The 60,609-nt window shown below is 50.6% G+C and overlaps 1 protein-coding gene across 4 annotated transcripts; it reads left to right on the top strand.

The window, feature by feature from the left end:
• Positions 1-564: 564 nt before the first annotated feature.
• TMCC2 (transmembrane and coiled-coil domain family 2) lies at positions 565-45,558 on the top strand (the record flags this gene model as incomplete). 4 transcript variants are annotated; one of them, XM_080698584.1, is made up of 5 exons in its annotated part: positions 565-771; positions 16,589-17,140; positions 42,123-43,063; positions 44,193-44,328; positions 45,247-45,558. In XM_080698584.1, the coding sequence occupies 5 exons, from the start codon at positions 565-567 to the stop codon at positions 45,556-45,558; spliced, it is 2,148 nt and encodes a 715-aa protein (XP_080554710.1). The 4 variants fall into 4 exon arrangements, with proteins under 4 accessions (XP_080554710.1, XP_080554712.1, XP_080554713.1 ...); XM_080698586.1 differs by lacking the exons at positions 565-771; positions 16,589-17,140 and adding an exon at positions 23,139-23,210; XM_080698587.1 differs by lacking the exons at positions 565-771; positions 16,589-17,140 and adding an exon at positions 31,761-31,787.
• Positions 45,559-60,609: the final 15,051 nt, after the last annotated feature.

The raw sequence follows: 60,609 nt of genomic DNA, 5'->3' as shown, positions 1-60,609 counted from the left end.
GGCGGGCGGGGGGGTGGGGGGGTGCGGGCAGGGAGGGGGCCGGATGCGTTGCGGACTCCGCGACCGGCCCGTGCGGGGCGGGGGCCGGCGGCAGGGCCGGGGCCGCCGCCGGCGCAGAGGGCGGCCGACCGGGACCTGCCCGGCCGGCTGCCCCGTGCCCTGCCTGGTCCAGCTGCCTGGCCAGCGGGGAGGGATGCGCTGTGTCGCCCAGCTCCCCTGCGCTCTGCCCGTGCCCTGAAGCAGAAAGTTTGGGGGCTGGGGGCTGCCTTCCTCCTCCCCTCCGATGGCTGCCCAAGGACTCCTGCTGCCCAGCCTGGACAGTGACCTGCCTTCGCTCCCCAGGTCGGAATGAATTATTCCAAGGCTCCCCCTTCCCGCCCTTCCCTCATCCTCCTTTAAGAAAAAAATTTTTTTTAAAAAAATTTAAGGTATCGTGATCCGTCCACTACCCTCTTTGTTAATAATTTAGACCCCAGGCCTCATTTCTGAGTCTAAGAGGGGGTGCGGTCTCCCCCAAGACGGCGCGCTGGAAGGACAGATTCCCCTTGCCGACCCACATACACCATGAAGAGGTGCAAATCAGACGAGCTGCAGCAACAGCAGGGCGAGGAGGATGGAGCTGGGCTGGAAGATGCAGCTTGTCACCTGGCGGGCGCGGACCTCCGGCCTGGGGAGGCCACGGGTGCTAACTCCGCCGGCGGGCCAACTTCAGATTCGGGCGCCGCGGTGGCACCCAACCCGGGCCCCCGAAGCAAGCCTCCCGATTTAAAGGTGAGCACAGACCATCCCCAGCCCGCAACGCAGCTTTCCCCACCCCACGCAGAAGTGCTTTAACAGGATCACAGTGAAGGGGACGGCAGGCAGGTCAGCGAGGATGGGCGGCTGAGCGGGTGTTCGGCCAGAATCCGAAGGGGCACGTCAGGTGGCCTTTGGGCCTCTTGTCAGCTCCATTTCAGTCCTCTATGTTTGTTTCCTAATTTTTTTTCAGCGGGCATTCTAGTGACTCACCCCTCTGAGATTGTTTGAATAACGTTGTGTATGAAGTGCTATTCGCAGACAAAGGGCTAGAGATCCACGATGCTATCTAAAAAGTTGACATCATGTTCCCTCCTGAAGGATGGCAGGGGAAGAAAATCGCCGGGTGGAAGGCCAGGCAGGTGACCTTTGGTTTCTTTTGCCAATTAGCCAGCTCTTCTTGGGGTGTTTTGGAGCACCTTCCCGTGTGAAGCTCAGTTTGTCTATCTGTGAAAGGGGGGTGTGGATTTCTTGCCGTTAGGTGGAGCCAGAGGTTAAGCTAGTGCTTGGAGATCGCTGCCTGCCTGCCGAACCAGCCCCCAGGGTGAGAACTGACAGGTGGCCGAGCAGTGAGCGGCGCTTGGGCTGGTTGGGGCCTCCTCCGTTCAAGTTGCACACACGCTGAGCCGGCAGCCAGAACCAGAATCCGAAAGAGCCGTTCACATGGAGCTGTTTATTTTCCAGCCTGAGGTTGTTGAGGCAATCGGCGAGATGTATTGAGTGTATTTCTATGTCAATTAAATCGGCAGCCACGATAAATAATGCACCTCCGCCAGAGCCGCCACCCGGTCTGCAGGCTCGGGCTCTGCCAGCCCCGCTCGGCTCGCCGCAGAGCTGAGTGAGATGTCAGCTCAAGGAAGGGACTTCCATGCCTTGGAGACTGATACCTCAGGAGGGTTTTCTCTAGAGAGGGGGCAGGGTCTGGGCTAGGGGAGCAAACCAGACTCCCTTTAGGTTAAATAAAGCCTGTATCCTATGGCAGCGGGCACTAAGGAGCTCACCAGAATAAGCCAATGACATTCCTCCTTTGGCCTGAGCGGCTCGGAGTCAGGAAGTCAGAGCGCAGGTGAGTGTGCGTGCTTTTACCTGGGTATATTCTCTCTGTTTGTGTACTTTTAAGCTTTTGTGATATTTTAATCTGATGATCTCTGGTTTGGCCACTGCCCTTTTCCTAGGTTCATGGCTAGCCTTATGTCTAAAAATGAGCTCTGCTATTTCATCAGGGCCAAGAAATCCTTGGTGTCGATCCCAGCTGCCACCCCTATGTAGTCAGCAGGTGTTTTGAGTGAGTCAGAGAAGGGCAAGGAGTCCCTTTAATGCTGTTGGCTGGGGGGAGGGTGAGCCCTCTATTTCAGACTTCAGCCTCATTCTGGGCCAGTCCAGAGGAGTTTGACCAACAAACTCTGATTCTTGGAGCAGGTGGGACCCTTACTCTGGGTCCATGAGTGGCAACCTCGGAAAGTCTCCCAATCTCCAGCCACAGCCAGCAGTGGGGACGCCGACTCCATCCATGTCCCCCAGAAGCCATCCTGAGTGAAGGGGGCTGGCTGGGGGTTGGGGGCTGCAGTATCTTTGTCTCTGTAGATAAGACTGCCTAACGTTCCTCCGGTTCTACTCTCCTACACGCTCTTTCTCTTTTCTGGTGGCAGCCTCATTCTGGTTAGGGGCAGATATAACAATAACTCTCCACCTGATAGTAACTGTTGAACTGCTCTGAACCAGAACTAATATCAGGTGTGAAGATCCCCCCCCAAAAAAAAAAAAACACCCCACAGAGGTGGAACCCAGCAACGTGGGCCTGGGCTGTCAGCAGCGACGAGAAAGCAGAGCCGGTGCCTGCTCATGGGAGCAGGGGAGACACGCAGAGCCTTTTCCTGTTTACTCTGTCTGCTCCACCATAACATGTTTACTACAGGCAGATCCTTCCCAACAGATGAGAATGAGGGGGACCACCAGAGTTTGATTTGCTGTGTGATTTTAGGCAAAGCGCTTAGTGCTTCTGAGAAAAGGGACTACGAACATTGGAGCGAGTCCAGACTTATTTTCCAGTGCTGGAAAAGTTGTTTTCCAAGGCTGACACAGTTTTGTGGTGATGGAAAAATTCTACCATTGGCTCTGGAACTGGGTGGAGGCTAACTTACTTTAGATTTGATGGTGGCTCCAAAAAGGGGCAAATTTAATTTTTAATCTAATCCTCCTTGCTCTGCACCTGTGTTTGGTTGAGGCCGATAAGCAGGTCTGGCATGCTTTTGTTTTCAATTTGAACTTTGTATGCAGTAGAATGTTTTGGGCCCTTAGTCCCACTTCTGATTTTTTGTAGCCGCTTTGGGCATTGTGATAGATTAAGTGCATTGGAGGAAATTTTCCTGAGACAGGGGCAGAAGGATAAGAGGCTGTGTCTAAAGTACCTCCAGGAGCCGGGCATGGTGGCGCACGCTTGTAATCCCAGCATTTGGGAGGCTGAGACAGGAGGATCGCGGTTCACGGACAGCCTCAGCTGCTGAGTGAGGGAGGCCCTTTGCAACTCAGTGAGACCCTGTTTCAAAATAAAGAATAAAAAAAGAATAGGGATGAGGGTGTCGTTCAGAGGTAGAATGCCCCTGGGTTCCATCCCCAGTGCCGCAAAAGGAAAGAAAGAAAGAAAGAAAGAAAGAAAGAAAGAAAGAACCTCCAGGAGAGGAGGGAAAGAAGAATTTTAGCCTTTGCCAAAGAGATCTGACTGGTGCTTAACTAGCCAGTAGTTTTGGGAGTTTCCTGTGTTTTCTCTCTGATCCTTTAGCACTGCAGAGCAGTGCAGTGCAGCGTACATATCTTCTTTTACTTTTATTTATATTTTTTTGTTTTGGGGGTGTGGGAGAGAGAACTTAGGGCCTCCTGCATGCCAAGCAAGTCACTGAGCCACACACCTTGACCCTGTAAATTTCTTCGATGAGGGCTTGGGACCCATGATGATGAGGTGTGTGTGGGGGATTAGTTAATTGGCAATCTTAAAATGTAACTGTAACAGAAAAAGAATCCGAGAGTGGGCATTGCCCCACCCGAAGCTCCTGCAAATACTTTGGGGAGCCTTCTTCCCTACTCCATCCACTTGTGTGTCCCAGGGGAAGATCTCAGCAGACAGTCCTCCGAGCACAACAATTCGGAGTCACATTCCTCAGCCACCTGCTGCACAGCTTCCTGTTTAACCACTTGAGTTCCTGTCTCTATCCATGTGTCCTCATCCAATTCTTTGCCGCTGTCAGATTCCCTGCTTGCTGCGAGGAGATGTTGGGGTGGCTGGCCACAGAGAGTGCTGGCTGGCCAAAAGTACACCAGAACCCTCCCGACAGGAGATCTGGCTCCAGTGAGAATGGGCGTGAGGAGGAGCTTAGGGAATTCTGCAGAAGGAGATCCTGTTGAAATACAGCACGTGGTAGAGATTTCTAAGGCCTGGGATGCGTGAATGTAAGAATGTGCTGGCTGGTTCCGCTCTGGTACACTGTGGAAGCCTGAAACTGGGGAGGGGGGGGGGAGGAAATTGCCCCCCTCACCTTTTCCTACCTCTAGTGCAGCCAGAAGAATCGGGCCTTTTCTGAAAGAAAGAGTCTGGGAATGCTGGCCAGGAGCATTCTCCTGAGGTTATTTTTCCCCCTTACAAAAGCCCCAGGAATAATTTTCCCAGAGATTTCTAAGCAGTATTAATATCTTTCCCTGAAGACAAAGGGGGAACTCTAAATTTCATTGTTCCTATCCTGCTTCTAAGAGCTTTGACTCAGGACTGAGTTGGGCTCCTGCTCTTGTTCTTCTATTCAGCTGACATACAGGTCTTCACCTAAAAGCAGGAAAAAGAATTAGGAGCCAAATAGATGAGGGGAAGTTAGAGCTGAATCCTAAGTCTCCTCCCTGCCAGCTCAACCCTTATTGGCTGTTGCGGGTAGTTAAGCCCTCAGGAATGGTCCAAGTTCTTTCAACGCTCCTGTAGAGAACACACAGAAGGCCTTATGGAGCCAGTGGTTACTGGATACCTTCGGCAGGAAAGGCACTGCTATTATTTGTATGTATGTATGTATGTATGTATGTATGTATGTATGTATGTATTTTTGTGGTGCTGAGGAGGGAACCCAGGGCTTCAGGATTGCTAGACAAGTGCTCCACCACCAAGCGGCATCTCCAGCCCCAAGGCACCGTCGTAAATAGTGCAGCGTGGCATGTATATATATTTTTAAAAGTGCATAAAAATAGATGCAGAGTTTAAGTAACAAAAGCAAAACAGACACCTTATCTACTCACTGCTCAAGAATATTTTGTTTGTTTGTTTTGCGGGTCTGGGGATGGAACCAAGGGCCACTCGACCTCCAAGATACACCCCCTGCCCTATTTTTTATTCTTTATTTTGAAGCAGTCTCACTAAGTAGCGGAGGTCCTCACTAAGTAGCTGAGGCTGTCGGCCAGCTCCGATCCTCCTGTCTCAGCCTCCCAAATGCTGGGATTACAAGTGTGCGCCATCATGCCTGGCTCAAGAAAATGTTTTGAAGCTGGGCATCATGGTGCATACTTGTAATCCCAGTACTTGGGAGGCTGAGACTGGAGGATCACAGATTCGCAACCAACCTTAGCAACCTGGCATGGCCCTTGCAATTTAGAGAGACCCTGTTTCAAAATAAAATAGAGCGGGGAGTGTAGCTCAGAGGTAGAATGCCTCTGGGTTCAAGCCCCAGTAGCGCGCGCGCGCACACACACACACACACACACACACACACACACACACACTGACATCTCTAAGAAGCCCCTGCCTTTTTTTTTTTTTTTTTTTTTCCAGAACTGGGGATTGAACCTAGGGCAGTCTACCTCTGAGCTACATTTTTTTTTTATTCTTTATTTTGAAACAGGGCCTCACTAAGTTGCAGAGGGCTCACTAAGTAGCTGAGGCTGGCTGAGAACCCGTGATCCTCCTGTCTCAGCCTCCCCAGTACTGGGATTACAAGCGTGCACCACCATGCCTGGCTCTATTTTTCCATTCTTTTAATATTTTCACTTTTTGCATTACAGGGGATTGAACTCAGGGACATCTATGAGCACTGAGTTACATTTCCACCCCTTTTTATTTTTTATTTTGGGACAGGGTCCCACTAAATTGCCCAGGCCGGCCTCAACCCTGTAATCCTCCTGCCTTAGCCTCCTGAGTCCTTGGGATTACAGGCCTGTGCCATCATGCCTGACTTTTACTGGTTTTTTTTTTTTTAAAGGCCCAGAGTTTTATTAAAATTTATGGGTCTTAGTTTCTCCATTTTTTCTTAAATGAAGAAGAAGACAAGCTATTTCACAGGAATGTGGGCCTATGTCCAGAGACCAGGGGCGGGGGCTCTCTATGCAGAGTATGACCAGCCTTCCTGCACCTTGAGACTCCTAGATTACTTTGGAAGTGATAAGTCCAGGCTTGAAGATTCCTGTGGGAGATGGACCCTGGGGGTAGATGTCACAGGGAAAGGTGAAATTGTGGTGGACCTAAAAACAAGTAAGTAGGGAATGATTTCTTTAGCAATAGGTGCTGCCTTTGCCTCCAGGTGAGCTTCCAGGTCAAACAGGATCAAACACTTGGAGGAAAAACATTCCACTGAAGAACACCTAAGTTTAAAAATACGTGGAGCATCATGCTGTGGAATTAGAAACGTGGGCTAATCAGGAAAGGTTTAGAGGGGGGAGGTGGGTTTACAGCAAGCTATTGAAGAAAAGGCACAACATTGATGACCAAATATGAGGAGAAGGGCCTTCTGACTGGGGCAAGTGAAATAGAGTGGCAGGCCTTTTCCCTGTTCGCCCAGCCCTGCAAGGAGAAAGGAGGAGCAGGGTGTGTGTGTATGGGGGGGTGGCTGGTTTTATCCCCTGCACTGTAGGTGAGGTGGGCAGAGCCCGGCATGGCCCCACTGCAGCCCAGCAGCCCTCAGCAGTATTCAGAGCAGCCCTGCCTGTGGCTCTGGAGGAACGACAGGAGGGCATGTGGCAAATGGAGCTCTCTGTTCTCCTGTCACATATTGGGCCCTAGATTCATGCCCAGCTGCCCTAGTTGCAGGCTCCGTGTTTACAGAATGTGCTGCTTTTTTGTGTACCAAATTGTGTCTCAGCTGCCAATCCCATTAACAAGAATGTCTCCGTCAACAAGGAGTTGAATCATCTGCGGGGACCCACACATGGGGCTGAGGGTTGCGGGCAGCAGCCGTGAGTGCAGGGGCTGGGCAAAGGCTCAGGCACCTTCTCAGAGATGGACGGTTCTGAGAGCCAATTCAGAACTCATCTCTGTCTTCATCTCTTCTGAGAAATGGCATCTCCCTTGGAAAGCCCCGTAGACTAGGACGGCACATTGCTGGGACAAGGCCATGGCTGGACAGCGTCCACCTTTGTCAGCCAAACACTGAAGTCTCTCTCTGTGTTAAGTTAAAGCAAAACTGTTGAGGGATAGCAGGTATGCTTTGTGATTGCGTTAGAAAAACAATATTCAACCTTTCAAGCCCAGTGACTAAAGGCTTCCTTATTCCAGCCAAGTTACCTGAGTGACGTCTGCTGTGGAAAACAGAGCTGGCGGTGAGGGCACGAGCCCCCACCTAAGCCCTTTCTGAATCTTTTGTGCAGGCAGTAAACACATTCTGGCTCCTTGGTCTGAGTTCGTCTACTCTCAAGCCAACTCAATCTTGGCATCTACTAAGATGATAGACTGAGACAAGGGTTTATTCAAGTTAGATACAAGAAAAAGCTGTTTGACGGAGCATTTTTCATTTTCAGAAAGGATTAAGTCTTTGGGGAAGGTAGTTGTCTAAGGAATAAACCACCTTTTAAAAATGGAGCCAGGTAGCCGGGTGTGGTGGCGCACACTTGTAATCCCAGCTCTTGGGAGGCTGAGACAGGAGGATCACATATGTTCAAAGCCAGCCTCAGCTACTTTGTGAGGCTCTCAGCAACTTAGTGAAACCCTGTTTCCAAATAAAAGTATAAAGCCGGGCATGGTGGCACACACTTGTAATCCCCGCACTTGGGAGGCTGAGACAGGAGGATCAGGCAGGTTCGAAGTCAGCCTCAGCTGGCTTAAGAGACCCTGTTTCCAAATAAAATATAAAATAGGTCTGGGAGTGTAGCCCGGAGGTAGAAGGCCCCTGGGTTCCATCCCCAGTACCACCAAAAAAAAAAAAAAAAGTATAAAATAGGTATGGGAATATAGCCCAGAGGTAGAAAAGCCCCTGGTTCTACCCCCAGTACCACCAAAAAAAAAAAAAAAAAAAAAATGGAGCCAGGTATGGTGGCGTACATTGATAATCCCAGGATTTGGGAGCTGAGGCAGGTTCAAGGCCTGTGTATGGTAACTTAGAAAGATCCTGTTCCAAAATAAAAAATAAAAGCCGGGCATGGTGGCGCACACTTGTAATTCCCGAGCTTGGGAGGCAGAGACAGGAGGATTGTGCAAGTTCGAAGCCAGCCGCACGCGCTGGCTTAGGAGACCCTGTTTCCAAATAAAAATGTAAAAATAGGTCTGGGAGTGTAGCCCGGAGGTAGAAGGGCTTCCAGGAACCCCAGTGCCACCAAATAAATAAATAAATAAATAAATAAATAAATAAATAAATAATAAAATAAAAAATAAAAAGGACTGGGGGGCTGGGCATGGTGGCACAGGCTTGTAATCCCCGCACTTGGGAGGCAGAGACAGGAGGATCACACAGGTTCGTAGTCAGCCCTGCTGGTTTAAGAGACCCTGTTTCCAAATAAATAAAAAATATAAAATAGGTCCGGGAGTGTAGCCCAGAGGTAGAAAGGTTTCCAGGAACCCCAGTACCATAAAAAAAAAAAGTACTGGGGGTATCGCTCAGAGATAGAATCTCCCCTGAGTTTAATCTCAAGTATCCCTCCCCCCATGCAAATGGTTTTGTAAACTGGACAAGGTGGTGCATGTTTATAATCCCAGCTATTCCAGGCAGAAGGATTGCAAGTTTCGGGTCAGCCTAGGCAACTTAGCAACACTCTGTCTCAGAATAAAAAAGTAAAAATGGCTGTAGGTGTAGCTCAGTGGTAGAGCATCCCTGGGTCTAATCTCCAGTACCACTTAAGAGTAAAATGGGTTTTAGCCGGGCATGGTGGCACACCCTTGTAATCCTAGCACTTGGGAGACTGAAGCAGAAGGACCGCAGTTTTCTTGGCCAGCCTCAGCAATTTAGTGAGCTTCTTCAGAACTTAGTGAGACCTTGTTTCAAAAAATAAAGAATAAAAGAGGGCTGGAGGGTGTGACTCGGAGGTAGAACATCCCTGGGTTCAATCCCCAGTACCCCCCCACAGTAGGTCTTGCTTTGTAGTTATGGGACAAATAATTAAGTGGCAGCCACCATGTTTGCATTGAGGCATCTGCCAGGTCATGTTGGGGTCATAAAGATGCCAGCGATAAAGCTCCTGCTCTCCAGCTACTCATATACTCATGGAGGATTCTGCCCATCAGTAGGTGAAAACCTGGCTAACTGTTGGAAAGAGCACTTGGAGCGATGTCACAAGGCAGTGCACGATTAATTGCAAAATGAGTGGTGCAGTTAATGAGCACACACGATTTGAGAGCAGAGCACGATCGGGGCAGGCTTTGCGGAGCAGGGAGGCAGTGAAGATGGGGAGGACCGGAAGGGGCAGAGAGAGGGCACAGAGGGGCGATGACTTGAATAAAAATCTTCTACGTTGGTGTTTGTGGAGTCAGTTCAACCCAAAGTCCCAGTGACCAAGGCCGCCTTTCCTGGCCGGCGCTGGCTCCAGACAGACTTCTCTAAGCCATAAAAGCACTAGGAATTAAAATAGGATTCAGATGGGGGAAATCATTTCCCTGAGTTGTTTTTTTTTAATGTTAGCTGTGATGCTGGGGAAGGCAAAATGATTTCCCAAATCTTTCATCACTGTTTCCAACAGAACCCCCCCCCCCACAAACGGCCTGAGATAGGCAGCTGCTTCCTCTCCTCCATCGCTGTGGTCCCCAGTGGCAGCCCGGGGCCAGGGCTCCTCTCTTGCACCCGCCTCAGGCTGCCCACCCAGAGCTACTCAAGGACGACTAGAGATTTTCACAATCCACCCTGGATCCTGACAGGAGAACTCTGTGGGTTTTCACATGATTAGCTCTCTAATGCTGGCCCTGTTTCCATAGAGACCCTAAAAATAGAGGGAATGTTGGCGACCTAGGCTTGCAAAGGCTCAGGGTGACCCAGTCACCCCACAGCCGTACCTTTCGTGGGGTGGGGGAGCTTTAAACCCAGGTGGGAGGAAGAGCTTGTAGTCAGCTGCCAGGTGGGATAATTCCCTATAGGTTAGTGTGACTTTCTCAGATCCTTGTAGCTTTTCTGGGATTTGTTGAGAACAAACTGGAAACTGCTTTTGGTCATTTTAACTAGGCGGTACCAAAGACACTGTACCCCAAGGCGTTTTCTTTTTGGCTCCATGAGGCTGAGTTTGCAGAATCTGGAGCAAACTTCTCCTTTGGGGGACCCACACCCAGGCAGGAAAACGGATGAAGCCTAACTGTTCAGAAACCACAGGCTTCTCCGGAAGTATCTTCAAGAAACAATCTAGTCCCCCCATTCTTCCTGAGAGGACTGTGCTACCCAGGGAAGGTCCTTCCTGTCCTTGGAGACAGTCACAGTGGAGGAGACACAACCCCCCCACCCCCGTCCTCTGCAGGTGTCCACGCCCCATGTGGGGAAGCTCCCTTTTCTGGATCACCTCTGGCCAGTTCTGGGGACACTCCTCCTGCTCCTTCCCCATGGGTGGCGAGAGCTGCTTGTGTCCATCTCTCACTCTGCAACATGGCTTCATTTGGCCACCAAAATGGTTTTCGGCAGCTGGAGAAAAGCAAAAGTCAATGTGGAAAAGCAAGTGACATTTAGTAGCTGGAACCTGTTAGTCAGAGCAGGTGGCGCTTTCTGCTGCGTTGGCGGCTAAGTTCCCTCAAGCTAGTCACCATGGTTTTCCTCACTTCTGAAACTTGTGGCTGGTTATGTGTATGTGCTGAGGATTTTTTTTTTTTAAACACTTACCATGTTATGTCAAGACTCCTTAACCGTCTCCTCCCTGACACCCACATGCAGAAGCGGCCCAGCCCGAACCACCCTGCAGTTCTTGCTGCCCACTTGTGCCTGAGGGAAACCCCTCCCCCATATTGTTCTTTGACTTTATTGTTGTTACCGTTTTTTCCCCTCATGCCTACTATGGACTTGAATATGTAGTGCTGCCGGCACAAAGGTCCTGTGGCCACCTGGTCAGTCCTGGCTGGCTGGCTGGCTTTCTTTCATTTCTTTCTTTTTCTGTTTTTCTTTTCTTTTCTTTTTTTTTTTTTTTTGGTACTGGGGATTGAGCCAGGGGCACCCTTTAAAAATTGAATCAGGCACCCTTTAAAAATTTTTTTTTGCTGTGAAACGGGTTGCTGGGAGCCTTGTTAAGTTGCTGAGGTTGTCCTTGAACCTGTAATCCTGTCATTTCAGCCTCCCAAGTATTGGGATTATAGACATGCACCACCTTGCCTGGCTATAACCCGGGTTTTCTTTCACCTGCAGAATAGCTGAGGGGGTGGAGGAGTTGAAGACCTCGTAAGAGTCTCCCAACGTGTAATGTGTCCTGAGCAAATCCACAACTTTAGTTCAACAGATCTAACTCCCTCTGACCCAGGCTTTTTTTTTTTTTTGTACTGGGAATTGAACCTAGGAGCATTCTACTTCTGAGCCACACTCTCAGACCTTTTTTTTTTTTTTTTTTTTTTTTTTTTTAATTGAAACAGGATCTCTCTAAGTTGTTGAGCCTGGCCTCAAACTTGCAGTCCTCCTGTCTCAGCTTCTCTAGCTCTCAGATTACAGACACGTGCCATTGTGCCCAGCTTAGTTTTTCTTTGTTTTGATCTTGCCTTTGACACTGTTCTGGACCCCTGCAAACACTCTATCCGCCTTAGTTTTAGAGTCAGTATGTGGGCTAGCTAAGGTAAATTAAATTAGAGACTGGGGGTGTGGCTTGGAGGAGCCACTTAGCTTTGCTGTGCCTCAGTTTCTTCATTTACAAAATGGAGACACTGACACTGTCACCAGTGCGGTGGGTGCTTGTGCCCATGACCAGAGAATCAGGTAGAAAGCGGGGCGTGGTGATGCACGCCTGTAATCCCAGCACTTGGGAAGCCAAGACCGGAGGGATGCAGGTTTGAGGATAGTCTTAGCAAGTAGTGAGACTCTCGTCAATCTAGCAAGACCCTGTTTCAAAATATAAATAAAAATAGAGGTAGGGGTGCAGCTTGGAGGTAAAAGGTCCCTGGGTTCAATCCCTAGTAGCACACACACATAGGAATCAGGCAGAGACACCAGGACTTCTTCACACAGAAGAGAGATACAGCACTGACCATCAAGTCAGCTGGCTCCCAGGATGGAGAGAGCTAGTTTTATTCATGTGAAAGCATAGTAGGGGTGGGTACTTTGAAACAGGGTCTTATTAGGTTGCTGAGGGGCTCACTATGTTGCCAAGGCTGACCTGGAACTTGTGATCCTTCTATTTCTGCCTCCCAAGTACTGGGATTATAGGTATGGGCCACCATGTTTAGCTTTGAGGTGCATTTTAAAAGGTGTTTTTTCATCAGGCTTGGTCATACATGTTTGTAATCCCAGTACTCGGAAGGCTGAGACAGGAGGATTGTAGGTTTGTGGCCAGACTCAGCAACTTAGGCCCTCAGGAACCTAATGAGACCCTGTTTCCAAATAAAAAATAAAATGGGGTTGCAGGTGTAGTTCAGAGGTAGAATGCCCCTGGGTACACACACACACACACACACACACACACACACACACACACACGCTTTCTTTTCCTGGGCAAGCACTTTGGCTGACCACCCCCCTCAAAGTTAGTCATCATGGTGTCCAGTGTCCCATCTCTCCTCTTGCTGCTCAGTCTTGCATAAATGTCTCTGCCCTGTGATAAGGACAAGGCACTGTGGCTATTCAGAGAACATACAGGTGGCCGGGTGTGGTGGTGCACACCTGTAATCCCAGTACTTAGAAGGCAGAGACAGAAAGGTCGCAGGTTCCAGACCAGCCTCAGCAACTTAGCGAGGCCCTCAGAAATTTAGCAAGAACCTGTTTCAAAAAATAAAATAAGACTGGGGTTGTAGGTCAGAGGTAGAATGCCGCTGAGTTCAACCCCCAGTACCGAATACATACACACACACACACACACACACACACACACACACACACACACTACATATGTGGGCAATAGAAGAGAACACAGGAACACAGGTCATGGCACACATGGTCCTGGGGGGTTGCTGTTTGGATGGTGACTCAAATGTTTTGTTCTTTACGTTGTTTGTCCTTGGAGACTCATGGCCAGAACATCTTGGCCTAGTGATGCACCTGGTTTCTGCAGCTGATAAGGCTGTCTGAGGGTGGATGAGTAAGGCACATGCCACGGTGTGATAGCCACCACGCTATGAGTCCAGGGCCTGGAGTGCATGTGCCTTTTCTTGGCTGTCTCATTCTCCTCCAGAGGTTTTGCTCTTAATTTTAAGGGGTGCTGTTTTTCACAGAGGTCCCTGACTGTCTCAGTACTGTGATCTGTCACATTCCTGGCTCCTGAGATCAGGCTGGAGTGACAACATAAACTGGAAAGCACTTTGTTTGATTTAAAATATTCTGGCTGGGCGTGGTGGCACACGCCTGTGATATCAGTACTTGGGAAGCTGACACAGGAGGATCACAGATTTGAGACCAGCCTCGTAACTTAGTGAGACCCTGTTTCAAAACAAAACAAAACAAAACAAAATAACATGGGGCTGGGGATATCACCCTGAGGTATTATTGGTACCACAATAAATAGATAAATAAATAAATAAATGAATAAATAAAATTGGCCAGCGCCAGGTGCCATGGCTCATGCTTGTAATCCCAACAACTCAGAGACCTGAGGCAAGAGGATTGCAAGTTAAAGGTCAACCCCAGAAAAGCTGGGAATGTAAATCAGTGGTAGAACATCCTGGGTTCATCTCTGGTACTATAAAATTAACTACTTAATTAAAAATATATAAAGTAACAAGTTTGCTAAGGATCGTAGGGTCCAAGGCAATACGGCAGATAGGGATGGCCATGGAACCGCTCCTTGATTTCTAGGCTTGAGAGGGAGGAAATGTCTCAGAGCTCCTGAAGTCTTTGGAAGGGAAACCCTCCCTTAGTGATGCCGAGAGGAGCCTCAGTGTTGGAGAAGCCAGTTGAGGAATGAAGGAGAGGAGGAAGGGACCTGCAACAGAATGCTCGAAAGACAATTTGTAATATGTAATGTGGCCATCTGGCAGATGCTGCTGGGCAAAGGCCAGCCAGAGCCAGCTGGCCCCAGCCAGGATGCCTGGAGGGCGGTCTCCTGGCTTGGGCCTGAGGGACAGGGCGCTCTGTGCTGGCTGCTCCCTGGTCCAGACCCGCTGGAGCAGGATTGCCCATCCGAGCTCCTAGTGGAATGTGTTCCACCGTCCACTCTGCTTTCCAGAGCAGACGCAGGGCCCCGAGGGGATGGTGACTCCTGTGGGAAAACATGGTGCTGTGTGCTCATCTTTCTCCATGGCTGCCCCCAAATTTACTTCCCTAGAAGGAATATTTCCTCATCTGTAAGTGGAAATGCTGTGGTTGTTGCTCATGTTGGTATCTGGGGGGAATCAGATGAGATCGTGCAGGAGAAAACACACCTCAGAAATCACAGACCCTCAGCTCACAGTGAAGTGTGACTGGGGGACTTCCCTGGTCTGCGAAATGGGTTATGTCAGGGCTTCGCCCATTTTCAGGGTTGTCGGGAGACTCAGAAGAGGAGAAAAGCAGGGCATGGTGGTGCACTCCTGTAAGCTCAGTACTTGGGAATCTAAGACAGGACGAGCGCAGGTTTGAAGCCAGCCTCAGCAACTTAGCAAGGTTGTCAGCAACTTAGTGAGACCCTGTTTCCAAGTAAAAAAATAAAAAGCAGGGTATGGTGGTGCACACTTGTAATCCCAGTACTTGGGAGGCTGAGATAGGGGGACCGCCGGTTCCTGGCCAGCCTCAGCAACTTAGGCCTTCTGCAACTTAGTGAGACCCTGTTTCAAAATAAAAGAATAAAATAAGGCTGGAAGTGTACCTCGGAGGTAGAATGCCCCTGGGTTCTATCCCCAGTACTAAAAAATAAATTAAAAAAATAATAAAAACAATTAAAAGGGTTAGAGGTCTAGTTCTAAGATAGAATGTTTCAGTTTTCACCAGCACCATGGGAGGGGGAGGAGAAAACAGAAAATCCTGCACCTTTTCTAAAGTACAGGTAGCCTAGTTATTGCATGAGATGTAGGTGCAACTGTTTTCATAAACTCAATGCTAGGTGTAAAGTTACCAAGACTGGTGTTAGCTAAGTCGGAAGATGTAGGGTTGTTTTGTTATTTACTGCTCTGCAAGTTTGTTCTAGGAAGAAAGACAGAAAATCTAGTATGGTAATTTTTATTTGTACTGGCAGTTGAACCCAGGGGGTTTTCTACCTGTGACCTATACCTCCCAGCACTTTTTTATTTTGAAACAAGATCTGGCTAAGTTGCTGAGACTGGCTTCAACTTGGAATCCTTTTGTCCCAGCCTCCCAAGTACTGAGATTACAGGCCTGCACCACCTAAGTCAGCTCATAGTAAGTATAATTTTTTTGGAATTTTTTAAGTGACTGATGCTGCTTCCGGAAATGATGGGTGCCCACCCCCAGATGAAAACCTGCTCACCAAGCATTAAGACTGGTTCTGAGTTTCTGTCATTTGGAGGGCTGGCTCTGAAATGTATGTTAAGGAATTGGTCACATTGCTGATTACACTACAAGACAGTCTCATAAAAGTAAAGTTACTTCATTGCCAACTGTGTCAGGAACTAAATTGGCCCACAAATAGCAGAAAATCATACTAGAGTCATGTAGAAAAAGGTAAGTTTATTTGTTTCATGCAACAAGAATTGTAGGGCAGAATGTCATGAGTGCTTTGGTGGATCCAGAGGCCACTGAGTTCCCTCAGGCCTGTGTCTTGGGCTCCACTGTGTGTGAGCCTTCCTCATCATCTGTAGCACCTTGAGATTGCAGTGTGGCCGCTGCATGCACAGACATTACCTTCACATTCCAGATAGGGAGAAGTAGAAAGAGCCAGTGCCTTTTACCAAGGAAGCAAAATTCCCAAAAACCTTCACTCTACTTTTTATTGGTCAAAACTGTGTCATAAGGCTACTCCTAGCTGCAAGGGAGTCTAAAAAAGCAGGGATTTTTAAAAAACTTTATTTTTACTTTTTTTTTTTAGCATTAATGTCTTAAAGTTTGGTAAGAAAGAAAGGGAAATAGATATTGAGTGGGCAAACAGTTGTGCTGGCTACAGCAGTATAACCTTTTATATGACCTTGGACATCCTTGGAAAGGGATACTTGCTGGTCTGAAAGAGCCGGTGCAGCTGGAAGGAAGGTCTGGCTTGAGAGGAAGGAAGCACTGGGGCTGAGATCAGTCTAGAGGGCCACAGCTAACTCTGAGATCCTAATGCTACTTGCATGAGCCAGCAAACCCCAGACTGTAGTCCTGAAGGTGCTATTCTTGAAAACCCTAAGCCTCGTTTGGGGGTATATTTCCTTGAGAATGAAAGGATGGATCTGGATTGCCACCTGTTTGCTGGTGACTTCTTAGGCATGCCAGGCCAACCATAGGAACCCTCCAGATTTAGATGCTCCCCAGAACAGACCTTTCTTCTTCACCTCCAATTGAGTAGCCATCCAAGAGCTTTCCACTCACCAGGGTTCTTCTTCTCCCCCTTTCAGAAAATCCAGCAGCTCTCAGAGGGCTCCATGTTTGGCCACGGCCTGAAGCACCTGTTCCATAGCCGTCGCCGGTCGAGGGAGAGGGAGCATCAGGTGTCTCAGGATTCCCAGCAGCAGCAGCAGCAGCAGCAACAGCAGCAGGGCATGTCCGACCATGACTCCCCAGATGAGAAGGAGCGTTCCCCGGAGATGCACCGTGTCTCTTATGCCATGTCCTTGCATGACCTGCCTGCACGGCCCACTGCCTTCAACCGTGTGCTGCAGCAGATCCGCTCCCGGCCCTCTATCAAGAGGGGCGCCAGCCTGCACAGCAGCGGCACTGGCAGCAGCGGCGGGGGCAGCAGCCGGCGTACCAAGAGCAGCTCCCTGGAGCCCCAGCGTGGCAGCCCACACCTGCTGCGCAAGACCCCCCAGGACAGCAGCCTGGCTGCCATCCTGCACCAGCACCAGTGCCGTCCCCGCTCCTCCTCCACCACCGACACAGCCCTGCTGCTGGCCGATGGCAGCAACGTGTACCTCCTGGCCGAGGAAGCAGAGGGCAGTGGGGATAAGGTGAGGCAGGAGGAGGTTTGGGGAGGGGGACCCACCTGCTGGGGGCCTTAGCACCTGGGGAAGCTGAGCTGGGACCTTGCCTAATGGTTCTGATACCTGCTGCCTGCAGTTATCTGCCTTGGCTGAAGGAGTCAGAAGTATGACTAAGCCAAAAGGGAGAGATGATTCTCCAAATTGGCTAATTTTTGTTTGTTTAGGGGGTTTGTTTTTCAAAATGCTGTTTTGCCCAGGCTGATATTAATTTTGGTTTATTTTCCTTAAACATGCTCTCAAGAGGCGGTGAGTATGGTAGTTAAAAGCTCAGACAGCGCAAAGCCTGGCTCTGCCACTCACTAACTGCATTTGCCACGTAACCTCTTTGCACTTCAGCCTCACCAATTGGAAATGAGGATAAGGACAGTAGGGGTATTGTAGGATTAAATGAACCAATAGATAAAAAAAAATACTTGGAATGGAGCTCGGCACAGTATTGTTTTTATTATTGCCAACCAAAAAAAGATAGGGAACCAGGCATGGTGCCACGTGCCTATAATCCCAGTGCTTGGAAGGCTGAGACAGGAAGATTGTGGGTTAGAGGACAGCCTCCGAAAATTAGTAAGGCCCCCAGGAGTTTAGTGAGACCCTGTTTCAAAATTAAAAATAAAATAGGCCTGGGGGTATAGCTCAGAGGTAGAATGCCCCTGGGTTCAATCCCCAGTATCACATACACATATATAAAAAAATAGGGGAGGAATCCATGAGAGGTTGTTTGTTTGGAGAAGAAAAGAGTTAGTTTGGAACTTCATGTAACAAATACTTATGGGTGGCTAATAATGTGCTGCAAGAATGAGCAGGCGGCTGGCATGTCCCTCATCCTGCTCACCAGAGGGGAGACAGATGCATGAATGATGGATGAACAGAGTAGGGTGTTGGACTGTGACGGACACTGCAGGATCTCCCGGGGACCAAGGCAGTGGGAGAGGGGAATTGGGACAGACCTTCTGGAGGAAACCATTGAGCTGACTCTTGAAGGAGTATAATTATCCAGGAACAGGGCAGGGAGGACACGGTATATACCAAAGCAAGTAACCTGGAGGAGCAGGGTGGGTCCAGCACTTTTGGAGACTGACACACAGGCAGAGGCTAGATCACAAAAGGTCTTGCATATTAAGTGAAACTATCAAAGGCCATTAGGCAGGAAACTGGAGGGAAGTGGGCCGTGTGGGGCTCAGTGTAGACGGGAGATTGAGAAGAGGGACAAGGCAGGCGTCAAGGAAACCATTTTGGAACTAGACTGCAGCAGTGGGGCTAGAAAGGAGGAGACAAATTGAGAACGCATTTGGGAGTTAGAATCAATAGGACTAGGTGGGAAAGTGAGAAGACAAAGGAGGGCGGAGGAGGTGATTCTCAGGTCTATAGCTTAACAGTTTTAGGGATGCTGACATATTCTGGTTGAGGAATCTCAGGAGAAGGAGCATGTTCTGTGGGGAAGGTGAGTTCAGCATCGGATGCAGGTGCCTTTGGGAACTGTTGGAGAGGAGAGAAGCCACTGGCACTTGGGTCTATGGGGTAGAGGTCTGGGCTGGGGAAAGCACTCTGGGAGTTAAAGTCAGTGATGGAGTTGGGAGTGTGGGTGCGGGAGGCCCTGGGAGGGGCTGTGTCAAGTGAGAGAAGGCCAAGGACAGATCCAGAAGAATGCAGGAGGAGAGCTCCCGCCACTATAGAGGCCCCAGGGGAAGTGGAGGTATCCTAAGGGCCTGCCTGGGACCAGGTGCTGCCCTGCCTGTGGGCAGGGGCAGTCTGACTGCTGTGGAAGGAAGAGTCCAGGGGGCTAGTATGGAGATTCCCAAAGTCCAAATGGGACCCGCTACTTCTCTGTCCATGACTTCAGGCTCCTTTCTCCTTTGTTCCAGAATCATCTCTGCAGGGTTACTCCTGCACATCTGGCTCCTCCCTCTCAGGCTCCAGAGTCTGTGATCTGTTTTTCCTCTAGTGGCCTTCAGCAGCCAGAGGGTAGGAGCAGAGCTGAAAGGCTTGCTGGGAAGGCATGCTGAAAGGTCAAAGGTGGCAATGGAGTTAAGGGTTTGAATCCGATAGTATTCAAAGGGCTAGACCATGAAATCTTGGCTAGCAAACAAGGAGACAGGGATGGATGAATGCTGATGATCTGAAGAAAAGGAGATGGAAGTTTTGAGGGAGTTGGAGAACAGGTACACTGAAAGACTGTAAACAACCAGGCATGGTGGTGCATGCCTGTAATCCCAGTACTGGGGAGGGGGGTGGCTGAGATAGGAGGATCGCAGGTTCTAAGTCAGCCTCGGCAAGGCTCTCAGCAACTTAGCAAGACCCTGTTTCCAAATAAAAATAAAATAGGGCTGATGGTGTAGCCTGGAGGTAGAAGGCCCCTGAGTTTGATCCCCAGCACCGAGAAATGAGAGAGAGAGAGAGAGAGAGAGAGAGAGAGAGAGAGAGCGAGCCAGGTATGCCATTGGGATTTAAGATTTTGGGGCTTCAAGAGGGAAGACAAGCCTCAGTACACTCACAGAGCATGCTAGACAGGAATGAATAGAGAGATACTTAATTTGCCATGACAGGAGCTGAAAGGTTAGGTTGTCACACAATCTGTTCACATGACATTGAAATCCCCTGACTGTCGCAGAATTTGGTAGGAAGAAGCCTGGGAATATGGACTTCGCTTTGGGGACAATGGGCAAAGGAGACAGCAGTGGAGGGCAGCGGGGAAGGACCTCAAAGGAGGACAGGCCTGTCCGTGGGGGCAGGGCAAAGCTTACCACTAAAGCCACGCTGACCTCTTCTCACCTCCAGAGCACAAGAATGCAGGAGGAGAGCTCCCGCCACTACAGAGGCCCCAGGGGAAGTGGAGGTATCCTAAGGGCCTGCCTGGGACCAGGTGCTGCCCTGTGGGCAGAAGCAGTCTGACTGCTGTGGAAGGAAGAGTCCAGGGGGCTAGTATGGAGATTCCCAAAGTCCATGATACTGTCTGGGGGAGGGGCTAGAACTATCTATGGGGGTGGGGAGACAATAGTAGCCTCAGGTGCAATTCAGGGTCATTGAATAAAAATAAGGGGGTGATGGAAGTTCCTGGGAGAACACTGAATAATTTCTTTTTTTAAAAAAGGATGGTAAGCCGGGCGTGGTGGCGCACGCTTGTAATCCCCGTGCTTGGGAGGCTGAGACAGGAAGATCGCATGGGTTCGAAGCCAGCCTCAGCTACTTAGTGAGGCTCTCAGCAACTTAGTGAGACCCTGTTTCCAAATAAAATATAAAAAAGGTCTGGAAGTATAGCCTGGAGGTAGAAAGCCTCTGGGTTCCACCCCCAGTACCACCACCAAAAAAAAAAAAAAAAAAAAAAAAGGATAGTAAGTCCGTAAGTTTGGGAATCTTTGTTGTTGTACTTTGGTTCTGGGAGTTGGATTCATGGCATTCTACCTCCAAGCTACAACCCCTGCCTGTTTTACTTTTTTGTTTTGAAGCAAGGTCTCGCTAAGTTGCTCAGGTCTTGCTAAATTGCTGAGATTGGCCTCAAACCTGTGATCCTCTGTCTCAGCTGCCCAGGTACTGGGATTCTAGGCATGCGCTATTGCAGCAGGCTAATAAGTTTGGGAGGAGGGATGAAAGAGAAGAATGGAAGAAAGGGAGACCAGGAGAAATGATGACTGACTGGAGAATCCTATATTTAGGGGATAAGAAGCCCAGTGAGTTTTCTTGCATCCAGGTTCCCAGGGATGCTCTGGGACAAAGTTTTTTGTTTTATTTTTTTAACCACAGATTGTCCCTGGTGCAGATTCAGCTCCCTACAAGTGACCTAGAACTGCCCTCCCATCCACACCAACTGTGAGTTCTTGTGCACCTTGGCTTTTGCAAGCATTTGGAGGTTCTTTCACTCAGTGAGCACCGTGTGCCTGCTGGATGCTTGGCACCGAGGAGCAGCTCAGGTTTGGGTTTGCAGTTTTCCAGCTTGGAGTGTGCTTTTGCAGATGTCTTATCACAAGTTCATTAAAACGCTCCTGTGAGGTAGATAACCCAGGCAATATCCCAAGTTTTTAGACAGGAAATAGATCCAAAGAAGACATGTGTCCAAGACTACAGAGCTCTGCCCTAGTGGCAGGGCTGGAGCTAGAGCCCAGGTTTCCTGAACCCACGCCCAGTGTTTTTCCCACCATGCCAGGCTGCCCCTGTGTGTGGCAGCCAGCAGCCACAGTAGGGGGTGGAAAGCAGCTTCCTGGTGTTCAACCCAGACGACGCCTGGCTTGCCCCTCACCTGTAGGGTGACTTCCTACAGTCTCTGACCACTAGCGGTTAACTTACTTCATAGATTCCACAAATGACCTTAGTTCTAGACTTCTTCAAGAAAAAAGGATTTTGGGGGCCCAGGTTGTGGCTCCAACTGCCTGCCTAGCATGCACAAAGTCCTGGGTTCTATCCCCAGCACACGCACACACACATACACACACACACACACACACACACACACACACACACACACACACAAAATTAAAAGAAGGAAAAAGGGGCTCTCCACAGACTGTTATAGTTGCTGAGCCCCACCTGGTCAGTCACTGCCTTCTGCCTTCTTTTTTTTGTGATACTAAGGTTCGAACCCAGGGGCATTCTACCTCTGAGCCATACCCCCCCCCCGTCCTTTTTTATTTTGAAACAGAGTTTTGCTAAGTTGTTGATGGTCTTCCTAAGTTCCTGAGGCTGGCCGTGAACCCGAAATCCTCCTGTCTCAGCTTCCCAAGTACTGGGATCATAGGTGCTCACAACTACACTCAGCTTCTCTTCCTCCTATAGCACCACACTGGCACTGCCACTGGGCACCTCCCTGCTTGCCCTTTATTCAATAAATATTTCTTAAGCATTTTGGGCCCAACACTGTTCTAGGCATTAGGGCTACTTCTGTGAGCTTACACCCTGACAGCAGGAGATGACCGTTAAGTGATGACTGTGTAATCTATTTGGTGGCAAAAAGCGCTGAGAGACAAAATAAAAACAGAGTGAGAGGGCAGAGGACACCGGGGATGGGCATGCCATCTTGACAGATTAGTCAGAAAAGCCTTTCTGCTACTGTGAGGGAGTAAACATGTAGCTCTCTGAGGACAGGCAGTTCGGGTAGACAGACCAGCAGGCACAAAGGCCCTGGGGTGGGAACGTGCTTAGGGTATTCAGGGAACCTGCAAGAAAGTCAATGTGACTGGAACTTGGTGGACGAGGTGGCGAATATACAAGAGAGAATTAGAGAGGCGGCTGGGCCTGGGGCTGGGACCCGGGAGGCACTGGGGAGGATGCAGATTGCACAGGGCTCAGGAGACCAGGAAAAGGACTCCCCCTCCCCTTGTGAGATGGGAAATCATTAGGAGGCTTGGTATAGATGAGTGACACCCTTGAAAAAGATCACTCAGGCTGCGTGGAGAATAAAATGTGGCAGCATGACAGAGCTGAGCAGGGAGTCTAGTTAGGAAGCTGTTGGCATACTCTGGGGCGAGATGATAGGGGAGTGGTGGGGGCGCCAGAAATGACAGGTTTCTATGTGTGCTTCAGAGATGGAAGCCAAAGGTTTCTGATGGATTGGATGTGGGGCATGGCGGAAAGGGAGATAGCAAAGATGGCTCACACGTGTTAGGGCCTGGCAGCCGGAAAGAAGAGATTGCCATGAGCTCAGCTGCAAGGAAGGTGGCAAATGGAACAGATATTCTGTGGGGGGGCAGGCTCAGAGCTGGGTTTTGGGTATGCTAAGTCTGAGATGGCTATTAAACTTCCATGCAGGAATGCCAAATAAGCAATCATATGAACGAGTCTGGAGTCCTGGGGACAGATCCAAGCTGGAGGCATAAATTTGGGAGTTGTCAGCATATAGGTAGTATTTAAGGAGATGGGACTGCACCATTTGCAAGTCTAGCTTGCACTGGGGAGAAGTGTGATCTAAGACTGAGATCTGGCTGCGTTGGCTGAAAGGATAGCGAGCCTGGTGAGATCAAGAGCTGGAGGGGCCGGCAGGATGAACCAGGTTGTTCTGCCCTTAATGAGCAAGTGCTCAGTGTGCGGCAGCAGCCAGGCCCACCTCACATGGGTGAGTCAGTAAATACATTTTAAAAATCAGACTAGAAAAATCCTGCAAGCCAGGGTCCCTAGGACCACAGCTCTCTTCTGAGAAGGGCAAATGTGAGCCTTATTAGCCTCTGGTCATCTCGGGCTTCCCTCAAAGGTCTTCAGCTGCCTCAGAAGACAGAGGAAATGGGGTGGGCAATGGGTACCTTCTGCAGCTGGCAAGTGGTTGTCGATTTTGCTGGCTGCAAAATTGCTGGGGTCCGAGTGACTGGGAGCAGGCACATCTGCTGGAGGGCTTTTCCATGTAGCTCGCGTTTGGTCTTCATAAGCCTCGGTGAGGCTGGAGGGGAGAGAGTTTTCCTTCCTTGCTGTCTGTGGGTGACCAGGCCCAGAGACTCTTGGGTGACCTGGCTGGGGATTGGTTCCCTGGGTTTAGAATATGATGGGGGAACCCAGAGATGACTCTGTGTCCTTATTTGGAACTTTCAGCTTTGTTACAGGTCTGGCCTGGTTAATCTTAACATACTGTGGAATTGGCAGAGCAAGTAGTATTATCTCCATTTTACAGGTGAATAGACTGAGCCTACAAGAATGAAGAAGCTGCATGCCCAGGATATCCAGCTAGGTCTTGGCAGAGAGGAGACTAGATCCTGTGTTTCTAGTCTGTTCACAAGACCTGGCTGAGATGTGAAGTCTCTAAAACAGCTAGGGACCATTTTATAGAATACCAAGGGGAGCAAGGAGACTGACTGTATCCCCTGGTTGCTGTCTCTTCAGTTACACGTTGGGCATCATGGCTCAGAGGGTCTTGAGGAGAGAGGTGCTTCTGTGTCCCATAGGAAAGGGGTCTTCCAGCTTTGGGGTAAACCCTGAAGCTCTGTCAGTGACTCCCCCATACCCAGGGGCCACTGGTTGGTGGAGAAATTGTGGTGGTTCCGCCCTGGTCTCGGCCATGAATAGGAAGCATTCTTCTCTCTAGTAAACACAGCCCACATGCTCTCCACAGGCTCCCTGGCGATTACTAGCATCTATTTTTAATTCATAAGCCTCCCCCATGCCCCACACCCCTTGTCATTGTTTAGAACTCACCAGCTGGCTTTCGGACCCCAGCAGCCCTGCCAGGGAGGGGTTGAGTTACTGGATCACCCTGGAGGCAGGCCGAGCTCTTCTGCTTTCATAGAGAGGTGCTCCCAGCCCCTACCCTAGGAAAGCAGAGCACCTTGAGCCCCAAAAGGGAGCACAGCATCTTGGTCATGGTAACTTGGTTATTATTTGGTTTCCCTGTTTTGAAAAGAATGTCCTCTTAGCTCTACCCTTCTGCGTTCTGCTATGTGTGTGACCCTGAGAATGGTAACCACCGCGCTCCCTGCTTACATATGTCATACGGGGGGTCCTTTGTTGGTGTACTAGGGTCTCACCGGTGGATAGAGAATAGGTGACATTCTGCTCTTCACCTGTGCGCTGCCCTAACCTCCGGGAAACACTCCCTGGAGGCTGGAGAAGGAGCCACTCACTGGAGCGAGGCCCCTTGGCTCCTCAGAAAGTGGATGAATCCCCACCCTCATCTCTTTTTCTTTCTTGTTTTGCTTCTGGAAAGTGAGGGGTGGGAGGCTTATAGGTCCCTCCTCTCTCCCCTTCTGGATCTGGTTGGGCAGCACCTAGCCTTGTTCAGAACCTCTCCCCCCCCAGCCTTGCACACCCTGGGCTTGTGCAAGATGCACACAGCTGGATGGTGTCGAGAGGGATGGCACGCAGCACTGGGTTCATGACCAGCTCTGCGGGGCCAGCCCCTTGGCCTGGACCTGTCTTCCCCTCCTGTCTAGTGTAGCTGTGGAACAGAACCGGGCAGGTCCTGGACCGCTTGGGAGACTGCCCAGTGGCTGGAGGACTTTCAGGGCAGAGGTGGGGAGAGGCCAGGCAGGGTCTGCATAGTCGGGCGAGTGGAGAGATGCTGTCCTCACTGGACACTTCCCCGTGGCCCACGGAGGTGTTATCTCCAGGTCCCAGATGGGGAAGCGGTGGAATGCAGCTCCTCGCCAAACCCAGAGCAGACTCTGACCTCCCGTCCTCCCGGGCGGCACCCTCCCCACCAGATTTACCCAACAACAAGATTTCTTCTCTGCCTCAGCATAAATAAGCACCCCTGTTTACTCTGCAGGATGGAGAGTGAGGGGCCGCCCTTGGCCCTGGCTCCAGCTAAGAAGCCTGAGATCTTGGCAGGCACCCAGGGGCCCTGGTTTATTTATGTCTGGGAGTCTGCTGGCTCAGAGGTGGGTGGGGCTGGCTCTGCTGAGAGAGAGTTCCAAACATGTCCTCTTGGTGGTTGGGGGCCGCAGACCACCAGGCCTTGGGGCCCTGCTGTTTCTGAGCTCATGGGTCTGGTTATATGGGAGGCTGCAGGGCCCCTGCTTCGGGGCCAGCTGGGTTGCTTGGCCTGTTGACTCAAATGCAGCTGCCTTCCGACTGGCACAGCCACTCACGTACGCGCCTGGCTGTCTGGGAGTCCAGCTGCTGTCTCTGTCCCTCTCCACCCTATCTCATCTACTCATTCCGCCCCTCTTCCTCTCTGTGTGGAAAGGTCCCTTGGGCAGAGGGAGAGCTGGAGGCACCGCCCAGATTCCCAGAGGAGTCTTCGAAGCCAGGCTGCGCAGCTCCAATGTGCGGTGAACCGTTGCTCCGTCATAGCAATGGTTCCCGGGCGCCGTGGGCCCTGCTGCGGCAGTAGATTTTGTCTGGGGAACCAAGCTCCTCCTCTGGTCTGATTTTAGTTCCTCCTGTTTAGGTGATGCCCTTTGCCTTGTTGGGGTTCTGTCTAGTCAGAGAGGGGCCCCAAAATGAGGACTCTGCCCCTACCTAAAGCTCTGACTCCGGAGAGCATAAGTAACAGCATCCTCTTGAATCCTAGAACTTTTTAGAACCAAACTGAGGCTCAGTTGCCCCAATAGGCTACCAACCTCGGAAATCAACCTTTACTTATCATTTTTTCTACTGACAGCCCACTGATGTTCTTTCTAGAGAGAAGTATCTCATGCTTTTCAGATTAACTTAGTTTCTGGAGTACAGAATGCTCTGGGACCCTGGGGATGAGGTTAAATAACTTCCAAGTTACTAGACAAGATCTGGGGTCCTGCCTTCTCAATCTTCTTGTTCAAGCCAAAACCTTGTGGGCAACTAGCTCTTTGTCTGTAGCCCCCAGGGCCTACAGGTGGGAGATGCCAGCCAGGTGTCTATCCTCCTCCCTCCCTCAGCCTAGAGCCCTCACTGCCCAAGAGGATGGTGTGCTAAGGTTCAAGTGTTGGCCCCCACACCAGAGCCAGCGACGGTCAGCAGCAAGGGGAGCTCCATCACTGGGCTCCAGGTGTCATGGAGCTGGCCCCGGGGATGAGGGCATGGGTCAAGGGTGTTGGCACAGCACCATTCTTCCCTGGATCTGCCACATCCCTGAGATGAGAAACGTGACCCTGGTCCCGTCGGTGCCAGATAAGGCAATGGAAATTCAGCACCATTAACCTGATCCCTGCTCCTGCCTCGTCTTTCTTTTTGTAGGCAGTCTGGACTTTCTGTATTTTTAACCCATGGGGTAAAGGGCTCCAAAATAGAAGCAGGGATGAAGATACATTGCAGTTTTTCAAGGCTCTTATGGAATCAAGGGCTCCCCTGAGCTGCAGTAGTAATGCCGTCTCCCACTTCCCCTTCTCTCCAGAGACAGGTGCTGGGGCGCGACAAGCAGCTGACAGACTGTTTTTGCCGCCTCAGTCTTTGCTCCCAGATCCTGTAGAGGTCAACTCAGGTCCTCCTGCTGCTTTTGCACTCTGACCACCCCAAAGTCTGGTTCTGAAAGTTCCCACTGCATCGCTTTCTTCTTTGTTCTCTTCTTGTCCAGATACCCCACCCCGGGACCCCAGAGCTGGGTTGGTATCCATAGCTGGTGAATAATTCAGCATGCCCAGCAAAAGCTAAATCAGATCCACGGTGATACTGTGACCGAGAGGCCTCCTTGGGGGCAGCTGGAAAGACAAAGCCCCTGCCCTGGAAAGAAAAGCGACCTGTGATAGTAACTTCATTACATAAGGCTTCTTCACTGCCTGAGAAGGTTTAGACTCAAATATTATCTGAACCCTGTGCATGTCTGCTGACTTCTCGGAGCTCAGTGGCCCATGGGCAAGCCTCCTAGGATGTGCTGGCCGTGTCCCTTTGAAAGCCTTTCTGTCCTCAATAGTCAGTTGAACAGCATGTCACAGTTTGCAAAGTGCTTTCACGCACATTTCTCATCTAATCACATCAGCTCATGGTAAGCTCGGAGACCTTGAGTCAGCAGGAGCCCACAGGAGTTCTGTGCTTCAATCCTCTGCTTTAGAAATCTTTTTTCAATTGTTCTTGGCAAATAGGGTGGGGCGGAGGGCACTGTGCATCCTAAAAATTGCTCAGAAAGGAGACGCTGCCACTTCTCAGTGTTGCTTTATCCTGAACCTCTTCCCAGTGTACCCTCCTCTGGGGAAACAGCAACTAGAAAGGCTTGAAATCATCATTTTTTTTTTCTACCTATTTGGCACAAATTTTGATTTGCCTAAAAGCAACGCAGAAAAGTGACGTAACATCTGGGCTTGTGCCCATGCCCAGGAAGGGCTCCTTGATGAGGAATGACCACAGTACTGGATCAGCAAAGGACCCGCCGATGGAAGAGATGGCGTCCGCCCTTCCTGGAAGTGGACGTAAGGTCGTGTGACGCGCGTGCGTGTGCTGATGCTGCCTGGCAGCTCCCTCCTCGTGGTCCTTCTGTCTGCTTCTCCAGCTCACACCACTGCACCTTGCCACGCACGAGGGCCCAGGAAATATGCCCACCTCGGTTGCTACAATTCACACTGAAGAATCTTTGCTTTCCCCTCTTGTCTCCCCAGGGGGAGAGGGAGAGCAGGACTCTTGGGTGACCTGAGTTCCTAAGAACATTTATTTTCTGGCTGGGTTTGGAAGTGTGTTGGGGGTGGGGTGGGAGGGCATCTCTGAATAGTGACCACTTCCCTCACCCCCTTCCCAAAAGGGCCTGGTAACCATCAGGGAAGCTGCCAGGTTCTCGGCAGGAATCATCACTGAAGATCTTCCCAGCACATGTGGGCCTGAGATGTTTTAAGACCTCACCTTGTGTTCTGTGGCACTAAATTTAGCTGCTTGTCAGCACTAGTCTTTGTTCCTAAAGCCTATGACTTCTCAGTTTTCCCACTCTTCAGAATGTGTGGATTGTGCTTTTTTTATATTTATTTATTCATTTATTTTAGTGGTGCTGGGGATGGAACCCAGGGCCTTGCATATGCTGGGCAAGTGCACTACTGCTGAACCAACTCCCTAGCTCTATTTTTTAAATTAAATTTTATGGTACTAGGGATTGAACTGAGGGGTGTACTACCTTTAGCTGAGGTAGAACTCAGCTCTATTTTTTAAAATTTTGAAACAAGGTCTCACTAAGTTGCTGAGAGCCTCACTAACTTGCTGAGGCTGTCCTCAAACATGCGATCCCCCTGCCTCAGCCTCCCAATTACTGGGATTACAAGCAAATGCCACTACACCTGACATGTTTTGTTTTGTTTCTATTTTTTAAGAGAAAAAATAGTATATAAGAAGATTTAAAAAGTAGGGGAGGATGGTGGGAGGATAATGAAGGCAAATGAAGAGAAAAGAAAGTATTTAAAGAGTATTAAAGAAAAAGAGAGCCGGGCGTGGTGGTGCATACTTGTAATTCCAGTACTTGGAAGGCTGAGACAGGAGGTTTGTGGATTTGTGGACAGTCTCAGCTACTTAGTGAGACCTTGTTTCAAAATAAGAATAAAAAATAGGACTAGGGGTGTAGCTCAGAATGCCCCTGGGGCCCATCCCCAGAACAACAGAGAGAGAGAGAGACAGACAGACAGACAGACAGACAGAGAACATCAAAATTAAGGGAAGAGGAAGAAGGCTATGGAAGAAAAAAACTAAACCACAGGGAACCCAGTAAAAAGAGAGGACTGAGTCCAGTCCTGCTGGGTGTGCAGACCTGGGCTTCCTTCCAGCTTCCTCTACCAAGAGCCCATCTCTTACCCCCAGATTCACTCTACTTTGGAAAGTAGAGAGAGTGACTCCAGAAACCCCCAGCCACAGCTCAGCTACCTGGTCCTGTGTCATGACGGTGACCACCCTGCCTCCTGTGAGATGTGGCTTCCATCTCTCCGGGCCATACAGGAGGCAGCTGAGGGTCTCCAGGCTCACTAAGAAGCACAGGTGATGATATCTACCCATCTACCCTGCAACACCTTTTCTTTACAAAAGGAGAGTTGCTTTGCAGCTGATGTCCTTTCAGAGCCCATTGCCTTAATGCTCTCAGCACATCTTTTTATGTCTGCCTGCCATTCTCTCAGCGTCTGTCTTTTTCTGTCCCAGGCCAAGTCTTCCAGGTACTGTTGGCGTGTGTGTGTGTGTGTGTGTGTGTGTGTGTGTGTGTGTGTGCGCGCGCGCGCGTGCATTCCGTGTGGTGAGGCCTTAGGACTAGGACTAGTCATCTCTTTTAGTAAAACCTACAGTGTGCCAGGCATTCTCACTGTGGCCCTGGGAGATGATTGAATATATCAGTGGCAGTTAGGAAGACTGAGACTCAGCTGCAGAGAGGGTCTCCGAGGCTCAGCTTATCTCTCAGTGCCCCAGCCTCCACCTCCATGCTGCTCTGTGGGTACCGCTGCCTCCCCTGTGGCTGTGAAGAAGCATGGACAGTGCCTGCTGAGGCTGCATAGCTAGCAGGTGGCAGGATAAGGATTTATGCCAGGCATTCTTCTGGCTCCTGGGTGCTGTGCCAGGCCACCGGAGGGCTTCTCCAACACCCAGGGAGCCCGGCCTTGGCCTGTCTTCCTGCCAAACACTCATCTTCCATCCTCACTCATCACACATTCCTCCCATTGCATTGTGGAAACTGAGTCTCAGAGCCTATGGAGACGCAACCGACCAAGACCCCACAGTCAGTATAGGACTGAGTGGCAAACCCAGGCTCTGCACTGGCTCTCCTGGTATGCTGGGATGCCCCAACTCCCAGCAGATTTGGAAACACGTCTCACGGGCAAAGGCACGAACAGACCCATAAAGGAAAAGGCCTCTCTCCTGCTAGCTTGCTGGCAGACATGCTTCCCCCACACTCATTCTTATATGGTCTTTTTCTCTTAGCAGTCTCCTGTCTCACTTGCCCTGACCCCTTCTCCTACTGTTCAGTTATTGTGCTGATGGCCAAGTGGCTCCTGGAGTGGAGCTGAATCCACCCTTTAGGGTGGTTCCAGGTGCCTAGGTTGGGAGCAGCTTTCCCCAGGGTCATCTTGGTGGTGCATTGTGGCCTCACAGGATCCTCTTTCTGCTGCTTCTGAGCCTTCATGATCCCAGGGAGCCTGAGAAATAAGACCTGCTATGCAAGGGGCTGGGGCTGTAGCTCAGTGGTAGAGCGCTTGCCTAGCACGCTCTTGGGCTCTGGGTTCCATCCCCAGCATCACAAAATGAAAAAAAAAAAAATGGAGGGAACTACCCCAAAGGATATGTGCGTGCATTAGTGTGTCACCTTGAATCTATGGGGTATAATTGCAATGCACTGATAAAAGTATATTTTAAAAAAGACCTATAATGCAGAGAGAGTCACAGGGCTAATCCCCTCACCACCTCCAGTCTCCCATGGTCACTGCCTTCTCTTCCCCCTTTTTTGCTTATAAATAAAGGTTAAAAATCTTAGTTTGGTGGGGCCTAGCAAGGAGGGGGAGGGGGAGGGCTGTCTTGAGGGTGAGAAGACCAAGTTGCCTCGGCGCCACGTAGGACAGAAGTGGAGCAGATGGATTGCCTTCCATCGCAGCAAAATGAGATAAATCAGTCATTCTGAGATGTCAGCACTGAGGAAGGGTCAGGCTAGGCCCAGGGGAGGGCCCAGACAGACATGAAATCTGATCCCTGCCTTCCTCATACAAGGCCAGTAAGACCTTAAATTGACAAATAACCATTATGCAAGAGGAACCGTGCTTGATGCCAAAGTATAGAGATTAAATGCCATAGGAGGGAGGTCATTTACAGAAGTGTAGGCTGCCAGAATCATTCCCTGGCCCTACAGGTCAGAGCTGGCCCCAGAAATTGGGACCTGTGTGATGCACTTTGCAGACTCCTGTCCTTACAAGCCCCAAGTCATTGGCCACCGTACATGTTTGTACAGTTTCTGCGATCCCAGGGTGTGGGGACTCCTGGTCTCAGTGATTTTGGCTACGAGGGTTGGCACTGCCTCCCAGAGATAGCGCTGGGTCCCTCTTATCTATTCGCACCTTCTTGAGCTTGAGCCTGCCCCATCAGCGTGATGCGTGCTGTGGCTCAGTATTTAAGCCCTGAGTGCCTCTCCAGGCTCAAGTGGGTGCAGAATCCACATCCTCTTTGAATGGTGTCTGCCTTGGGGAGCTGTCACTGAAGAGACCCAGCAGGAGCCAAGACTCTTCTGGCCACCCCCATCTCTCTCCTCACTGCGTGGAGTTCTCGGTGGTGGACCTCTGGCCCCCTCTTCTGGCCAAAGTATTTCCTGCAGGGACTGACTGTTGAGATGAAGTCCAAGGAGAAAGAGACCTCCGTGAGTTTGCCAACTGTGTTCTGTCTTGGGGTTTGTTTGTTTGTTGTTTTTGCCTGGATATTGCTGGGAGGCAGAGAACAAAGATTTGGGAGCAGAAGCTGGTGAAGTGACCACAGTAGAGTCTGGGGCAGTGGGTTGCTGGGACGGGGTCCTGGGGCAGAGATTTCCCCGAGTAAGGCAGGCTGCTGTCTACTTGAGGCAGTTACTGGTAGGAGGCTGTCCTGGGAAGATGGTGCTTTAAGCCAGCAGGTGGGGCAGCAAGAGGAGAAGGAAAAGAGCCTCCACCCAGGCTGGGCTTTCTAGCTTTGGAGAGCTCTCTCTCTCTCTGGAAGCCTGGCCTGGAGGCCCACTTCTGTTCTGAGTTACAGCCAGTAAGAGAAGGAGGCTGTACTGTGTCGGGGCTTCTGATCACAGGAAGCACCTCTGGACACTTGAGGTGGGAGGGCAGGGCACGGCGCCTTGCCTGGGTGCACGTGTCTTGTGTTCCCGTGTGCTTCCCCACCCCTGCCCCTGACCAGGCCTGTCACAACTGGGTGTCCTCATATACTCCGAGCTCAGTGGCAACAGCTGGACCAGGGAGAGGGACTGCATCAGGGCCTAGGCCTCCCCCTTGCTCGGTGATCCGCAGCGTCTCCTGCCAGATAGGAAGGAGCAGCTGTGAGCCCAAGGGGAGGGGGAAATCCAGAGCAATCCGCCCCTAATCCCTGGCTGGGCCTCACACTGGAGATGGCGGCTGCAGAGCCTGGGAGCTCAGGCACACCTGCTCGCAAGACCAGGCTTCCCATGGCGAGCCCAGTGCTGCCCAGGGACTATGACCCCGGGGGCCTGGCACAGTCTTCGGACAGCTGGGGCCTTAGAGCTCCTGGCACCTCATCACCAGCACGGCTTTGGGAAGTGGTGCCCACACAGGTGAGGCCTTGCTGGGTGGAAGGAGACAAGTTCACCTGGCGGGTGGGCGTGGGGTTTCAGTGGAGGTCCCGGGGGCACGACCCCTGGTGGACCATGGGAGAGTCCAGGAGGAATGTGTTTGGCGTGTGGAAAGTTCAGAGAATGGAAAATAAAGGAGACCCTAAGGTGAGCAAACTGGTGGCGGCCCAGGGCTCTGCAGGTGTGAGGAGACAGGAGGAGACTGCAGGACATTTAGGTGGACAAAAGGACTCTGTTCTCAGGGAAGCCACTTAAGGGAGGATTATTTCTGACTGCAACCGATGGGATGGGCTTATCAGAAAGGACCCGAGACTGAGGGTTAGATGAGAGAAGTGTCCACCAGGAAGAGAGAGGGGCTTGTAGAGGCCGGGACAACTCAACGGCTGGGGGAAGAGGTGGGTTGGTGACAGGTGGGCTGCATGCTGCCCTGAGATGGGTGGGCGCCGCGGGAAAGTGTGTGGGTAAGCTCCCTTGTTCACCCACAGTCTGCACCCTGAAGCCCCCTTGTAGCAACTTGAAATAAAGCCACTGAGGGCTTTCTTTGCCCTGGACTGCCCCATGTGGTGGCTGGAGTGCTGGAGTTTCACTCACTCTGGCCTAGGTAGGCAGCCCTGGATATACACAGCACCCCACATGCACCCCCAGTAAGTGTCTAAGCATTTGCTGCTCTGTCCTCTACAGCAAGTTTTCTTAGGCTCCCAGGCTCTAGGTGGGCTATTTCCCCACCCCTTGCCCACCAGGGAGAGCTTGGGTCAGCCTTGGGGACCCCTCCAGAGCTCGGTTGAGCAGCCTATGTGGCCCCCATGTTCCCACCAGGAAGAGAGAGCCACTGGGCAGTTAAGGTAGTACCTGTTGAGTTGGGAGATTAGGGGCAGCCCCTGAGTCAGGACCCCCAGGTGGAATAGGTCTTCTAGCCTGCTCTGGCCGGAATGGCGGGCCTTTCCTTCTTAGCTTCACCGTAAGATCAGATTACCTCTTTGGGCTGAAGGATTTTAGTGGCCGTAGGCTTTCCTCTCCATCCTGGTCTGAGTTGCCTCCCTCTCCCTCTAGGACCTAGTAGAAAAAGGGGATCTGAGTGTTTCCATCCTGAGAGAGCTGTGAAATCACAGTTGCGGGGCAACATTCAGCAGGTCTAAGGCACTGCTTGCTGAGTCACCAGGCCTGACAGTCCCCAGGCCACACTGGCCTGCTGGGCTCTGACCTCTGGAACCACAGTCCCACCCTCAGGAGCAGCCTCCTGTGTGGACACACCACCTGCTTGGCCAGGCCCAAATTCTTTTTTTTTTTTTTCTCTCTCTCTCTCTCCTCCTCCTCTTGCTTCTAAGAGTAATCTAACTAGGACAGGAAAGCCCCTTCAGTGTCAGCTTGCTGTGGGCAGCCTGACAGGAGATTCCCAGAGCAAATCTGGGGAGGGGTTTCCTGCCTCAAGGCAGGTCACAGGTGCACCTGGGAGTGTAGGAGCGGAGCACACACTCCTCACAAGCGCTGGTTGTTTCTGTGGTCGATCCTGGATGCAGTGATGCTGCTCAGGAAAAAGAACCAGGACTCCCATCTCACAATTCACCTAGCCTGCACCTTCCTTGCCCCTCCCAAAACTTCACTTAAGCCTGGACACTTTCTGTCCTGCAGTGTCTACCCTGTGCCTCCCAGGCTTCAGGGATCCAGGCTACTGGGCTGGTGTGTGAGAGGGAGGGCAGATGTCCCATGTCCACATTAGCAGGGGGACACTGAGAACAGGCTTGGAAGGTGGGAGCCCCCAGAGCGTCACGGAGCCCGGGGCTGGGCAGCGATGACCCAGCAGCTCCTATAACCTGGCAGGCCATGTAATCCAGCCTCGCATAGTGTTGTGAATGGGGCAGGGAGGCGAGTCTGTGGTGCTGCCAGGCCACATAGAGGGGGTGTCCCCAAGGAGGCCTCACTAGAGTCTGGAAAGTAATAGGGAAAGTTGGCTCCTAGACACTCAGAGAATACCTCAGCTTTGCATTATTCAGAGCATTCATCAGCACTTCCTGAATCTCTGTCTTTGCATAGAGCAAGGTCTGTGGCTCTGGCTCTACATGGAAGCATAACATGGACCCCCAAATTGCCTGGCACAGGTCAGGGCTCACGGGAGAAGCAGGACTCTCTTGCTACTTCTCTTCTTAGGTCAGCTCATGCGTGATGGAGCTGGACCAGCAGGTTGCAGTCTGTTCTCAGGAGTCAAGTACCACTAGGGTGACCAGCCCATCTCAGGCAGGAGAATGGAAGGAGGGGACCAGGACCCTAGGTGTGGTGCTGGCAGCTGAACATGGATGGTAGCTGGGTGGCTAGGGCTGAGGGAGGCTCTGCTCTGGTTTGGAGAGAAGAGCAGTGGTCCCTAGGTAGCCCCCTGCCCCAGTGTGGATTGGGAGCCCTGGAGGTTTCCCCCACTAATGACTGAGGCTGAGTAATCCAGGTGGCTTCTCCTTTTGACCAGCCAGCTCAGGACAAGGGTGCTATGGGAAGATCTTCCCTCTGTCGAACAAGAGATTGTGAGAGGAAGACCCCGATCCTCTCCTGCAGACCCACTCTGCACTGGGACACTGGTTGGACGGAGGTCACCCCAGGCCAGTGGAGGACCTTGCCTTTCCACACCCATGTTGCACAACTATCATTTCCTTCTAGTTCCAAAATATTTATATCTTCCCCAAGGAAACCTCTTCCCATTAGGCACTCACTCCCCATCCCTCCCTCCCCTATCCCATGGCAACCGCTAACCCACTATCTGTGGATGTAACTGCCCTGGATTTTCATATAATGGAATCACTCAATATGCAACCATTCATGTCTGGCTTCTTTCACTTAGCAAACTGTTTCTGAGATTCACCTATGTTGTAGCATTATCAGAACTTCATTCTGCATATTCCATTTTATGGAACATCACACTTTTTGACCCATTCATTAGTTAACAGTGACCATCTGGCAGCCAGGTGTGGTGGCACACACCCATAATCTCAGTACTTGGGAGGCTGAGACAGGAGGATTACGAGTTTGAGGGCAGCCTCAGCAAGTAGTAAGACTCTCATCAACCAGTGAGACCCTGTTTCAAAATAAAATAAGGCTGGAGGTGTGGCTTGGAGGTAGAATGCCCTGGGTTAAATCCATACACACACACACACACACACACACACACACACACACACACACACACACAATATGAGTTGTACCCAGTCTTTGGTCATTGTGAAGAGTGCTGCTGTGAACTCTAGTACAAGTATCTCTTTGAATACCCATTCGCAATTCTTCTGGGTATGTACCTTAGAGTGAAATTGCTGGGTTATGTGGTAGTTCTAGGTCGAGCAGTTTGAGCAGCCACCAACTGTTTGCCACAGCGCCTGCAGCATTTTACATCTCCACCAACAATGCACAAGAATTCCAATTTCTGTACATGTTGACCAACACTTATTTACTTAAAACAATGGTTGTAGCCATTTCAGTGAGCATGCACTGTCTTCATTTGAATTTTTTAATCATTTTTGTTGTACCTGGGGTTGAACCCGGGAAGTGTTCTACATGTGAGCCTTTTTTATTTTATTTTATATTATTTGTGATACTGGGGATTTAACCCAGCAGTATTCCACCTCTGAGCTACACCCCAGCCTTAGGTATTCTTCTTTCTTTTGAAACAGGGTCTCACTAAGTTGCGAAGGATCTCACTACATAGCTGAGGCTGGCCACGAACCCAGATCCTCCTGTCTCAGCCTCCCAAATACTAGGATTATAAGCGTGTGCCACCATGCCCAGCTCCTTTTTATTATTTTTATTTTGAAACAGGGTCTTGCTGGGTTTGGTCTCAAACCTGCAGTCCTCCTATTTCAGCCTCCCAGGTACTGGATTGCAGGTGTGCACCACCACACCGGCTTTGTATTTGTTCGTAGACACCTGCTCTATGCCCTTCACTTGGAGTATTTTTTTTCATTCTCCTGAGGACCTTCTCAAGAAGGTAGCACTGCCCCGCCCCCTTTTCAGATGAGAAAAGCAGGTCTCAGAAAAGGTAATGACATACACAAGATGACACCGCTGTCAATCAACAGAGCCAGGAGTCTAAACAGTGTCCAGTTAGAGTTAGGGCCTTCCTGTTGCCGGGCACAGGCCTGTATCCTGTCTCATTGCAATTCTTTTTTGGCAAATCACTCTCTTCTCCTCATGCTGTGTCCTGCTCCATCACTCTGAATAGTTTTCTCATCTTTATCTTAAGTCCCCTTGCTCTGTTAGCAGAACCCATCTTCGTACATCTGCCTGCCAGCTCCTCCACTCTCTTTCCTGTGGTTACCCTGTCTCCCTCTGGTCCTGAAAGGAGCTGTTGCCATGGTGCCTGTACCTGAGGAAGGCAGGGCCTGGGGAACTCCCACCCTCCTCCCTGGGGAGCAGAACCAGGCATGGTTAGTTTTGTGACTGGGGTGGGACTGACAGGCCACAGGCACTGGAAACATCTGGAGGGGCAGGAAGGAGCTGGTGTCTTGCTGCAGGACCCCCAAGCTGGAGTTTGAACTTGAGAGTAGAGGAGTCAGCAGCAAGGTGGGCAGGTCCCCAGACCACTGTGCCCCACCCACCTGGGAGTGTCTATTTTCTGGTTCACAGAGACTTCACAGCTCCCATTCTGCTTTTCCCTTTGTAACCAGACCTGGGAGGTCTAGGGTTCTCACCAGGGATGGGATCAGCACTAGAGACCCTGCAGGGGAGAGGTGGAGGGATGTCTGGTATCTCAATGACACGCCAGATGTTCCTTACTCCCCCTACCCAACATCCCCTGAAAGAACCTTTCCTAGGCTTGGTCAGCCTGTGTGTGTGTGATGAGAGCAGAGCCGAGGGAGGTAAATGTGGGGTCCTAGTCCTTAGCCTGTCTCTCAGTCACTGGTTGGGCTGGGAGTTATCCAAGGGGGTCTATTCAGAGGTAAGTGGTTGCTGAGGTGTTTCAGCCTTGCGAGGAAAACCACAATAGGACCTCATTCTCTCCACAAGGTGTCCCCAAGACCAGCACACACACCCCTCGGCTCTGCCTCACTAGCTCTTTCTCACGCATGTATACACACACACACACACACACACACACACACACACACACACACACACACCTGAGGCATAGGGGTAGGTGTGTGAGTTCTCCTGCAGACCAGCAGGATGAGGGGCTGGCTCCAGCAAGGAAGGCCCAAGATGCTACAGCGGTACATCTTCAGAGGTGATTTTACGTGTCGTAGCTGCTCTCTGGACATTTCTGAGGATTTGTACCTGGTTGTGCTGATGCAGGCAGGATGGGGCCAGGGAGAAACTTGCCTTGATCACTTGGGATATAAAAGCTGACAATCCCACTGTAGGAAATTCCAGTAACTGCTCTGGAGTTAGGCCTACTGACATTGACTCATGCCTCCCAAGAGGACAGGGGACCAGGCTCCAGTGTGAGGGGAGACTCAGCAAGCTGCAGAGCTGTGGAGAGCCCAGCCCTCTAAGGTGGGGTCGGGCCCTGGAGCTTGGAGCGGGACAGGATGGAATCCTAGGTCTCCCACTCACTAGTGTGTAGTTCTCAATATCTGTGGGCCTGGGGTCCTGTTCTGTACAATGCAAATAACAGTGCTGCCTGTCTCCTAGGTTTGCTCACAGGATTAAGTGAATTGATATGCCAAGGTACTTAGAGTCCCTGTGTTGGTAGATGGTAGTTGTGATTATCTTTATTCTTTGGAGTCATTTAGAATTGTAAATTTTTTTGGTGTATGGTACTGGGAATTGAACTCAGGGCATTCTACCTCCAAACTATACCCCCAGCCCTGTTTTATGATTATTTTAAAACAATATCTCACAACCTATCTTATTTTTATTTTGAAACAAGGTCTCTCTACTTTGCTGAGGCTGTCCTAGAACCTGCGATCCTCCTATCTTGGCCTCCCAAGTACTGGGATTACAGGCATGCACCTGTAATAGTAATTTAAGGGCATGAGAAGAGCTGAAGGGCCACAGGGGAGAGATGTCACCCCCCTGCAAGCCCAGGAGCTCAGTCCCAGAGAACACAGGAGATGTCCTGTGGCCAGAGCCAGCATTGTAGACACTCATGTCACCAAGGGGGTCTCCAGGCAGAAGGGTCAGGAGGGAGCTGATGTTCTGCCACAGGGCAGGACCCCCAGGTTCCATTTTGGGCCCTACGGTAGAGAAACAGAGTGGGTGAGGGAAATAGGACCCCTGCCCCAGACCTTCCTACAATCAGACTCTGGGACTGCCTGTCCTCATTCATGGAGATTTCACAGTCAGCTGCAACTCGGCTTCCCATGTGTAGGCCAGGCAGATGCCAAACTGGAGGAGGAAAGAGCCAGGCAGCCAGAGGAGCCAGGGCAGGTGGGAGTGTGCTGTTTCACACTTGGGCACAGTCCGGAGTCACTGCCAATCTTCTCAGTGTCTTCACACCCTTCTCTCATTGGCTCCTTCTGTGGTCCCCAAGAAGGTGGGACAAGGCTCTCCCCTCTGCCAGTTACAGAGAACAAGGACAGCACTGCAGCCACATTCAAAGCCTGTTTCCTGGGTTTCCTCCCGGCAGGAAGGGTGTGAAGTGGGCTAGGCACCTGTGGTAAGAACAGCGCTTCCTAAGAGAGCCAAGTTCTTTAATATTTGTTGTATATAGACCTTAATTTGGGTGCTGGGGACATAGTTTAGTAATTGAGCACTTGCTCAACATTGTGTGTGTGTGTGTGTGTGTGTGTGTGTGTGTGTGTGTTTCTGGGGATTGAACCCAGGGTCATTCTACCTCTGAGCTACACCCCCCAGCCCTTTTACTTTTTTTGTTTGTTTGTTTTGAAATAGCTTCTCACTAGGTTGCTGAGAGCCTCACTACATTCCTGAGGCTCTCCTTGAACCTGTGATCCTCCTGTCTCAGCCTCCTAAGGACTGGGATTATATAGGTCTACACCACTATGGTCAGTTGAGGTCCTGGATGTTTTTATCCCTGGCACCAAAAAAAAGAAGAACTTAAATTTGTGTAGTCCTATTAATACTGAGTTAAATTTATTGACATAAAGCCGGGCATGGTGGTGCATGCTTGTAATTCCAGTATTGGGAGGCTGAGACTGGAGGATCGCAGTTTGCGGGCAGCCTCTGCTACTTAGTGAGGCCCTCTGCAATTTAGTGAGACCCTGTCTCAAAATAAAGAATAAAAATATAGGGCTGGGGACGTAGCTCAGCGGTAGAATGCTCTTGGGTTCCATCTCCAGTATCACACACACAAAAAATTGTTGATATAATCTCTTAAATAAATGGTGGTGCATGCCTGTAATCCCAGTACTTGGGAAGCTGAGACAGGAGAATCACAGGTTTGAGGACAGTCTCAGCAAGTAGTGAGACTCTCATCAATCTAGTGAGACCATGTTTCAAATAAAAATAAAGTGCAGGGTGTGATGGTCTACCCTTTTAATCCTAGTACTTGGGAGGCTGAGACAGAAGGATCACAGGTTCACAGTCAGCCTCAGCTAGTTAGTGAGGCCCTCTGCAACTTAGTGAGACCTTGTTTCAAAATAAAGAATAAAAAAATAGGGCTGGAGATATAGCTTAGAGGTAGAATGCCCCTGAAGTCAATCCCCAGTACCACAATAAATAAATAAGTAAACAAACTTAGGCCAGCTTAATTGCAGATATCCCCCCCACACGCATACACTAGAATTAAAAAAGGATTATGATGCCTAGGTCCAGATTCAGCATTTGGTGTGTACCTCCTGTATGCCCCACACTGTGCTCAGTGCTTGTGGATCATCCTCTGTGTCAGCATCGTGAAGGGCTTGAGAGTAGGTATGGTTATGTTCATTTTACAGGTGAGGACCCTGAGGGTCAGGAAAATTGAGAGACAGGCTGTTCGCCATCACTGCAGAGAGCCAGCAGGAGGGTGGGCTTAAGTCAGACTGGAGACAAGTTAGACCTTGAGATAAGTCATTTAAGGGAGGCTGATCCTGGCTCCTGGGGTGTGAAAGGGCCCAGGTTCTGAGGAACAGAGCCCTGAGGGCTGGGCATCTGCTGAGGGGACCCACAGCACGCCAAGAAGAAAGTTCCGGCTCCAGGACAGACGGGGTAAGGGAATGTCCCATCCCCGGCATCCTCAGAGGACCCATGACCTGAAAAAGCCCCAGAGGAAGCCCTCAGAGAAGCCACCCTCCCCTGGCCCCTGAGTTTCACAGGGCTATTGTTTTCAATAGTGTTTTCCAATAACTTTGCACCTTGGCAGATATCGAGCAAGTGACTTATGCCTGTAGTTGGCATGGGCTGTTTCCGGTTCCAATGCATGTGACTGGGCCACTCTCTTTGTGTTTAACTCCTTCCCCCACACAGAGGTCACCCCACCCTGTCCCCAGAATGATCTAACCCGGCCTTACTTGGGGTGTGCTGTGTGTAAAAATACATGGGGTTGAGCCATTTCCTGCTGCTTCCGTTGCTGCGTGGCGATAAGGCGCGGGGACTCGGCTGTGGACAGAGATCCTCCAGCAGGCGTGGGGACAGCGGCCCTGAGAGCGGCTCCAAGCCTGCCTGCACACCGACCTGGCCTTCCCGTTGCCCCATCCCCATGACCTTTCCTTCCTTGCTCCATCCCCCTCGCCCTTCCAGTCCCTCTTCTCCTCTCTTTGACTCTCCAAGTCTTGCACCGCCCTGATGTGCTCAGGAAGCCTGCCTGCCTGGGGTCAGGCCTGCCTGCCTCCTTCCCAGCTGGGCGGCTGCTACCCTGGGGCCCCCAGACTGCTCCCCATTCCTCTGGGCCTGTGAGTTACCTTGGGGACCTGGCCGGCAGAGCGGGTGGGCGCACACTCCTCTCCTAATCCTGGGAGACCGGGAAGGGCCGAGTACACTCGCTGTCATGAGGCGGAAGAGGCTGGCATTGACTCCAGAGAGCTGGAAGGTAACGGAGGGGTCCAGGAGAGGGGTCTGCAGGGCAGGTGACCTGCTCTGGTGCTAGTGAAGATGAGGTGGGAGGGCAGGAAGGCATGGGGCCCAAGTGCGGGCTGTGGTCAGCTTAGAGGCAGAGGAGGTTGGGTCCAGAGAGACAGTTATCTCATTCCTGAGAGGTCCTTGGGGCCAGAGCAGCAAGGGCTCTCCGGGCTGGAGATTCTGTCTTTTCATAGCTGTGTGTCTCCAAGTAACTTGCTAGAAGACCTCCCTGGGCCAAAGACAGAGCAGATCTGCTCAGTCTGCATCTGTGGGGTTGGGGAGAGAGCAGCCCGGAGTGCTCTTTGTGAGTGGCAACCGCTGTGTAGCCGAGAGAGCCCTGTTGTTAGTTTTTGGATTTTTCCAGAAGTTTCCTCTTCATTCTGCATCCATTTACCAGGTGGAGAAACTACGTCCAGAGGTGCCCAGGGTCACAGGGGGCAGATCCCGCTGAGTCCCCTCCCCACGGTCTCTTGATGTATCCTCTGTTGCTTCCTTCCCCAGGGCGACAAGGGAGACCTTGTGGCCTTGAGCCTGCCCTCCGGCCCCGGCCATGGTGACTCCGATGGCCCCATCAGCCTGGACGTGCCAGAAGGGGCTCCAGACCCCCAGCGGACCAAGGCCGCCATCGACCACCTGCACCAGAAGATCCTGAAGCTCACGGAGCAGATCAAGATCGAGCAGGAGGCGCGGGACGACAACGTGGCGGAGTACCTCAAGCTGGCCAACAACGCCGACAAGCAGCAGGTGTCGCGCATCAAGCAGGTGTTTGAGAAGAAGAACCAGAAGTCGGCCCAGACCATCGCGCAGCTGCACAAGAAGCTGGAGCACTACCGCAGGCGCCTGAAGGAGATCGAGCAGAACGGGCCCTCGCGGCAGCCCAAGGACGTGCTGCGGGACATGCAGCAGGGCCTGAAGGACGTGGGCGCCAACGTGCGCGCCGGCATCAGCGGCTTCGGGGGCGGCGTGGTGGAGGGCGTCAAGGGCAGCCTCTCGGGCCTCTCGCAGGCCACCCACAGCGCCGTGGTGTCCAAGCCCCGGGAGTTCGCCAGCCTCATTCGCAACAAGTTCGGCAGCGCGGACAACATCGCCCACCTGAAGGATCCTCTGGAGGACGGGCCCCCGGAGGAGGCGGCCCGCGCGCTGAGCGGCAGCGCCACCCTCGTGTCCAGCCCCAAGTACGGCAGCGACGACGAGTGCTCCAGCGCCAGCGCCAGCTCGGCCGGGGCGGGCAGCAACTCCGGGGCGGGGCCCGGGGCGGCGCTGGGGAGCCCCAAGTCCAGTGCAATGTATGGAGCCCCCGGAAACCTGGACACGCTGCTGGAGGAGTTGCGGGAGATCAAGGAGGGGCAGTCCCAGCTGGAGGACTCCATGGAGGACTTGAAGACCCAGCTGCAGAGGGACTATACCTACATGACCCAGTGCCTGCAGGAGGAGCGCTACAGGTGGGTGCGCTGGCCCCCACTGCCCGGGGACCTGGTGTGACCCGGGAGGAGGAGCATGGGGGAGCATCTGAAAGGATCCTGGACTGTTGACAGGAGCAGAAAGAAGCGTCTGGGAGCTTCCCCAGGCTGGTCAGGGCAGTTGGAAGAAGGATGATAGGACCTCAGGGAGGGAGGTTCCCCTAATGTCATAATGCCCCAGGCATCCTTGTCAGTATTGCTGTGTGGTTAGTACACAGAAGGGGAAACCAAGGCAGGAGCCAGCTCCATGACCTCTCTTCTGGAGGGAGTCTGGTTAAGATGCTGATTCTAGAGCCAGCCACCTGGGTTCAGATCCCAGCCCCGTTATTTACAACGTGCCTTGAGCAAAGGCATCGGCATCCTGCAGGTGCGCCCTGGGTCCATGCAGCGAAGATAGCATTGATATGACCTCACAGGCCTTGGTGAAGACTGGGTCCAAACCAGAAAGTCAATGTGTGTGATTATGTAGCACGGAAAGATTGGACACCCAGGGGAAGCTCCTGAGGTCAGCCTGGAATTGAGCTGGAGTCTCTGGTCCCCTTCCTCCCCTGCCCTCGTCCCTCGGCCTGTTCTGGTCTTTGCCCGGGTCTCTTAATATGGCACCTGGCACCCTGGGATTTGGGGAGATCTTTTTGTTAGTACTTTTTTTTCTACAGATGAAGGTTTGTAAATTAAGGGAGAACCCCACCCCAAAACCAACCAGCCCCACATACTTTTGACATTTTATACCTCCCAGAGCAGGGATCAGGTCCTCTATATCCAGGGTTCCCTGGTAACCAGAGAGCATCTTAGCCCAGGACTTAAGAGCCCAGGTTGAAGTGAGTCCACCCTTATTCATGACATGTGTGATCCTAGGCAGGTTCCTCAACCTCTGTTTCAGTCTTTCTGTCTCTCAAGTGGGATTGACATCAGTGCCACCCCACAGAATTATGGTGAGGACAAAGTGATGTGGATAACATGCTCAGCCGGGTGTGGTGGCACACGCCTGTAGTCTCAGTGCATGCTGGCCACGTGGTGGGTTGGGTCACTGTTTCTGAGAGTTAAGGGCTGGATCCTGGGCAGAGGAAGGATATGCGGGACCCAGGATCGTTACTGCTTCTTCTCCTGTCAGGTACGAGCGGCTGGAGGAGCAGCTCAATGATCTGACGGAACTTCACCAGAATGAGATGACCAACCTGAAGCAGGAGCTGGCCAGCATGGAGGAGAAGGTGGCCTACCAGTCCTATGAGAGGGCTCGGGACATCCAGGTATGGCCAGGGATCCCACTGGGGGACAGATAGACTGATAGAGCCGGCAACAGCCAGAGGGCTGGGCTGTCATCACCTGGGGGGTGATGGGTACAGGTTATTCTACCAGCTGGGACAAATAGGCCTGAGTGGAGAGGGCAGCATGGGGCTGGGTGGAGATTAGAGCAAGCCGAGAGTATGCTCTGTGCAAGGCAAGCCTCCGGGAAGGGCCCCCATGCCCCCATCTCTTTGATGGCAGCCTCGCCAATGAATAATTGCCATTCCCAAGGTCTAGCCTCCCTCGAGTGGAAACTAGGATTGGGCCAGCACCTTTCCTTCCCATATCAACCCAACACTCCATTTCTTAGCATCCTCCCCCCAAATATCATCAGTAAAGAACTCTGTCCCCAGGTGCAGCTGGCCACCCTGTACCCCTCCTGCACTTTGGAGAAGGACCTGTGTATAATCGCCTTCTCAGTGGGGGTAGAGCATCAGTTCATTTTCTGTTGCTGTGACAGAATACCCAAGGCTGGATAGTTTGTAAAAATAAGAGGTTCACTTAGCTCACAGCTCTGGAGGTCTAAGAGTATGGTGCTGGCTTCTGCCTGGCTCTGGTGAGGGACTGATGGCAGATGGCATCACAATGCCAGGGATCACATGGTGAGTCAGGGCTCACATTTGCTCTTTTATAACATCCCACTCTCTTGGGAGACCAGTTTCAATCCATCCAAGCACAGCACGCCGGGAGCCCCAATAGCCTCGCACTAGGCCCCGCCTCTTAAAGGGTCTGTCAGTTCTCCACAGGGCCACACATGAGCTTCCAACCCATGAGCCTTTGAGGACACACTCCAACACTAGCCAAACTCAGCAGGTAGGCAGGGCTCTGCCCAGAGGTCTCGCCCTCCTGAGCTCCCAGCACCTCCCTCTGTGTCCCTGCAGGAGGCCGTGGAGTCCTGCCTGACCCGGGTCACCAAGCTGGAGCTACAGCAGCAGCAGCAGCAGGTGGTGCAGCTGGAGGGCGTGGAGAATGCCAACGCGCGGGCGCTGCTGGGCAAGTTCATCAACGTGATCCTGGCGCTCATGGCCGTGTTGCTGGTGTTTGTGTCCACCGTTGCCAACTTCATCACACCTCTCATGAAGACGCGCCTGCGCATCACCAGCACTGCCCTCTTCGTCCTCGTCCTCTTTCTCCTCTGGAAGCACTGGGACTCCCTCACCTACCTCCTGGAGCACGTGTTGCTGCCCAGCTGAGCGGCCAGCCTGTTCCGTGCTCTCCCGCCCCCTGCTGGTCACACAGCTCCAGGAGGGATCCTGGGACTCCTGAGTCCCCTGGACTTCTCTGTGTGTCTCTTTGGGCCTCCTGCCCAAACTGTGCATTCCAGCAGCTCCCATCCCTTCTCTGTACTTGCTTCTGCCTGACATCTTCTCCCTGTGGGCCAGAAGGGAGCTGAGAGCGTGGCCCTGGCTGGAGATGGGGGGACGCCTGTGGCCAAAGGGAGCTGAGGAGGACACCCAAACTGGATTGTTTTGATTATTTAAAGTCCCACAGGACTTCTGCCAGCTGACCTCAGGCAACCACTAGGAACAGGAGAGGAAAAAGTGAAAGGTCTGCCTCACCTTCCCTAGAGAGGAGCCCAGCCTGGGGACAGAGTTCCCTCCCCAGAGATGGTCAGGACACAGAAGGAGGAGGCTGTGCGGCCCCAGAGAGCACAGGAAGGGGAGGGGTCCCAGCCTTTGGGCACCTCCAGGGCCAGTGAGCAGGCTCAGAGCTGCTACTTAGGAGCTCAGCCCAACCCTCGCCTCAGTTCCCGCCAGAGCTGGTGTGAGGCCGGCTTCTGGGGCCAGCGCTTCCGTGATGGGAGGGCTGCAGGCTCTGAGGCTGGGCAGGCCATAGCTTCAGAGCTGCATTTTCCCTGTTAGTCTTTCTGCCTGCCTCTCACTGGATTTGCTACTTTCAGGGAAACAGGCCCCAGGGGCCCCAAGCCTCAGCACAAGCCTTTAGGCCTCTGGGAACACGTTGGGTTCTATTTATTTATTTATTTATTCCTCCATATTTTATCCCCACCTCTGCCCTGCTGCGCCCTAGAGAGAAGACTCTCCACACCCTCCCTCTGGAGCCAGGGCTTGTTCTAGGCTCATCAGACACCTCCATACCACATAGCCTCTGGATAATCCTGTGGCCCCACAGCTGGCGGGGAGGGGAGAGCGGCCTCTCTTTTATATGCCTATTTATTTTTTGTATGTGTGTATTTGTGGGGAGGAGGTTGTTTGTTGCTTTTTTTTTTTTTTTTTTTTTTAAGGCTCTGGGTGTTGTGTATGGTTTCTGTTCCCATCCTAGCGTCCCCATGGACACTTCCAAGCACAGAGGGGGTTTCTCAGAACAGGAAAGAGAAATCCCCTGGAGCAGAGAAAGCAGTGCCTGCCAGCTGTGTGGACCTTCCCAAGAAATAAATATCCTCTAAGTTTTCAGACCATCCTGTGTGATGTTGGTTGATTAGATTGTCCCTGTGGGATTTGAACACCCTGGAGAACACGGGATGGGTCTCACTTGCTGGCCTGAGACCTTCTTCCTCCACAATCTGACATTGAACAAGCCACCATCTGCCCTTCAGACTTTTCTTTATGCAGCCAACACACTGACCTAAGTGAGTGATATCACACCTCCCAGAAGTGATTTCCAGGAGGAAGAAAATTGGGAGATTCCCATAGCTTGGAACAGAAAAACAGCAGTCATGCACAGATGTGGCCACGAGAGGGCACTAGAGTTCTTGGTCCAAATTCTTTCTCAAGTTTCAGCCCCTAAAGAGCTTGGGTTAGCTGACCTGGCCAGTGCAGTCCAGCACAGAGCCCCTGCTCTCCAGGAATGGGATTGTGGTGTTTTTGCATACAGCCAGGGCCTCAGCGACTTCTCTGACTGGAGCACCCCACCCCTGACAGTTTCCACAGAAGGGCAGCCCAGAAGGCACCGGATTCCCAGGCATGACCCCATGGGCGTTCTGGAGAGGCCGCCTGTGTTTTCCTTCCTGGTGGCAGATGCTGATCTCCAGCATCATGAGAACAGGAGTCGTTGTGGGAAGAGCAGCCAGCCCAGAGCCCTGGGTCCTGGCCCATAATTAGTGCACATGAAGCCAAGTCAACCCATCTCTGGGCCTCAGTTTCCACATCTATAAAATAGGATGTATATAGTCACTGCTAACTTCAAAGGACCCTGACATTCTGCAGTTCTGAAAAGTCAAAAGTCACAGCTACATCTGAGGCCTCGGGCTCCAAGGGGTCTCCAGGAGTCAGGGATAGTTTCCAATTGGATTGGAGAGGACATATTACTGGCCTTGGGAGGGCGAGGGAGGGCGATGTTGACTGTTCCTTGACTGTTCAACTTCACCCTCTGTACCATGTAGGAATTTCACCAGGTGACCTTACAAGGCCTTTCAGGAGTACAGTTCTTGGACCCTGCACCCACTTCTCTTTCAAGCACACATATTATGCGGCTCTCTAGGGGACCATAGCTCCCTTGGGGGCCGCAGGTGGCTCAGAGCCCACATTCCTGGGCCCCAGGTGGGGGACAGCTGCCTCAGGCTCCAAACATTTCCCGCATTCCTTCCCAAGGTCAGGTGCCTTCCCGAATTGGCTCTTGAATGCCACTGCCAGCCTCAGTCCACACTGAAAGGGAGGAGGGAGGAGGACAGGTCATTCTTGGCTGATCCTGAGGCTGCAAAGCAAGCAGTCCTGGGGCTCAGGAGCGAGTCAGCTGTGGCTACACTTCTGCATAAGGGGTGTGACAGTTCTAGCATGTGTCTTCCTCATGGTGCCAGCAGGACAACTAGAAAAGCCCTGCCATCCGGGAGTTGGGTTCGTTCCTCTGATAGTCACTGATTCTTCCTTATTTGTGTCTGAGCCTTTGCTCCCTCTGTAATGATGGGGTGAGTTACCCCAGGACTTGTTCCTGTCTCTTGTTCTCTTCCGGAGTTCATAGAGTGAGACATCAAATCAGGGTTGCCACCTCTGCAGAGGACCAACCTCCTTCCCACTACAGGACCAACAAGCAAGCCCTTCCCAGAGCATCTGTTCCACAGGCCTGGGCCACACGTTGGGGGCGGGAGGGCTCAGCCAGGTCACTGCACTCACTCCCCATGCCTGGATCGGGGGTAAAGGCAGCAGAAGATGCATCTCCACCTGGACTCCGTGCTTCAGGGCTTGGTGCAGCTCAGAGCTGGCAGGTGGCTGGCCGGCCGGCATGCTTACTGCGCCTGTGCAGAGCTGACATTCCCTGCAGCCTTGGAACAATGGCACCCAGCAGGTGCAGCCTTGGCAAACACCAAAGCCATCAGACAGTTCAGGCCAGCAGGAGATGATTTATCCACCCAGCCTAGGATACTCTCAGTACTTCTGGGCTGTGGAGGGAGAGAGGGGAGGAGATACTGGGGCCATAATGGGGTAGAGGAGGGGGATCTGTAGCCAGGACACCTGGAACGATCTTCTAGGCAGGCTTAATTTCTCCTTCAGTAGCAGAGACCTTAAGTAAAGCCCAGATCCCAATACTAAGGGGCCAAGAGACTTGGGCTCAAACCCCTGCACTGCTAAACCTCATCTGCCAATGGGAATGGAATAACACTGGCTCACAGGTTAGGTCACAGGAGACATGACACGACGTGTCAGGACTTTAGCATGGTGCCTGGAACATACTGGAGTGGCCCACGGCAGTTATTATTACTCCTCACTCTTGGACCTATGTGTGTGAAGGTGCAGGAGAACTGCTTGGAGAAGTCTAAGGCTGGCCCAAAGGAAGGTACAAGGCCAAAGGCGACTGAGTGAGTTTCAGTCTACGACCCTTGCAGGCCCAGTAGGCCAGAAGGCATGGTTTCCCTTCTCTGGGAGCTCAGAACCTGCTATTCCCTGAGGCCGCTCCCTGCCAGTCTCATACACAGAGCTGACCCAGTCCCAAGAGCTTGACCCAGAGGACTGGATGAGGCCCACCGGGCCCCTGTCACCCTGGTAGATCAGTGTGTGGGGCCTCAGTTTCCCCATTGGAAACATGAAAGTTACAATGCCAGTGTTACAGCCCTAGTAGGACATTAGTGAGGCTCAGTATCCCCAGTGTCCCTAGATTCCCCCAGGGGAGTTACCTGACAGGATGCTGCCAAGTCATTTGGGACCCCCCAGGGAAGGCTCCAATCTGCTGGGGTAGGGGTAGGGCTGGGTAGGCTTAGGATAGAGGCCAGCAACAAGCCCTTGCCTGAAGGCTTGCAGCCAACATCTAGATGGAGAGAGAGGGAGGAAGCTCAGGTCCCAGCAGACCTGCTGGAATGGTGTGTGGGGAGGAGGCAAGGCTGGGACTTGCCCTGGCACATCCAGTCCTGTTGACAGGTCCTGAGTCACCCAGACAGCCAGAAGGGCAGTCTGAGTGGGGAAAGCATCACTGCCAACCATGCACGGGGCCTTGCAGGAGAGTGCTCACTCCTGGCAGCCCAGCCCTAACTCTCCAAGGCTAATTGTTTAGATGAAGTATCCTGGGCCTAGCAGTGCTGGACTGGTCACCTCTGTCATGGTCTCTAGGCAACCACCCACCAAGTTGGCTCTGTCTACAAAAGTACCCAGAGATTTCACAAGTTTCCCTGGGTGCCCAGGCTTTGCACCCTGCCAGCCTCCCAGCCAGAGGCTTCTGGTTGCCTTATTTTTACTATTCTTGCAGCAATTTCTCCAGTAAGATGAAATTGTACTTAGATGTAAGAAAAAGAGAAAATTAGATGTACTTATTTGACTCCATTCTGTTTTTTTATTAATTTTTTATTGGTGCACTGTATTCATACATCATAGTGGGATACAAAGAAAACTTTTGTAGACATACATGCACACATCGCCCAGTCAGCCCCCACCCGATCCCCACCCCATTCCCTCCCCATCCCTCCTTCCCATGCTTGGCTTAGTGGTTGACATCTAGTATTATAGCAATTTATCCAAAATTAAAAATGATAATCTCACATAACAGTTTCATTTGTCTGATACCAAGCTTTTGATAACATAAAGATAATATTTTAATATTTCAATATTTCTTTTTGCTTTCTTTCTTACCAGAGAATATTTTTTTCTTTTTTTTTTTAGGTGAAACTATCATATATTTATATATTTATTTTTCAGAAAAAAATCTATCCTAATATGGAATATGGATTCTAGATACCCAAAACGATCTCGAAAAAGAACAAAGTTAGGAGATATATATTTTCTGATTTCAAACCATATAAAGCTACAATAATTGAAACAGTGTAGTACTGTTCTAAAGGGAGATTATTGGAGCTGAATAAGAGCCTAGAGCTAAATTCTTCCATATATTGTCAAGTTATATTTGACAAGGTTTCCAGGAACATTTGGTGGAGGAAATAATAATCTTTTAACTAAATAATGTTGAAAAATTAAAATTACATGAAAACATTTCAATATTTCCTTTTGCTTTCTTTCTTACCAGAGAATATATTTTCTATTTTTTTAGGTGAAACTATCATATATTTATATATTTATTTTTCAGAAAAAAAATCTATCCTAATATGGAATATGGACTCTAGATACCCAAAACGATCTTGAAAAAGAACAAAGCTAGAAGATATATATTTTCTGATTTCAAACCATATAAAGCTACAATAATTGAAACAGTGTAGTACTGTTCTAAAGGCAGATATATAAACCATTGGAGTTAAATAAAAGCCTAGAGCTAAATTCTTCCCTATATTGTCAAGTTATTTTTGACAAGGTTTCCACGAACATTTGGTGGAGGAAATAATAATCTTTTAACTAAATATTGTTGAAAAATAATACTTACATGGAAAAGAATAAAATTGGACCCCTACCTAATCCCATATACAAATATTAACTCAAAATAGATAAAAGACCTAAGTATAAATCTTAAGACTATAAACTTTTAGAAGAAAATCTGGGTCATAAAACCTCACAACATTGAAATTGGCAGTGATTTCTTGGATATGATTTCAATGGCACAGGCAACAGAAGAGTATACAAACTCCCTAAAAAAATAAAAAAATATTGTATATCCAAAGACAATGTAAACAGAGTTAAAAGTTACTAATAGAATGGGATAAAATATTTCCAAATGCTATATCTGAAGGTATATTATATTCCAATTAGACATCCTAAAAATTAACAACAATAAAGGCAAACAATACAATTTAGAGATAGGTAAAAGACTAACATAAATAATGAATCTCCACAGATAACCAATCTTAGTTGTCTGTTGGATGGAAAATCTTGTTTCTCTGGTTCTGGTGTGTGTTACCTATTTCTTCTTTGTAGTTAATCTCTTTGAGTATTTTCTCTAGCGCTGGTTTTGAAGACATAAATTCCTTCAGTTTCTGTTTGTCATGGAAGCTTCTTATTTTTCCATCTAATTTGATAGAAAGTTTTGCTGGGTAGGAAATTTTTGGCTGGAAGTTGTTTTCTTTCAGAGTTTGGAATATGTTACTCCAAGCCCTTCTGGCTCTCATGACTTGGTTTGGGAAGTCTGGAGTGATTCTAATTGGTTTGCCTCTGAATGTCACTTGGCCCTTTGTTTTTGTTGCCTTTAAGATTCTCTGCTTGGCTTCCACATTGGTCATTTTGACAATTATGTGGCGTTGGGATCCTCTTCTCCGATCCTGTCTAAAGGGAGTTCTATAAGTTTCCTGGACCTGTGTATCAACCTCTTGCTCTATGTTTGGAAAATTTTCTGCTATTACTTCCTTGAAGAGATTATTGATCCCTTTGGTTTCACTTTCTTTTCCCTCTTCTATTCCAATAATTCTTAGGTTAGCTCTCTTAAAATGGGCCCATATTTCTTCAATATCAGATTCCTGCTGTCGGATATTTTTTTCTAGATTAGAAACTATGCGTTCATTTTTGGAATGATCATCTTCTAAGAGCGAGATTCTGTTCTCCATGTGGTCTAATCGGTTGTTTGTGCTTTGAATTGAGGCCTTTACTTCATTAATTGCATCCTTTATCTCTTTTTGGCTCTCTCTGAGTTCTTTTCGAAGCACCTCTATTATTTCTACAGTTATTTTCCTCATTTGATCTTCTAGAAATCTCTGATTTTCTGTTTTATCGGGTTCTGATGTTGTGGGGTTGTGGGCATTCATTGCTCCAGTATTATTCCTCTTTCCCATGATTTAGAAAGTTTGTGCCTTCTCTGGGTTCTTCCCTTGGGTCACTATGACTTCACTTAAGGTGTTCTGGATCTCGAGTCTGTAGTATCTCAGACCCCACTACTTCTTTACTGGGTTGTATCACAGAGTCTCCGACCCAGGGAGTCGATAGAGGCTGCTTTAGACTATGGGGGGTGCCAGGTTGCACGTTCTCCTATGGTGTGATATCTCTGCCACCGCCACTCCCCCACTGGGTCAAGTCCCAGGGAGTACAGTACTGGGATTTCTCCTCTGTGGCCCGCAATCTGACTCACTGTTCTTGAGTACGCAGATGTAGCTGTACTGGACTTGGTGAATTCACTGCTGCTGCCACCGGTGGCAATATGGCGCCACTGCCACGCCCTCGGCCGTGAGACTGGAGTATTTTTTCTTCTCTGGTTTTGAGTTCCACTCTGAGTTCCTGCAGCGTGTGCTGAGCTCAGCCACTGGGAGCTTTAGATGCTTCCTGCGCTGAAAGATCCAGCCTGGCTGTTCTGCAGCGGCTCACCTCGGCTTGCTGTAGCCGTCCGATGAATTTGCCGCTGCCGCCGGCAGTATGGCGCTGCTGCCGCGTCCTCGCGCGTGAGGCCGGTGTGTCTCCTCTGTGGCTCTGAGCTCTGTTCTCAGTCCGCTTTCTCTCTGGGGCCTGGTGATTTTTTTGTTTCTCTGGTGATGGTGTTTTCTGGCTATGAAAGGCGCTGATTTTGTGGTAATGGAGATTGGTTGTTAGCGGGACTCTTAAGCTCTGCTTTTCTCGGTCGCCATCTTCCCGGAAGTCCCTCCATTCTGTTTTGAAAGCACTTTTTTTTTTTAAAAGAAAAATCTAACCAGGTGTGGTGGTGCACACTTGTAATCCCAGCATTTGGTAGGCTGAGATAGGAGGATCATGGTTTGTGGAAAGCCTTAGCTACTTAGGCCCTTTGCAACTCAGTGAGACCCTGTTTCAAAATAAAGAATCAAAAATAGGACTGGGGGTATAGCTCAGAGGAAGAATGCCTCTGGGTTCCATTCCCAGTTCCACAAAAAAAAAAAAAAAAAAAAAAAAAATCTAGGTCTCTGACTGGTCTGGGGCCTGGTTTTCTGGTCTGCACAAAGGACCAAGTTCTTTAATTACCACCCTCCATGAGAAGCCACCACCCATGCCAGAGATGGGTCACCAACACAGACCTGTTAGTGTCTCTGACTGGTCTCTTCACCACCTCAGCCAGGCGGGGCCAGTCCAGGCCAAGGATGGGGAGACCTGAGGATAGCCACCTGGCCGCTGAGGAGCAAGGGGTCGAGGAGGGATTCCATTCCTGTCTTTCTGTCCCCTCTGCTTCTCTTAAGCTCTTATCATTTGACAACTTGGAGTCCAGCTGTGTGAACTGGAACCACCTAGCCTTAGGTTCAATTCAATTCAAGAAATATGGTTTACAAGCACCAGTGTGCCTGCTTGCACACACATGAACTATTGACCTAAGGGCAGGCAAGATCAATGTGGCAACAGGGCCTGGATCGGGAAGGTCCAGGATCCAAAAGCTTCATTCGGATGGGGAGCCATGGAGAGGGTTCTCGGAGCATTGGAGGATGGGTACGAGGCAAAACAGCTGAGGGTCCTGCAGGAGGCTGGCTGTGGAGTTAGAGATGGGATGGAGGACATTGCTGGTGGCATGAACACCTATGCCATGGTGCCTGGCCAGCCCACATCCGGAGGGCAGGATCCCACGGAAGGGGAAGGGGCACCTCAGTTCATTACAATGAGAAAGAGCTGACATTTCAGAGTGAAGGATATCTCACCCCAAAGCTTTGGGGCTTAGGGACTCCAGAGGGGTTCTTTGTGCTTGTGTGCAAAAGGGAAGCTTTGGGAGAGAAGGGAAAGGGAAAGCAATCCCTTCGGGAGGAGCTGAAACCACCTAGCATTCTAGGGATGGGGAACTGACGCTCAGGGATACTGTGTGGCACTGGGTTGGGTAACAATGCCTTTCTGGGCCTCAGTATCCCCATCATCACACAAATAGACAACTGGGGATAGAGCGAACTTGGCACGGCTAATGAGAAACCAGGCCCATTGATCTCTGGGAAGATCCCAGAAGGTGTCTCTGCATGAAGTCAACTGAAGGGCAGGGGTGGAGCAAAAGATGAAAGAGATACCAGGGCTCCCTTCCCCGCTTGGCAGCTAGAAGATTAAAAAGGGGGTCGCTTCCACGCACAACCACCATCTACTCTGGTATGATTGGAGGGTGTGGGAAGGCCCCCTCCCCCGGCCCATAGTCATGGCAATATGAATACCTTTTGGGGAGATATACCTCCACTCTACATCCCCAATTCTTTTTATTTCTTATGTTGAAACAGGATCTTACTAAGTTGCTGAGGGTCACCCTAAACTACTGAGGCGGTCCTCAAACCTGCAATCCTCCTGTCTCAGCGGGATTCCACATACTGGGATTACAGGTGGATGCCACCACTCCCGGCTATTTGAATGCTCCTTTTCTGTCCAGGACCTTACAGCTAACATGCTTTTTGTGTGTGATGATTCCTTTATCCTCACAACAGCCCTAGAAAGTAGCCAGAGAGCTGTCCTTAGGCTGCGTTTTACGGTGGAATAGCTGAGATTCCAAAAGATGAGGGGAACCTCTCATGGACAGAGTGGGGGCACAGCAGACCTAGGACAAACCCGGGTTTTTGACAGTGTTGCTGTCCGTACTGAGGCCTGACAGCCCCTGGGTGGGCTAGCGTTGCTTCTTCATGTACAGATGCAGGTGCCCTCAGAGGGGTTGGAAACTGAGTCACTCATGTCTCAGTATGAATTTGTTTCTCTCATTGAATGATCCCTGATCTGTAGGAGAATGAGAAGGTTGGAGTTTGAGAAGCAGAGAAAAAAAAAATAACAAAAAACTTTTGAAAAGGCAGAAAGGGAAGGTAAAACTTCCACGAATTCCATTGACTTTTTTTCCCCTCCTCTCACAAGGCTGAATCCTTGAGTCACTAAACTCATCTCCAAGCCCAGAGGGGAAAGACCAGGCTCCAAAGGAATTGTCCATTTATTTGCTCATCAAACCTGTGGGGATATCAGATTCTTGGAAGAGATAGAAGATTCAGAGATGAGCTCAACAGACTCTCTTTGAACATCCCCAAATCTACTCCAAAGACAGAGATAAAAACAGATCACTGACCACAGAGCTTGATAACCCCTTACATGGAATGGCAGTCTAAGGCAGATTGCCCTGAAAGGGAGTCAGACCTGGGAGCTCTCTTTGTCTCCTTCCTCATAAACTTTCTACTCAGCCCACAGCCTCAGTAGCCCCCCAGCCAGAAAGTCCTGATACTTGTCTTGCTTAAGTCCCCCTTGCCCAGCAGCCCCTAATATGCCTGACCATGTGATACTTACCCTGTGACCTCAACAACTGGATAAAGAGCCATGGGGGTTTATGGAATTCCTAGCCCACATCCTCATTATGCAGATGAGGAAACTGAGGACCAGAAAAGGGGATGACTGGCCTCTGAGCACCACAGCATTGGCTCTCCTTGGGTCCTCACGTGTGTTGATGCCCTACCAACACACACACACACATCTGGATGGAGGAGCCCTGTACTCTGCATATGGCTGGAGAAGGACATAAGGCAGAGGGCATGGAGGGAGAGGGACCTGGACTCCATGCACAGAGGATGGTCTGAAGCAAGGAAGGAGAGAGAGGGTAAGAGAGGCTTGGATGACAAAGCAGGAGGCTTGGGCCTCGGGCCCAGCACCATCTTTCCCAGTCTTTCCCGTCAGTCTCTCTCAAGGTAGGGCTATTTAAATTCATCAAAATTAAATAAAATAGCCAGGCATGGTGGTGCATGCCTGTAATCCTTGGGAGGTTGAGACAGGAGGATCACGGGTTCATGATCAACCATCCTCAGCAACTTAGTGAGACCCTGTTTCAAAATAAAAAATTAAACAGTAGGGCTGGGGATGTAGCTAGAGGTAGACTGTTCCTGGGTTAAATCCCCAGGACTGCAAAACTAAATAAATAAACCTTTAAAAATTGAATAAAGTAAAAAAATTCCAGCCAGGAGTGGTGGCACATGCTTATAATCCCAGCATTTAGGAGGCCGAGACAAGAGGATCGCAGTTCACGGACAGACTCAGCTACTTTAGTGAGGCCCTTCGCAACTCAGTGAGACCCTGTTTCAAAATAAAGAATAAAGCGCCGGGCGTGGTGGCACACCCTTGTAATCCCAGCACTTGGGAGGCGGAGACAGGAGGATCACGCAGGTTCAAAGCCAGCTGCACTGGCTTAAGAGACCCTGTTTCAAAAAAAGAAAAAAAAATTGGTCTGGGAGTATAGGCCAGAGGTAGAAGGGCTTCCAGGAACCCCAGTACCACAAAAAAATAAAAATAAAAGAATAAAAAAATAGGGCTTGCGGTGTAGATCAGAGGCAGAATGCTCCTGGGTTCCATCTCCAGTACATACATACATACATACATACATACATACATACATATATACATACATATTCCAGTTCTACAGCGGTCCCAGCCACGTTTCAAGCACACAGCAGCCACACCTAGCTAGGGTCCACCATATTGGATGGTGTAGAACATTCCATGGTGGCAGAACCTTGGCCGAGGTTACTCTTGACCCTTTATATAACTAATCTCATTTTAAAAAGAGTTTCACTGCTACATGTTTGTTATAGAGAGTCGAGCAAGGAAACCCACAGGTGGCCCCCCTTAACCACAATTAGCATTTGGCGTAGGCCTTTCCGGTCTGTATTCTTCCTTTATAAAAAAGCTTAAATAAGGCATAGCCATTGTAAAAGATGCAAACATGCCGGGCGTGGTGGCGCACGCTTGTAATCCCCGCCCTTGGGAGGCTGAGACAGGAGGATCGCGCGCAGGTTCAAAGCCAGTCTCAGCTGGCTTAAGAGACCCTGTTTCCATATAAAATATAAAATAGGTCTGGGAGTGTCGCCCAGAGGTAGAAGGCCCCTGGGTTCCATCCCCAGTACCGCCAAAAAAAAAGAAAAAAAAAAAAGTGCGATGTTTTCTTCTAGTAATTGCAAAGTTTCTGGTTCAATTTCCAGGTCTTTGATCCATCTGGAGTTGACTTTTGTGCAGAATGAGAGATAGGGGCCTAATTTCATTTTTCTACATACGGATATCCAGTTTTCCCAATGCCAGTTGTTGAAAAGGCTGCCTTTTGCCAGGCGTGGTGGTTCACGCTTGTAATCCCCGCGCTTGGGAGGCGGAGACAGGAGGATCATTGCGCAGATTCGAAGCCAGCATCGCTGGCGTAAGAGACCCTGTTTCCAAATAAAAATATAAAAAATAGTTGTCTGGGAGTGTAGCCCAGAGGTAGAAAGGTTTCCAGGAACCCCAGTACCACCAAAAAACCCAACACACTTAGCCTCTCTAGGCCTCAGTAGTCTCATCTGAAGAATGGAGCTAATACTACCTACCTCAAGGTGTTATGACTGAGAGTTGGTGGGGAGCCGCTCTTTACTTCTCTCCTCTTAGGGTGCCTGGGCCTGAGAATCAAGTTCATATGAGACAGATCAGCAGGGAAAAAGCACAGTGTGTTTTATTTGTTTGCTTATTTTTTTTTGTTGTTAATAGTTGTTTGTTTTTGTTTTGTTTTTGGTACTGAAGATTGAACTCAGGTGCCCTCTGCCTCCAAGCTATACCACCATCCCTTTCTCATTTTTTATTTTGGAACAGGATCTCACTAAATTGCTGAGGGTCTAACTAAGTTGCTGAGGCTGGCCTTGAAACTGTGATCCTCCTGTCTCAACCTCCCAAGAACTAGGATTACAAGCATGTGCCAACACACCTGGCTGAGAGTCTCACTACATTGCTAAGGCTGGCCTCAAACCTGCAAACCTCCTATCTCAGCCTCCCAAGTACTGGGATTACAGGCATGTACTAGCATGCTGGGCACACAGGAATTTTACTTTACATGTCCACGAAAGTAACACCAAGAAAAGGAAAACCCAAAGAAGTTGCAAGACCCAGATGCTTACATAATAGGTTAGACAAAGAGTGGCAAATATGTGAGGACACCAAGACAAATGAGTTATTTATCAATGTCTGTTCCTATAGAGTTTTGTTTGTCTTAGCTCCTAAAGTGGGAGGCCAGAGCATCCCTTTCATATCTGATGGTTTTCCAGAGCATTTCACTCAGAATAATCTTGTGCCAAAATGACATATTTTGGGGGTGGAATATTCCGCCATTCTTCGGCATTGAATGAGATGAACACTTGTAAGATATTTTGCGTTGCGAGATGGCTATCCCTGTTATTTTACAGTGTGGAAATGGAGCCTTAGGAAGACCTGGCAACTCTGAAGGTCCTGCCAGCAGGAGGCAGAGGAACCAGGCTTCTAGCTTGTGTCTGCCTGGCTCCAAGGCCCATGCTGCTGCCCACACTTAAAAGTGAGCACTTTCTAACCTCGGTCCTTCGCCTCCAAACACTTCCTTTGGCCCAAAGAGAAACGCAGAAGCAAGAAAGCAGCAGCAAGAAAGCTGTAAGGTTGCCCCAAACCTGACTAGGCCCCAGATTGGAGGCCTCAGAGGACAACATTCCCCTGCCACAGAGTCCTCCCTCCTCACCTGCCCACCGAAGATTCAGCAGGGGTAAAATTAAATTGAATCCCTGTGCACAGGTGTGTGTGTGTGTATGTGCGCATGCACACCTGTAATCCCAGTACTTGGGAGGCTAACACCCTCAGCAATTTAGTGAGAAGTGAGAACCTGTTTTAAAATAAAAAATGAGCCAGGCGAGGTGGTGCATGCCTGTAATCTCAGTACTTGGGAGGCTGAGACAGGAAGATCACAGGTTCAAGACCAGTCTCAGCTACTTAGTGAGACTCTCATAAACCTGGGAGATCCTGTTTCAAAAAAAAAAAAATAGGAGTAGGGGTGTAGCTCAGAGGTAGAGGGCCCTTGGGTTCAATCCCCAGTACAAAGACAAAAACAAAACATAAACAAACCCCAAACCAAAATATAACAAAACAAAAAATCCTGTGCTTTACCCCTGCTGATTTATCTCTTGCCCTGCTGCATCCATTTAACTTCTGTGGACTCAGTTTCCCTCTATGTATAATAACACCAACAGTCTGGCGTTCTGTTCTCCTGGGACTCCCACCCCAGGAGACATCTGGGACATGGTCTCAGGCTTGACTGGGGTGGGGGGGGATGAAGGACCGAGCACTCTGACCAGCGTAGGCCCTGGTGGGGGCAAGAGTGGCCCCCGCATGCCCCAACCCGGAGTTACTCAGTGCTGTCCCAGGCTGCCCTGGGGCCCTGGGAGAGGGCGTGGTGTGGCCGGGCCTGCTGGGTGAGAGCCGGTTTGGAAGGAGGTTTAGGAAGGGCGCGGTGGGGAGGGTGTACCTCTCACGCTTAGGTGTGATCTCTAGAGAGCAGCAGCCTGCTAGCTTCCTGCAATGCCAGACGGGGCAGAGCAACTGGTCCCTGGAGCCAGGTCACCACAGGTGACCACCCGGCCCCTCAGCAAGGGCTGAGCAGCGCCTAATGGACGCCACATCTGGTCAGTGCCAGCTTGCCCTGCCTTGAGGGGTGGGGGTGGAGGGTAAGGGAGCCAAGCTCCACTTGTCCCCAGAGCTGTGAGGACAGGGGCGGGAACCTGCCCTCACAGGCCCAGCTGGCCAGAGGCTTTGTCTCCCTTAGCCAGCCTCCCACAGAGGGTGCAGAGGCAGACAATGGCCGGGTGACTCACCAGTGAGCCGCCTTCCCATCCACACCCTCTGGCCTGGCCCAGCCCAGCAGGCCTCTTCTCCATGGGAGCCAAAGACCAGCCTTCCACAGCGGCCCTAGGCTTCCCTCTCTGTCCTGCTCCCTGCCTGCTCTCTGCTATACCACATGGGGACCCAGGGAGCACCACGGGGTAGGCAGGGAGGAGTCTGACATTAGCTGGCGGTCATGTTCATGAAGGCGCCCCATGCTCATCAGCCCCACAAGGCGACACCAGACTCAGGGAAGTGTCACTATCATTTCTTCATCCCCTTCTTGCACAGAGTTTACATCCTGCCTGCAATTATTCCTTTCTGCCAGACCACATATGTCTTCCGGGAAAGAGTGAGGAGAGGAACCCTGTTCCACGACACATGTATAGGACAGGGCTCACTGTTAGAAAACTTTTGCAGAGTTACTGTCTCCCT

Source organism: Muscardinus avellanarius (assembly GCF_963383645.1).
Source record: "Muscardinus avellanarius genome assembly, chromosome: 7".
In the NCBI taxonomy this organism is placed as follows: Eukaryota; Metazoa; Chordata; class Mammalia; order Rodentia; family Gliridae; genus Muscardinus; species Muscardinus avellanarius.
The sequence above is the reverse complement of the archived record's forward strand: the minus strand, read 5'-3'. Positions and strand labels throughout refer to the sequence as shown.